We start from the raw sequence: 72,089 nt of genomic DNA on the forward strand, positions 1-72,089 counted from the left end.
TCTTGAGAGCCACCTGTTTTCTTTCTAGTTGAATTACTATGTTTAACTGAGGCGTTTGTTCATCTTTATATCTAGTGTTTCTATATAATTGACTAAAGTGAAGTTCCATGATTCTTGACTGCTTGTACTTGTGGTACTTCATTAAGCGTAAACTCACCCCTGTTACCTTTGTTTTCCTTACAGGGAACTATATTTTGGAACACTGATTTTTGGAGGAAAGAGTCGAGCTAATATAGCTATATGTTTTCTTTAAACTCCTCTGTAATAGAAACTCTAATTGTATTTTCATCAAGTATAACCTTTTGGCTTGTAAAGACTCCAATGTATATATTTATGGAAGCGTATGGTTATGTATATTAGTTAAGAATGCATGTTGCTGTGGATATGTGAACTTTTCTCGCATTTGTTGGAGACCGGGCGAGTGCGGAACTTGAACAAGTAAAGAAAAGAGATTTTGGCGGGAATCCACTGCAGGGAATCCGGCCGTATATCCAGCTAGATCTTGGTCGGATACATGGCCGGATTAGCAGGGGAAAAAAAATTGGATGTGCTCACTGCCTTGAATCCGGCCAGGAATCCGGCCAACTTTTGGCCGGATTCTGACGTGGCATTTGTTCTTTTTGTTCTTCGTTGGAGCGTTTAATCGAAGTTCTATTGCATTGTTTAGTTTAGCTAATTTAGTTTCCAGCAGTTCGTTTTCTCAAATTTCTTTTGCACGTTTTGTAGGGTTTACACGTGTTTCACCTTAGTAGTCCTGGCAAGAATTAGGCAGGCGGTCTGCCGAACCCTTTGGTTCGCTTTAGGGGAAGGTGGGGCTGTCACATTTTTTATTCATATCGTGGTAAGTAAATTTCAATTCCAAAAGAAAGTATCATATTTTCTTTCGGCACGAAAATCGAGAAAATTGTAGAAGGTTTTCATCTCTCAAAATTTCTAATCTCATGTCCAAACTTTAGAATATAAAAAACGTTCACATTTTCCAAACTAATGGAGTCAAAAATTCATCCAAAACTCCACTCATTTTCATAACAAATGTCAACGCTAAAGGTTCCAAGTTTCGAGTATAAAACTAGTGAAATTCTCTAAGAATTACTCTAATCAAAACGCTCCCTTTTTAAAAGTTCAAACTCATGGAAATCAAGGGCACAAGACTAGGGATTGAAGTCCATATCTCAAGTATGAAAAGATGTGTCATTAACCAAGAAAGTTAAACAACCAAAAAAACGCATCAAGAGAGATTTAATTTTTTGAAAACCAAGATTCAAAATGAAGATTTAAAATTCAAAGAGACCTTGTATCCAACCGTGAAATTAAATTTAAAATGGATTAACAATCTCAAAGGAAGGTTGAAAGTGTTTAAAAGAGTCCTTTGTTCGAAATCAGAAAATTTCTAGATTGGTGCGACACGACTTTGAAATATCATATCTTGAGTTCCATAAGTCCAAAAATTAGAAACTTTATACCGTTGGAAACTAGATTCAAAGTACTAAAATTTTCCAGAAGACGCTTTTCTCAAATTCCAATAAAAAATCATTCGAATCTTAGCTCAAACTTGCTGTTTTATTAAAACAGGGTAGAAACAGTATTGATTTTTAGTAAAGTTTGAAAATGTAGAAAATTTCACAGGAATTGAATTAGCCCCTGAAATTTATAAAACAGAAAGAAATTCAAGTCAAGTTTCAAACACAACAAGCATAAGTCAATTCGGATTTTCCAACACCAAAATACAACAGTTTTAAGAAAACTGGTTTTTTGGCAACCTGTTCCGCCGATTCTCAGGCATAATGCTTTGGCATAGTTTCGAAATCAGACTATAACTAACGCTACACAAGTCAAAATTGGAAATGGTTTATGGCATTGAAAACTAGATTCAAAATTTCATAAATCATCAAAAGAAATCGTGTTCAAACTCTTTTCACAAGAGGGACGAAATTGAGTCACAAAATGCAGCTATATAATTTTCTTGGGTAAACAGGTGAAGCAAATTAGTCCACTTTACCGGTTCGCTACAGCTCAATCAAAATGAATTAGTAGGGGAATTTTATACCATTGGAAAGCTCTTGGTGTCTAGTTTCAAATGCAGCAAACAGCACTTGATTTTGACTTTTGTACAAAGATTTATGAACAGTCAAAGAGCCCCTGGTCAGCTGGCCTGGGCAACTTTTCCAGTTTTCTTTCTTTTCTCAAAACTCAAGTTTTACCTAACCAATTGAAACAATTTTTGAGAGATAATTTTTATCCACACAATACAACATATAAAAAGTATTTTTGCAGCCATTTGAGCAACAAAATTCGAAATTAAAGCAAGGAGATAACTCAGCAAAATTTCGGCAGCACCCTTCCCCTTCATCTTCAAGTTCCTCTCACCTTTTGGTATTTTAATCACAACTGAAACTACACTTATCGGATTGAGATAAATCTTATGGCATTTCGAAGATAAGATATAGGCCTACATTTATTATGAAAACCTCCAAAGCCAAATCATGCATTTTCATGGTCAAAAATTAAAATCTCAGAGAAAACAGAAAGCTGTCGGTTAAACAAGGCATTTGGGCAGTTAGGGGTATTTTAGTTATTTCACAAGCTACAGTGCTCTGATTAAGTTGAAATTTTTTGGTTAGAAAGCTAAATCAAATCCCTACAACTTTCATGTTTTGAATAAGAACCGATTTGGCTTTTATCATGGACGAATATACAGTTTAAGTGGTGAGTGCAAATCTGGAATAAAGCTGGCAGTAAAGAAATAATTGGGAAACAAGAGATGTCTTCAACAAAACCTAACTTCCATGGCTCAAATCCAACTTTCATGGCTCAAATCCAACTTTCAAACCAACAACCAAGTTATAATCCACAAGAATACAATCAAACAAATAAGAATCCTCAAGTCCTCTACCTAAAAGTTCACCTCAAGGCCACTATCTAGAATGTAAAGCAAGAAACAAGGGTTTCCTCAAGTCCTCTAACTTAGGTTTTTGGTTAGGGTTTTCAAATCCATGCAACAACCACTAACCATTACTAATCTTTGAAAAATTAAAGATCAAAGGGAGTGAAATTGGTTACCTCTTCAAGGCTTCTTGAACCCTAGGTAGAGCCAAGGTTTTTCACCAACAATCCACCAAAACCCACCACAAGATAGCAACTTTCCTCTAGTTACAGCAATATCCAAAGGTCTTGAGGGTTGGGTGTGGATCTTTGAGCAAGATTAAGGCCAAAGGTTGAAGTTTTTCCTTCCTCCTTTTGAGCTCCCAATTTCGGCCAAGGTAGAGAGAGAGTGTGAGGGAGTTGAAGTTTTTGATTTGTAGTGAAAAGGTAAGAAGAAAGGTAGCTTTTTGTTAAGTGAGAAAGTCAACTTTGACTAGTGGAGTAATATTGTCATGCACTACCAATTTCCTTATTGTTTGCTACACCAAAATACTAATCCTCTAAGGTAGTTCCTCTAGCACTACAATTACTCATTTTTACTAGTCTAAAATTAATTCTCCAAATCTCCGATTAGTCGTGCTGGCGTGACTTTTGAAAAATTTTTGATGCGTAAACGATAAAAGTATAATTTAAGAAAAATTCATGCTCAAATAATAAAATAAAATAACACCAATGCAAATAATTTTAAAATAAGTAAAATTTAAAAATAAAAATACGAGTTCTCACACAAGGTACGAACATTAACTATTTTCTTAACCAAAAAATAACCCAAGGTATGACCATAGGATTTAATTTCTCGATTGCAATAAGAATTGGAAAAATCCAATCCTAACTAACAAACAGGCTACGAGAGTTCGTTTAAATTAGATTATTCGTTTCCCTAACATGAAACCAATCACGCTAGTCGCCACTGGTATTAATCAATTGAACAATTACGGATTCAATCAATTAATCTGGCAGTAGATTATTAGGTTAATTCAAATATCGGGCCCTTGACATTCAAATAATATAACAAGCATAAGAAATTAAATCAGAAAACGTATAAATACCAATGAATAAAAGAAATAAGTAAAATAATTCGATTTCACAAATGTTTGGAACCGAGTTCTCAAATTGACTTTCGACTAGAAAACGGAGATTTAGCTACACATCCTCAAGAGAAATCCATGAAATTCCCTTGAAGCCATTTGCACGAGTATTCCACCAAAAGAAAGAAAAAATGCAGAGATCAGCCAAGTGGCCGTCTCCTTTTTCTTGTTCCCTCCAAGGTAGTAATCACACGGGATTCCGGCATTTTCTTCCTCTTTGTTTCCTAATTGAAGTCTACTACTTCGGCCGTCCATTGGCCAACCAAAAATAGAATTCTAATTGCAAAAGGAAACTTCTCCAACTAATGCTAATTGTTCCCTAATAAGACATCTAATAAAAAGTGGTAGTTTCCTAATTTTCATCCAATACTCCATGTAGACTCCATCTTGAATTGGGAAACTCTTAAAAAATCATCTCTTTTATTATTTTTTTGCTCTACCTTCCTACAATTGACATAAAATACCAAATATAAGTAGAATCAATCAATTAATACAATATTTTATAATATAAACGAGGGAAACAATCATAAAATTAATGATAAAAATGTAACCTACCAGCAGTTTTTCTGCAGAAATTTCTTGGTGTTTCAAAAATTATGTTTTTACCTCAATTACTCAAAATGCATTCTAGATCATTCTTTTGTCAAAATATTCAATGTATGTACATGTAAAACGATCAAAACATGCATTTTAACCCTCTTTAACAAATTAAAAACAACTTTTACTCAAATCGAGAGGTGGAGTTTCTTGATCGAATTTTGTCTTTTTCACCTCATTTTGTCACCTTTGCTTCTATTTCCAATACCTACAAAAGAAAAACAACTAGATAATTCAAACACATAATTTAAACATAAAATCACATAAAAATTTGACAAAAATATTGGGTTGCCTCCCAACAAACGCTTTTGTTTATAGTCATTGGGTCGACTATTTTGCCTTATTTTTCAATGAGGATTTGTTAATGAATAATCCACCATTTTAGGTCGTGGTGGATCATTAAAAGGTGGCTTAATAGCAAAAACCACCTTGAATATGCACCACTTGAGAACTCACCAAAGGAGCGTCTGCATGGCTTTTTTGGGGAATAATACCTTTAAAACCTATATTCTCAATACAATACTCAAGAGTGATGAAAAATGAGTCGTTAAGGCTCACCTCATGAGATTCAAGGTTAGTTTCAAAGGTACTATCATGTGAAATGGATTCCTTTTCATTGAAACATACATTAAATGTATCATTTTCATCAAAATGCAATCCATTTTCACATATAACATTCCCATCATTCATGCTAGGGTCATTTTGCATATTATTAAAAAGAAATAATTTCACACAATGCATGCAATTGTTCTTATATTCTACCAAAGTGAGAAACTAATTCATCTACCATTTTTTCAACCCTATCAAAATGGTCGGAAGTCGCATTAGCTAGTCTTTCTATAGTTAAATCAAATTCATTAGAAGAATTTTCTATAGCTAGCTCCCAAGATGGTTTAGAATCATTAGCTAATAGTTCACTCTGTAATTCCAAAGGTAAAGATGCATTAGCTAATCTTTCTATTGCTAATTCCTAAGATAGTTTTGAATATTGGACACATTCGGGTTGGTAATCATAAAAACATGGAGAATCACTATTAGTACGTCAATTACCCCAACCATAAGCAGAAGAATTATTCCAATTAGCACCATAATGATCAAAACAATGATTGTAATGCCCTAATTCATCATAATAATTCACATTTTGTGCTTGCAAACATGTATTAGTAGTATGATAATTTCCAAACAAATCACAAATCACATGATAAGAAGTAATTAATATGTTTTTGCTATGTCTTAGCACCGATATTGATAAATTTTCCCCGGCAACGGCGCCAAAAACTTGACGAGCGCGGGGTATACATGTATCAATTAGTTCATCCACAATCAAGTTTTACATTTATAAAATCCTAAATACTCCACACGTGATTTTTTACAAGTATACAAGTCGTTTATTGAATATAAGAGTATTAGGTGTCGATCCCACAGAAGATTTTCAATTACAGGTTATTTTCAAATTTCTTTATTATTTAGACTATCACAAGTATAAGAATTAAATCTACACTATAAAAGTAACAAAAACTACAATAAAAAACTCCTAGAAATATGAAATTCCCTACTACTCTTGCAAATGAAGTTACCGGTTAAGTGAATACTATTATCTTGACTAGTTATAACGTAATTTCCTAATATATGTGAAACCTACTATAGTAATGAATCAATTATACTTGTAATTAAACCATACTTATTCTCGTGATTATGAAATTAACTATAAGGTCATTCCTTCTATGAAATTATATGAAACAAGTTACTAAAGCCACATAGGTGCACCTCTACTCTCGTGAGTATACTCCATAGGTTTATCACTTCCTTGAACTAGTGTTAAATCCCAATTCTCATTGCAAATTTAGTACCTTAAGATTATCACAACTAATGGCTGGTTAATCATGATTAGAAAAGCAAAAGTGATAAATAACTTACTCAAAATAAGATCATCAAATAACTAAGTAAACAACACTAACAAGATATAGAAAGTTCATCCATACTCTAGGCATAAACTTTAACTAAACATAAAGAACAAGTTCCAAACTTGTATTATAGTTAAACATGAAATTAACTACAAAAGAGAAAGTGATAGGAGAGAAGTCACCCTTATCACATGAGTTTCAACTCTCCATCTTTGCTCTTCAAATCTTCATCCAAATCTAACTACAAATATAAGAAGGAAAAACTACATTAACTACTCTATACTACCCTAATTAATGAACTAAAGAAATTCTAGTGAAGACTATATTTTTAGTGGAGTTTCTATAGCCTTCCAAAGTTTTGAAAATGGTTTTCAAAGGTTGCCATTTATAGAGAGATTCAAGTTCAAGGTGAGTTGTTTCTTGGTTGGCAAAGTTGGCTTTTGAACTCACCAAGAGTTGTTCTCCAAGTTTTCATACTCTTCTTGGTCAGATATAGCCGAAATTTTGAGTTGTAGATGGGCTGGAAAGGTTGTGTGAAAAACGAACAAGTTGTAAAGCAAGTTGCAGCTGAAAATAATGAATACGTGACTTGAAAACGCGACCTTAGATAGTGTATTGCAACCCACGTTTTCTCATTTGCAGGTTTGCAATTTCTAGGCAGAATTCATCCTTACTCTATTTTTGGTCCAATTTCAACTGATATTTTCTCGATGTTAGTGGCTGAACTAACTCTTGTACAAAACATAAACGTTGTAGCGCTTTGAGTTAGATTTCCAATACCTCAAGAATCATCCAATTTGGAGCTCTGTGGACTGATAAATGACCAACATACCCTCAACTGGTCAGAACTCTGTTTCAGCTTTTGACCATGAAATTGCATTTCTGTATTTCGAATTTTTGACTAGGAAAATGACTAAACTGGACTTTAATATCTTCATACTAAATGTAGATCTATCTCTTAGCTTTAAAATGGCTTAAGAATCATTTCAATCCAATGCTTGTAACTCAAGATATAGCCGAAATACTAAAAGATGTCGAAACTAGAAAACTTGTATTTCATCCTTTGAGTATTTTGCACTTTATGTCTTCTTTTTATCACTTCAAACCATCATCAATCATCCCATTATCTTCTCAATTCATGCCATTTGATGATTGAATCATTAAACCTACAAAACAATGAAGTTTTCACCATTAAAATCCATAGAAATGCAATTTTTATATTTTAAACCACAAAATGCATACTTTCACTAGAAATTTAGTTAATTAGCTATAAAAGTAAATAGAACACACCAAAACTAACCAATAAAACACACTTAAACACATAAAATACACACTTATCACAAGGTTCTAGCACCATGCCAAATGTTTCCAAAAAAGAAGAGCAAAGCAAATGAAGCATGTCCAAAAGTAAACCAACCCCTTGGACTGCAATGAAAAACACCATTGGATTTCAAAGTAGCACGATCTAATTCAAAAATTTCACCCAATTGAGAATGACTAGCATATTTTTTCATAGTAGCAAGATCGCTATAACTGACTCCATTGAGTTCGCCACCATAGAACTCAACAGTTACACCTATTTGTTCAACACTATACTTTGATTCTACCGCTCTAAAAGGAACATCCGCTCTAACAATTTCGTGGTTGTCTACCAAAACAACTGGAAATGTTTCAAAAAAAAATAGGCATACGATGTACAAAAAGTTCCTGCCCTTCTTTATCTCTAAAGATGGAGTGTCCTAACCATCCAATTGCTATTCCATCCCCGTTATCCATTGAACCTGGTTCTCCTACAAAAAAACCCCTTTACTTTCACTATTACTTAAACATGCTAGTTTCAAACAATGTTTTAGAAACAAATAAACAACTTTTTTCTGCTATAAAAACCTATTTTTTAAAACTTACTGTAAGGATCGAAGACAACCTAAGAGGGGGGGTGAATTAGGCTTTCAAAGAACTGCTAAGATATAGTCCACTTTTTTCAGTTATAATCTTTCTTTTCTCAAATACCTCCCAATGAACGAGATAGCACAAGAACACAGATATTCGTGAGATGAAGAGAAGAATAGTTTATGTAGAAAAGCAGTAAATGAAAGTAAAGAAACAAATCAGGCTTCAAACACAACTGAGGTTTGAACACCACCTTTATATACCAAGTTACTTCAAGTTGAACAAACTTGCAACCAATCTTTTGTGTACAAGGAAGGGATCACTTCCTTCTTGCCCCAAACCACACTTGGTCAAGCAAGGAAGTTTTACAAACACTCACAAACCCTCACTATGCTACACTATTGAAGAAGCTGTGTCACACTTGAAAAACTACACGAAGATTGCACAAACAAAGAGTACAAATGTTCCTTTTGAGTATTCTAGCACTTGAATCACTCACAATCTGATGTAGTCTTGTTGTACAAAGTTGTCTTGAAGTGGTTGACTTTGTTCTATTTATTAGAGACCAGAGAATTCTTCAATTAATGCTGTCAACGGGTAGAAGGCAACTGAAGAGTCAACTAGCCGTTGGTGCTGTCGGACGTCCGATACTTGGTATTTATGCGTCCGAGGGTAGGATGCATTCTTGGACTTTTCTTTTTCAATTCCTTCGGACGGCCGATGCATCCTGAGTGATTCGTCCGAAGAGCAGCAATACTTGTCGGACGTCCGATACACAGTTGTTGAGCGTCCGATCCTGATCAGTAAACAAGTAACTCCTGGCTTGTCTTCTTCGGACGTCCGAGTTTGAGTTCTTTATTCGTCCGAAGATACTCAAAGAATGTCGGACGTCCGATACTCTCCTTTTGTGCGTCTGACATCATCCTCAGCAGACTTCATTCTTTTTGATCTTCTTTTTCTAATTTAAATCCACAAACCTATTTGGTTCATTTCTGAAAAGGATCTCTACAAAAGGTATTAGAAACATCCAATTGTTTTGTAATCATCAAAAGATATGAGTTGAGATAAACAATCTCCCCCTTTTTGATGATGACAAAACAATTGGATAGAGCAAAATATAATAGCTCCCCCTAACGAAGTGCATGAGTAGTATACTGGAAAGAAACGCAATCCACATCATCAGTGCTGATCCAACTTAACTCCCCCTGAGACTGACTCCCCCTAACTAGTTACTCTATACCATCAGTGTTAAACCAAATCCAAATCCAATTCTCCCCCTTTTTGTCATCACAAGATTTCGAAGCAGTTTTGGTACCAGCAATGCATCTCATTAGAAACAATATCATTTACAATGTACATCACAGTTTGGAATCAATCATTGAGCAGATATCAATCAGAAACATTCATTCAACCAGCAGATTGCACAAACACATAACCAATTATATCACCCAAGAAAAACCATTCATAACAAAATACTTAGTTATAACATTCATAAGCAGTAAAGAAAATATCCAGTTGTACAGACCATGTGTCCAGCACTTAATACAAAAGTGCAATGCAAAAGATAAACTATAGTCCTAGATAAAGGTGCAATGACTTAGTAGTGCCTAGATGGTGATTTTAGATGATCCAGGCATTCTCCTTGCCAGACGATACTGTGCAGGATCCTCTTCTTCCTCAGTTTCTTCATCACCATCTTCATCTGATTCCTCAGTTGCTGGAGCCTTGCCTTTATCCTTGGGTTGAGAACTAGAAGCTCGTGTAGTCTCAGCACCAGTAGTTGGTCCTGTGGGCTCAGTTCTTGGCTCATTTACATTGCTCTCAGGTATTGGAGGGACAAGAAGGTTTCTTTTTTCAATGAAGGAGGATTTTTGGTCAGAGGTCATGGTCATCATGAGACCTTCTTCAACAAGCAAGACATGCTGCTTGAGGTCTTCAAGCAAGGAAATGACTTCAGAATTGGATGCAAAGGATCTACTAGCAAACTTCCTAGGATGAATGGTGAAAGGAGAGACAAGGTCTGACTGATCACGAGGAGTCCTAGGAGTGACAGGGGTTTCATGAAGATTCTTCCTTCTAGACTCAGCAACAGTTTCCTTATAGCACCAATGGCCTTCAAAAAATTTTAAGTTCTTTCGTTCAAAATAAGCTTTTGAGAAGACGGATGAAGCACTGTCTTTGGGAGATTTTCCAGAGAAAGGAATTTCAAAATGGGCAAAGATAGGGTTCAGAAATCTGCCATAAGAGAGCTTCCTACGGCTGTCAGTGCTAATTTTGAGCAAAAACTTGCACATTACAAATCCAAAGTCAATGCGATTTTTTCAACAAAGCAGTAGAACAGATAGAGTTCCATTTTGTTTGCATCTGTTCTGTGGCCATCAGTTGGCACTAACAGATTTGAAATGATGGTGAAGATGATCAAGTTCTGAGGACTAAGATCATCCAGTCTTGCCTCAGCAGGAGTATTGAATGTGGTTTAAAAATAGGTCATGAGTTTAGCATTGTAAAAATGATGATAGGCAGAAGGAAATTCCTCATACGAAAAGAAATTGGCAATTTTTCCTTTGAAACCAGTTTCAATACTAGTTTTCAGAATAGAATTCACAATGTCAGGAGTTAACATGATGTCTACAGAGTTGACCCTAGAGATGAGTTCAGTGTGTGATCTACCCTTTCTAAGATTAGCAAAGAATTGATAAAGCATGTCAGGATAAAAAACATTAGGAATGGTCAGAAGATGAGTCCATTTCTGGAATTCAAATAGTTTGATGACAGGTTCAAGATCAAGCTTACGAAATTCAAAGGGAATGATGAGCCTTTGGGTGATGAACCCTTTTTGAGAGACTAGCTCAAATCTATCTCTGGCTTCATCATCGATGAACTTTGGTAGAGGAACAGGTTCAGGTTCAGGCTGAGATACTGGATTCTTCCCAGAACGTGTCCTTTTTTAGGTTTGGGTGACAGATGCACCAACATTTTGAGTCTCAGTCCTTGTCCTTGGAGACTTCCTGATGGAGGGTTCAGGTGTTGGCTGACTCTCAGTAGTGTTTTCTTCATTCTGCTGATCAGCAGAGGGATCAGCAGATTGTTTTTCCTTGGATTGGGGAGTTCTCTTCCCCTTTGCAGTCCTTTTTCTTTTACTAGAAGACCTTATGACAGTTTCATCACCTTGGGTAGCCTGCTCTGGTTCCTCATTTCCACCAGCAATGTTCCCTTCAGAGATCTGCCCTTCCGTTTGTTCATCAGATGATTCAGCAGTTTGAGTAACCAATTTTCTTCGAGCAGTCTGCTTCACTTTGCCACCATGGGTCACTTTCTTCTTTTTAGGTGTCACAGGAGGTGGATCAACAATTTCAATGTCTTCATCCCTAAGCCTAAAAGACCGTCCGGCACTAGTAGATCCTCCCCTAATTCTAACCATGATGCAATGTGGATATGATTTTTGATACAGAACGTTGTGTATAGAAGAAAAAACAGTAAAAGCCAACAAGAGTGCACTAAAATGCCGCAAAGAGAAGGTTATATGAAGTTAGGGTTCCGTGAGTAAATTGGGAATTTTGGGGTAGTTGAGTGTTAGGAGTGCTTTTTATGAGTGGTTAATGAGCAGGAGGGGTGTAATAGAGTTGGTTGAGTCAATTTCTCGGAACTTGGTTTGAGGAGGGAGGAATTTGAATTTCAAATTTTAGAGAAACTGAAAGGTCGCGTCCGAGACTTATGGAGGAAAATGAATTGAGAAGAATGGGTAACTGCCTTATAGGACACATTTTTTGAGTGTCGGACGTCCGAACGAAGTGATGCGTCCGACACAACCGTCCGAACCAGGGTTTTTCTGGAACTTGGATGAAGAACACTGTCGGACGTCCGTTCCAATTTATCGGACGTCCGACTAGAAATAAGACTTAGAGCATTTTTTCTGAAACACCCAATTTTGTCCTCAAGGACACAAATTGATCTAACGGAAGAGCTTTTGTGAGGATATCAGCGATCTGTTCTTTAGAACAAACAAACTCAACACGGATTACCCCCTTTGAAACAAGATTGCGAATGAAATGATGCTTTATATCAATGTGCTTAGTCCTAGAGTGTTGAATGGGATTTTTTGTTAGATTGATTGCACTAGTGTTGTCACAGTACATGGGTACACATTCATATACTAAACCGAAATCATTCAATGTGTTTTTCATCCATAGCAATTGAGCACAGCAAGCACCAGCAGCAACATATTCAGCTTCAGTAGTGGACAGTGAGATAGCATTTTATTTTTTACTAAACCAAGAGACCAAGCAATTTCTAAGAAAGTTGCATATGCCAGTAGTACTTTTTCTATCTATTTTACAGCCACCAAAGTCAGCATCAGAGAACCCACACAAAGGAAGTTCATGACATTTTGGATACCACAAGCCATAATTTAAGGTTCCTTTAAGATATCTTAAGATTCTTTTTACCGCATTCAAGTGTGATTCCTTTGGACAGGATTGAAAACGAGCACATAAACACACAGCAAACATGATGTCAGGCCTACTAGCAGTTAAATAAAGTAAACTTCCAATCATACCTCTGTACTTCTTCTCCTCAACTTTTGTACCTTCTTCATCCTTGTCAAGTTTGGTAAATGTGCACATAGGTGTCCCAACAGGCTTTGAATCCTCCATTCCGAATCTTTTCAGCAACTCCTTGGTGTATTTTGTTTGATTTATAAATGTTCCATCTTGGGTTTGAATCACTTGGAGTCCAAGGAAGAAGTTCAGTTCTCCCATCATGCCCATTTCAAATTCTTTTTGCATGATGATGGAAAATTCCTTGCATAATTTTTCATTAGTAGCACCAAATATGATATCATCCACATAAATTTGCACAATCAAAAGATCTCGTGAGCTTTGTTTTGTAAAAAGTGTAGTGTCTACAATGCCTCTTTTAAAACCATTTTCAATCAAAAATCCACTCAGACGTTCATACCATGCTCTAGGAGCTTGCTTTAATCCATATAAAGCTTTTGATAGTTTAAACACGTGATCTGGATAAGATTCATTTTCAAAACCAGGAGGTTGATCAACATAGATTTCTTGATCTATAAATCCATTTAAGAAGGCACTCTTAACATCCATTTGAAATAATTTGAAATTCTTGAAACATGCAAATGCTAAAAACATTCTTATGGATTCCAGCCTGGCTACTCGTGCAAAAGACTCATCAAAGTCTATTCCCTCTTCTTGAGTGTATCCCTTAACCACTAGTCTAGCCTTATTTCTAACAATCTCCCCTTTATCATTCATTTTGTTTCTAAAAATCCATTTAGTGCCAATGATAGGATGGCCTTGTGGTCTGGCAACCAGGGTCCAAACTTTGTTTCTTTTAAATTGGATTAACTCTTCTTCCATAGCTAAAATCCAGTGCTCATCATTCAATGCATCAACAACATTTTTGGGTTCAATATGTGATACAAAAGCAAGATTGTCTACCAGGTGACTAGAGGAACGAGTCCTGACCTTTTCAGAAGGATCACCAATTATAAGTTCCCTGGGATGATTATGAGCAAATTTCCAGGCTCTTGGAAGATCATTAGTAGTAGTGGTATCTCTATTATTTACTTCTTCAGCTGGACTGACCTGAGCATCAGTATCCTTTGAGTCAGTTTCTGGTGAGGCAGAGTCATGATCATTGATTGCTAGCTTTTTCAGTTCTTCTTGAACACCTGTGTCATCATCTTCACCACAACTCATAGAGATGTCACCATTAGATTCATCAAAAGTAATGTGTATAGCCTCCTCTATAATCAGTGTTCTACGATTATAAACTCTGAAACCTCTTTTGTTTTCACAATATCCCAAGAAAATTCCCTCATCAGATTTCTTGTCAAACTTTCCAAGATGTTCCTTGATATTCAAAATGAAACATTTACAACCAAATACTTTGAAATAACCGACAACAGGCATTTTTGTCATTCATGAGCTCATAGGAAGTTTTGTTCAAAATTGGTCTTAGAAGAACTCTATTCATGGTATAACAGGCTGTGTTTATGGCTTCAGCCCAAAAATATTTTGGTAAATGGCATTCACTAAGCATGGTTCTAGCAGCCTCTTGGAGAGTTCTATTTTTTCTTTCTACAACTCCATTTTGTTGAGGGACTCTAGCAATAGAGAATTCATGAGTAATACCATTATGATCACAAAATTCTGGAAAACCACAGAACTTGAATTCTGTCCCATTATCACTTCTTATTCTGACAATTTTCAAGCCAAGCAGATTTTGTACTTTAGCAAATAATGAGGTAAAATTCTTAAAGGCATCATCTTTATGAGCAAGGAATATTACCCAAGTATATCTGGAATAGTCATCAACAATCACAAAACAGTATCTCTTACCACCAAGGCTTGCAGTCTGTGTAGGACCAAACAGATCAAGGTGCAGAAGTTCAAGTGGTTTTGAAGTAGAAACACATTTCTTAGGTTTAAAAGAAACCTTGACTTGTTTTCCAAATTGGCAAGCATCACAAATTCTGTCTTTTTCAAATCTAATTTTTGGAAGACCTCTAACAAGCTCCTTTTTAGAAATTTCTTTCAGCAAATCCATATTGAAGTGACACAACCTTCTATGCCACAACCATGGGTCCTCATTTGCTACTTTGAGACATTTGAGATATGAGGAATCAATTTTTTCAAGGAAAACTACATAGACATCATTAACTCTTTTTCCTTTGAAAACAATGTTGAACTTTGAGTCAAATATGAGACATTCAAACTTTTTGAACAATACAAACAGATTCCTGTCACACAATTGGCTAACACTTAACAGATTGTAGCTCAAATTGTCAACAAGAAGAACATTTTGGATAAAAGTTTGATCATTCTTACCAACATCGCCAATACCAACAGTCTTGGCTTTGTTATCATCTCCAAACGTTACCTTTCCACTTACTTTTTGCTTGAGTTTAATGAATTGTGATGCATCACCAGTCATATGTCTTGAGCATCCACTATCAATGAACCATTTTGATTTTTTAGCAGTGTTATCCTGGTTTACCTACACACAAACCCACAAGATAATACTTGGTACCCTTTATATATTGGGTCCTTGAGAGTTAGTCTTATGTTTAACTACCCACATGCATCTCATGCCATTCCTCATATTTTTCTTAACATGACAGTTGCTATTCATGTGACCAGATTGACAGCAAAAGTTGCATACTAACATTGGATTAATCAAATGAACAGGTTTAATGAATCTGACTTGCCTTCTTCTGTGGATAGCAAACTCATTTGTATTATGGTTCAGTCTTATTTGATGAGTATAAGGCACAGTGTTATTCTTTTGAAGATGGTTCTGTTTCAAATGATGTAACAATTGACATAAGTCATCAATCCTTTTTCTTAAGCTGCATTGCTCACTCCTGAGTATGTCACAGTAATTTTTCTTTTTGTAAAGTCCAGCAAGCACATCAGACTCAGTCCTTTTCAGGTTGTCATTTTCATACTTAAGACATTTGTTTTGTCAAAAAAGATTTGCATTGTCTTGTATTAGAAAGCTAATTTTCTGCTTCAGTTCCTTGTTTTTAACATAGGATTCTTTCAATCTGTTATGCATTTTTTCTAGAAAAGAATTAACATCATCATCAGATTCACTATCACTATCGGTTTGAGAGTTGCATTGTGTTACCTCTTCATCTCCAATAGCCATGAAAGCCACTTGAGCAGATTCCTCTTCTTCTTCAACTTCGCCTTCTGAGTTGCAATCATTCCAGGTAATTTGAAAATTGTTGAACTTTGGTTTTCGTTCAATCTTGTTTTCCTTCTTTTTCTTCATTGGACACTCATTTGCATAATGCCCAGATTGGCCACATTCAAAACATTTGTCGTTTTGCTTCTTGTTGAACTCTAGTTTCCCTCTATTTCTGAAGTCATTAGTCTGATTCTGGAAGGAATTGCTGGATCCGCCTTTCCTGAATCTTCTCTTATTGAGAAATTTTTTGAATCCTCTTGTGATGAGTGCAATATCACTGTCATCACCTTCCAAGTCATTTTCATCCAGTGAGGCTGTTTCATCTTCATCTTGTGAGGCTTTCAGAGCAATACTCTTCCTTCCTTTTGTATCTTCTTCTTCCTGCAACTTAGTTTTAAGTTTCAGTTCATAAGAGGTTAGAGAGTTAATCAGAGATTCAATGGATAAAGAATTTAGATCCTTGGCTTCCTCTATGGCAGTCACTTTGCTTTCCCAATCCTTTGATAGAGCATTCAGAATTTTTCTGTTCTTTTCACCTAGAGAGTACTCCTTCTCAAGTACCTCTAAATCCTTGATCAGATCATTAAATCTACAATACATTTTGTCGATGTTTTCATGAGGCTCCATCTTAAAAGATTCATACTTGGTGACCAGAATGGACTTTTTCTGTTCTCTTACATTGTCACTACCCTCATGAATTTCTCTTAGCTTATCCCATATTTCTTTGGTAGATTTGCACCCTTTTACTCTAATTGACTCATTTGAGTCTAAGGCACTATAAAGAACATTCATGGCTTTAGCATTCAATGTGAGATTGGTTCTATCTTGAGCATTCATCTCAGCTCTCGTTTTTGGCCGCAACAACCCTGTTTCTGCATCAAGAAAGTTAGCATCATGCGGTCCTTCATTCACAATAAACCATAGCTCAATATCAATGGATTGCAAGAAGATAATCATTCTTTCTTTCCAACTAACATAATTGGAACCAGTAAACATGGGAGGCCTAGTAACAGATTGCCCCTCAACAAACATAGCATGACTGGTTGTCATCTTTACTCCAAACCGCTTGAGCTTAATCTCTAGGAGACCAAGCTCTGATACCAATTGTAAGGATCGAAGACAACCTAAGAGGGGAGGGGTGAATTAGGCTTTCAAAGAACTGCTAAGATATAGTCCACTTTTTTCACAGATTACCTTTCTTTTCTCAAATACCTCCCAATGAACGAGATAGCACAAGAACACAGATATTCGTGAGATGAAGAGAAGAATAGTTTATGTAGAAAAGCAGTAAATGAAAGTAAAGAAACAAATCAGGCTTCAAACACAACTGAGGTTTGAACACCACCTTTATATACCAAGTTACTTCAAGTTGAACAAACTTGCAACCAATCTTTTGTGTACAAGGAAGGGATCACTTCCTTCTTGCCCCAAACCACACTTGGTCAAGCAAGGAAGTTTTACAAACACTCACAAACCCTCACTATGCTACACTATTGAAGAAGCTGTGTCACACTTGAAAAACTACACGAAGATTGCACAAACAAAGAGTACAAATGTTCCTTTTGAGTATTCTAGCACTTGAATCACTCACAATCTGATGTAGTCTTGTTGTACCAAGTTGTCTTGAAGTGGTTGACTTTGTTCTATTTATAAGAGACCAGAGAATTCTTCAATTAATGCTGTCAACGGATAGAAGGCAACTGAAGAGTCAACTAGCCGTTGGTGCTGTCGGACGTCCGATACTTGGTATTTATGCGTCCGAGGGTAGGATGCATTCTTGGACTTTTCTTTTTCAATTCCTTCGGACGGCCGATGCATCCTGAGTGATTCGTCCGAAGAGCAGCAATACTTGTCGGACGTCCGATACACAGTTGTTGAGCGTCCGATCCTGATCAGTAAACAAGTAACTCCTGGCTTGTCTTCTTCGGACGTCCGAGTCTGAGTTCTTTATTCGTCCGAAGATACTCAAAGAATGTCGGACGTCCGATACTCTCCTTTTGTGCGTCCGACATCATCCTCAGCAGACTTCATTCTTTTTGATCTTCTTTTTCTACTTTAAATCCACAGACCTGTTTGGTTCATTTCTGAAAAGGATCTCTACAAAAGGTATTAGAAACATCCAATTGTTTTGTAATCATCAAAAGATATGAGTTGAGATAAACACTTACTACCAGTTTTGGATAATTTATATTTATGTTTACTAAGCTCTCTCTCATGAATATACATTTTAAAAAAATTACTGATATTAAATGAATAATTCAAAACAAATTTATGAAATCATTCCCGTATTTAAAATAATGTTCTATTACATTTACCTAGAATACACCTTGTTTTTTGTGCAGTCAATGACTTATCCTAACCCATTCAATGTTTAGCTTTTTCACTAATCATTTATGTCTACTTTCTTTCGTTATTTTTTCACCTATTAAAGCAAAGTGAATTTACCTTTCTTCTTCCCATTGCTGTTCTCTACCTCTTTTTTGTACACCCTGGTGAGTTCTTTTCTCTTGATTTTGTCTCGTTCTATGTATTTAGCTAATCCTTTTTAGAACATCAGATTTTTCAGTTCTTATGGAAACCCTTCTTCTCATCTTCTTGGATATTTGTTTGCTTTTTTCCATTGTATACTACCAATTTTTTTCGCTTTACTTTCTTATCCACCATTTTATTGCTCACCACTTGTTTGATTTTTACCTCTGATACTTTCTTTTAATGATTTCTTCTGTAAGACTATAGGTTAGTTGCAAAAACACAATCATTTTCCTTCGACTTCCAGGTTAGATAAATTACCTTCATTCAGTTTACAGTTAATATATAAAGTTGACTAACTTAGTGGATGATTTTACTCCTATTTTTCCTTCCAAAAACTGGCATGTTTTACATACCATTCGATAGGAATACCCACACAAATAATAGATTGAACACATAAATAGACCATCACATATGAACAAGTTACTAATTTCTTCCTCAAAGAAATTAAGATCGTGGCATAGTTAACATCCCTTCATGCCATTCCTCAAACTTATAACTTATGATTTTAATGTTTCTCCATGTAATATAACTATTGTCTCTCATTAACTACTTTCTTTCGCTTTTACCATTTCTATGATAGACTATCTAATGATGGAAGATGCAGAGGTCCCCTTACCTGCTTTTCATCCATCTTTATCTAGCTGAAGCATTATTCTCCAAGTTATTGAAGCTACTTATATAAAAAACAATTCTCATTCTCAGCAATGATTTCGCACGTTTGTACTAGCTAATGAGTAGGTAATGTGTAATTATATATCTCATTCCACTTTTTTGTTTGTCGCTCTTACACTGACTCCTGATGCAACTTAATCATCCTTAATAATAGGGTGCTAAAGTTAATGTGCATGTTATTGGATACATGATTGAACACTTTGCTGGATTTTTTATTCCATTCACAATATATTATATCTCTAAAGCTGCTATTCATCGACCCCGCACACAGGCTACTGCTGACGAATATCCATACCACTGGATTATCACTAGAACTACTCAAGTTCAGGAAATATAGGAAGACACTGTCCCTTCTCTTCCTTTTTATTTTCAATTGAATCCGTTTACTATGTTGGATATGATGGTTGATACACACCATCTAATAAGTAAGCAATACTCATGCTATCAATATTTGTTTTCTAACAATCAATATAAACTTTTAAATCTTATTCTTTTCATTTACATGATTTGCCTTAGATGTCCTCGGAGTTGTGTTGCATATTATGCTTGCCAAAACCATCACTTATCAAGGAACCCCCTACATCTATCGAGTTTATGTGATTGTCAACCAAAGGTTCACCTTTCACAACTAAACTAATTCATTTTTTACAATTCACTATGAAGTTAAAGCAGCTGTTTCTCACCTAATCTTTATCTTCTTGTTTGCTTAGTAGCATGCAACCGATGATCCTAACTTTATGAAATGAATTTGAAAAAGTTGATGGTCCTATCATCAGATCTCCTGATTGCCATTTTCCAATCATTCTGGCAATAAGAATCAAAGTGATAACGCAAAATGTTACTGCACATTCTCTCATAGTTATTTAAAACACAATAGACACTTTAATCTCTTTTATAATTATTTTTTATTGGTTTAGATGACTTAAACATTCTTTTTTAATTAAATATTATATTTGAGTTTCTCAACTCATCATTCTTCGGTCATTTTAGTTGCTCCATTTGTCCAACAAGCAATAGATCTTGATGTCTGGTATGAACTTTTAACTTGCTTCTATATCATTGCTTTGTTTATGATGTAACATGCTGACCTTACTTTGTTAGTATTAGGTATCATGACCATGCACTTATACTAGACAATATGGTTAATCAACAAACTTACCGTGACTCACGAGCTCTACTTCCTCCTGTTGGTGATGATCAAATACTTCATATTGCTGTTGTGCCACAATAAGTAAACTTGTTAATGTTCTATATATTTTTGTCTTCACTTTTACTTTGTCCAATCCCCATTGTCTTTACTTAATAGAGAACAAACACTACATGGATTAGAGGTATGGTTGAACTTTCCTATAAACCTCAAAAGGTTGTCTATATGGCATGTCCCAACTGTGATTAACCAAACAATTTTATGAACATCTGGACGATTGAATGTGAGTGTTGTCAAGCTAACATTGAACTCTTGCCAAGGCATTTATAAGTCTCTTAACAACTTACTTACTCTACTCTTTGACTTTATTTGCTCCAAAGTTCCCAGCACAAATCTCTTTTCTTTGTTACTTTAGAGCTTCCATTACAATTTCAATAACTAATCCAACTGGATCCCTCTCTACCACTACTATGGGAGCTGAAGCTAAAAAATTGATAGAATATTCAACTATTGAGCTACACTATCTAGATGAACAGGTAATTCTTAGAGCTTTTTTTTCTAAAGACATATTTTTCCCTTTTCTTTGCTACTTAATGATATTTTCTTGTACTTTTTTCAAACAGATGATAGATTTAACTCCATATCTCGCACGCATTTTGCATGGAAAGATGTGATGTTCTACATTAAGCCTTCTTCTTCCCGATTTTTAGCCATTAGATGTAAAGCCTATGAAATAATAACTTCATACTTAATGGATGAAGCTCTGAACATTAATAATGTCAACTTCAACAATCTCAACATTCACAACTAAGTTTGTAGTTGTTTGGTTTGCTATTTTAAATGTTTGTAATTAGCCGGTCACTAGACACTCAACTTTTTTATGCTATTTGTATCGTAAAAAATTTGCTCTACCCTTTCACAATCAAACTTCTTATGTGGCCTATTGTAGCCTCCTTTCCATTTCATCTGTCACTTCTTGTGCTAATGCATGGATAAATCTGCCAAAAAATGAAATCAAATCCCTCAAACAAATAGTTATTTTCATGATGTAGTGAATTCTAATACATCAGAATCTGTCTTGTGAACATATGACAATTGCTTACTCAGCAATGTTTTGTTAGAAAATGTTTATTTATCGACTCTTTTATCCACATATAGGAAGAATATAGAGAAAAAATGGCATCACGATGTAGTTATTATAAAAACAAATTCGCAAAAAACGTCTTTTAAATGAAGCTAGCTATACTCATATATCATTCAATACGACACTAGCGTACTTGATATTCTTTTATTTATTAGTACTTAAATTATATGACAAATACATTCAATACACAATGATGAATAAGTACTTTCTCTCTATTCAAAGATGTACTTGAACACATAAAAGCTATAACCTCTATAGGCATGAAATATGTTACAGATAGTGCAAAAAATTTGGTTGTTCCTCTCATTAAATACGACTATATGTAACAATGTTCAAGGTTAAAGATTCACACTAATCCTACAACTTTGAGGGCACAGTTCTTGTTAAAAACCTATACTTAAGCTCCTAAATGCAAGATATGGGCTGCATATGGATTTTGCTTATGGGCCATGTTTTAAGCTTGAAGTAGTTTGAGTTTTTATTAGTAGTTTAGTAGTTTATTTTCAATATTTCTAATTAATTTGGTAGGAATAAATGCTGTCTAAGATCTCGTGTCGAGTTGGATTCGAATTGGCTGTCAAGTTCATTGGTTAATTAGGTCATTTTGTTAGTTATTTCTTTGTGTAATAATTGGCTAGCAATAAGCTTCTTAATTGGGTTGTGAGTTAGTTGGTTTTAGATTTTATGTCTTGTAAGGCTATAAATATACGACACAAACTGAATTAATAAATGTGAGTTTTTTCTTTTTTTGGGGTTTCTTGATGGAACGTGAGTTTCTTCTTAAACTGTATCAAGTAGTTAGTTTGGATAATTGCGGTGTTCAAGGCAAGATGATCACATCATCTTATTCTTTCAAGCCAATAACTAATCCATTAAGTTTCTAGAGACGAGTTCTCTTTAGATCTAACAAGGTAGTTATTGTTCTATAACCTAGTTAAGATAGATCCTTTCGTTGCCTGATCAACTTGCTACTTCAAGATAGGTTCTTGTTGGATCAAATTCGCATCACTAAACCTTCTATTTTGCGTCTTTCCCTTTATAATTACCTTCTGTGTTAAAAACCTATCTGATTGAAAGGAAGCAGAAAAGCTGCAACGACTTGCGTTAATTCTAATCCAATCTCAAATAACAAAAAAAAAAAACTTTCATGAATAAAAATCAATTGCTTAGAGCTAGTGTGCTCACATTGTTAAAAATTTTCTACAATTAGAAGCCTGCGACCTATTCAACGTACAATTTTAACTTACCATCCTAACATCTATATCTTTAAAACTTCTATAAGTTTTTCAAAAAAATTGATTCTTACAACATATTAGTTCGAACTCACACAATCTAATTATCAAACTTGCACAACAATTCAACAGTAACTGACTACTTGACTAGAGAGCTTTTTACATATTTTCTTCATAATTTATCTAAATGAGATCACTAAGCATAAAATTACACATTAGAATACACTTGATATTTACAGTACTAGCGAAACAGTTTTTCAACACCATCTTCCTTGTACATCTGCACTGTAAAAGTGCAAATTGATTCCGGGATGAAGACCAATATTTCATTCACTTGAACCTTATGCTTTTTCACAAATTAATTCCAATTGTCAGTGAATTGTCTGCCAACCATTCCTACTTCATAAGCTTTCTTTCCTGCTTTCAAGGTAATAGTTGGAGTCTTGTCATCATTCAAAAATATTTTGATACATTTGAAATTTTCTACATAAGAAGAACATATATTTAGACTACATAAATTAAAATAAAAACAAATCACAATATTAAAATACAGTTTAATCATACTTACAAACTTTTTCTTATAGGTATATACTTGATAGAAGGTAGTTGAGTCAAGAAGATTATGCTGTATGTTTGGCATTATCGAGGAATAAATAGCTTGACATGAAACTTTTCCTTTTCCACAGGTTTGAGTTTCAGAACCTGATGCAAAATTCATGATACATATAAGTTGGAAATAACAAAAAAAAAAAAACTATAAACAAGATGAATACTCCTCCATACTTGAGTTGTTTGCCAAAGCTTGACAGTTTAAGACATTCAATAGAGGCATCATCTAGTGCGAACGAGACTGCATTTTAAACTCTGTAAAATGTATTACATCAAAAGACAAATTTCCATTGTATTTAAAAAGTGCTCTTTCCAATGGATGAACCAGATTCTCCGTGACAAATTCATGCCAACCCTCTCCAAATTTTTGATCTTGAATTTTCACTATTCAATGGTCATTTCCCTGTAAAATATTTATCATCTGCTTCTCATAATTAATGAGCAAACAAAGGAATTCCTTCTGCAATTCCAGTGCCAAAAACCACTTATCTAAATAAAAAACAAACATGTGAAAACTAAATAGCAATTAAAGTGTTGATGTAAACGTTGAGAAGTACAAACCTGCTGCTCCTTTGTACATTTCAAGAGAAAACAACATTCCTGAGTATATTGGTCTGCTTCAGGATTAGCTGATGAACCAACATTTTCTGATTCAAATTCCATGAAGTATACAGGAACCATCAAAGGAGGCAAAGCAAGAAAAGAGTTTCTTCTATCAGCTCTTGATGTTTTGCTCATAGTTTACACAACTTTATATATCAAAAAGGTCCACACATTTAACTGATTAATCAATGCTCTGGCATACATATTGACGATAGTTAGGTTAAGAATCAATAGGTACCAAAAATGTTTCATATCTTCTCATAAAAAATATACTTCTTTATTTCTTCCAAACTTTATACTGCAATTTCAATAAGTAATTCGAGTAGTTCCTTATCCGCTACTCTATGCTAAATGAAACTCAAAAAACTGATAACTTTTTCACCTGCTCAATTCCATTTTTTATATCAAGGCGTAATTATTGATGAATTTTTCAAGAACAAATGTTTCCTTTCACCCCTTTTTTTTGTATTTTCATATTTCTCTTTTTTTCCTCTCTCTTTTTTTTTTTTTTTTTTTCCAAACAGAAAATTTATCTACTGGGCAAAGCTCCATATATACGTTTTGCAAATTCACACCATGCGATCACCTCCTAGTTAGGTAAAAAAATAGCAGTGAAAGGGCATTTTCAACTGGTTCTTTTTTTTTTTTTTTGGTGGAATCCGTCCGGTTCTTTCAATCATTGGACTTGAGGGGATTTGACTATCAATTATTTATTTTAACATTTAACCACTCTAAGTCGCTTGACAAGGAGTTAAAAGTACACAAAAATTAACATTTGCGGGGTAATATGCAAATACAGGCAACACTAAGGAGTTTGCCTTCGACACTATTTCTCAAACCTTGAAAATTTAATTCGATTTGACTCCTGCCCTTGCAAATAAATTTTTTACCCTGAAATAATACCCTCACATTCGAGTAACTAAAAAATGTTACCCCTATTTTTGGTCATTCAATAATCAGTAATTTTCCGTCTAACATCCTTACCCTATAATTAAACAAACAATTCCCCCAAAATCCCAAAATTCAATCCCCCGCGCAGCGCCGGCCTCTCCTTCTCTGCCTACTGTAATACTCTGTACTATTGCTTTTTCGAGCATTTCCGTCTTCGAACAATAAATCGGTAAGTTTGTCTCTTAGGTTTTCCGTAACAAATTTCTACGGTCACTTAGGGTTTCTTCACCAACTTCAAATGCATTCTTATGATTTCATTTTCTAATTTTCCCAATTTAGCCTGTAGTTTTTTTTGTTGCGATTTTTGTTCGTTGCCTGCTCAATGAAACAGTTCAGCCGGCAGGAAATTATTTGGTTTTTTCTTTTCTATCTTTTTTATAATAGGTCTAACTTTTTTTGTTATTTTTTTTTTACAATTATTCGTATGTGAGAATTAGTTAAAAGGCAGTGGTCCGTTGCCTAATCAGTAAAGATGGCTTAATTTTGAGCTTTTGAAAATTTCTACGATTTTTTTTATTTGTTTTGTGTATAAAATGAATTGCTCAATGTACATTTCGGGCAGAAATCAGCAGAAATGAAATTTACTGTAAATAACTTAAGCACCGTTTGTTAATTTGGCAACAGAAATGTACAATTTATTTATTTATTTATTTTTGTGCTGTTCACCTTTCTGACATTTGTTCAGTTTTTTCTTTTGGGTAGTGTATCAGTAGTATGTCCCAGAATCCGAGTACATGTGTACCGGGAGTAGGGGTGCCTTCGATGATGGCAGGTGCAGCGCCTCCAACTGCTGGTGGCCCTCAACAAGGAGCCCCAATGAATGCTTCAAACTTCACTTTTAATGGGAATGCACAGCTGGGGCAGATTAATCAGTCAGTGAAACCTGTACGTACGTACCTTTGTTAGGAGTTCATTTTGCTCATTGCTTAATAAGTATTTGTAACTTCAAATTTAACATAATTTGCATACAACATGCATAGCATAGTTTATTTAAGTTAAAATTTATCTTCTTGTTCAGTGAGTATTTATCGTCATAGTTGGATAGGGTCTAGTTGCGTTGTCCACTTGCATCTCCTATGCACTTGATTGATAGTACATGTTGGAGGTTTGTTGGGTTCGGAAACTTAGGAGAAATTTGTGCAGGATTGAAAGGGAAGTTTTTGGAACTTAAGAACCAAATCTGATTTAATTGATTCAGCTAATAGCTTGGTTTCAGCATTTTGCAGCAGTGGTTTAGGTTCAAAAGTTAATAGGGTCAGCCCTCTGCTTGCAGCAGTGGTTTAGGTTCAAAAGTTACTAAGGTCAGCCCTTTGCTTGCAGCAGTGGTTTAGGTTCGAAAGTTACTAGGGTCACTCTGCTCTGTATATTATAGCTGGTATTAGATTGAAACTGTGTATTTGGATGAGGGGCCAATGGTGTTGGACCGTGATTACTTGAGGGTTGCAGGAACTAAGTGTTGTGCATGGCTAAGTGCTATGCTGAAGTAATGGTGGGACCAGTTCTATAGCCTGTTTGAACTCTCTGGAATCTTTCACCCCAAAATAGCCTGAACTTTGGATTGGACTTTGCAAACAAGGAAGGACCTTAAGGTGGAGACGTAACAGACTGCATCCCTGCATTGGATAGACGTGATTTGGGCGATTAACACAAGAAGTTGGTGGACTGCTAACAGCTCTAAAGCATTTTGGGTTATTGATGTGGGTTGACAATTATTTGGTCAGACCTCTGTCCTGGACATTTCATGGGCTGTGGTAAAAACTAGAAAGAAATGATGTATGGCCAGAATGCATCAAACAAATCTGAAGTTTGACGGCAGTCACTCAATTTTTCCATGCATATTGAGCTCACTTCTAAGATTTCTATGTTTTAAGAAGGTAAATTGTGGTTAAAGGTCTGATATGAGGAAGGTAGTCATACATTTTTTCGGCTGCATGGTAGTTGATTTTAGCTTATTGCAGAACTTCGATGAGTTAGCATTATGCAGATGTTTTATTTAATTTTCTACAAATGGAAGATAGTGTTTGATGATCTGGGGTTAATATGTTGCACTAAACTTTTTTTTTGGGGGGTGGGGGGCCGCTAGCCGGAAGTTCAAATTCCTGCAATCTTGATGAGGAGAATAAGAGATTAAGTAAGGCCTCAAATATCAATTTTGGTGCTACAGGCTTCATTCCTGGAGCTTTGTGCTATCCAAAAAGATGCAAAAATTTCTGAAATATCTTGTGGAAATGGAAACTATCTTTGTTTATGTGGTTATTGAGTAGTGGAGTCTTATTTAGCAAATAGAGAAATTGTGCTTCCATATGTATTGTAGGACGACCTTCATTAATCAAAATGTTAGCCTTCACCCGAATATCTTTTTAGTTAATAACAATGGACTTGAAGGTTTGCAATGCAAAGGTGGGTTTGCAATGCAAAGGTGGGTTTGCAATGCTGACTTGTTCTTCCTTTGATGACTTTTTCTTGAAGTTTTTATGGGTCCACATTTTCAGTGGGAATCTAAACTTTTCCCTACTTTCTATTGGTTTGGTTACTTTGCTTGTATGTGGTTTGATGACCTTTTTTTGAAGTTAAATATTAGTTTCTAAATGTAAGAGTTGGTGGGGGAAGGTGTTGACATGTTTGTGAGGCTACGTATATGTTTATTGGGGTTAGCTGAAACCTGACTGGTCTGCTAAGGTGACTTATGGTTTCTTGGAGACTTCTTCTTTTAGAATGGTTCTTTTGAATTATCTAATAGAGGTTATGCTGTAGAGGTGCATTGCTTTAGATGCCATAAACAAGAGAGAGAGCAAAGCCGAAGTGAGTTTAGGAGTCATCATTTAATTATTCTTTTAGCTAAAGATGCATTTATTTATTGTATGCATATATACGCAGTATGATTAGGTGCAGGAATTTGATGTTTTGGTGGCCAAGATTTCTTTAGCATAATATGAAAGAGCACCCAGCTTCTGAGCTTGCAAGTAGATATTACTGATGAAATATGTAAATATTTCTGATAATAATAATGTTGCAAAAGAAATACAACTTTTCTTATGTATAGTTTCTTTGGCTTGTTCCAATACTGGAGCTTTTGAGGCTATTGCCTTGACTTTTGAAGTAGAAGTATACCAGCAGTTTTCTTGCAGGTCTCTTTGCTTGTCAGGCCAAATGTATTCATGGTAACTTTTGTAATTCCATACTGGGGAAAGAATAATGAATTGGTTTTTTGTTTCTTTGTTTGTTGGAAATAGGTATATATTGCAAATGGTTTGCCAGAAGAGTGTGCTTTTGAACATTTGAGTGTTAACTCTGGATTTTGGTTCTGCATTGTTTTAATTATAAGGATGGCCTAATGCAGTATTTGTGATTGTGCATTGCAACTGAAGTATGTGAACTTTGGGATTTGTTTTGGCTATGCTGTTCTAAGTATTGCTTCAACTTATTTTAGACTTGTGCAGTTTTGAACTTGTTTCATCGCATTAAAGTTACTTATTGGCTATATTGAGTTTTTCTGCCTTCGTTTCCAACTACAGAATAACAAGGCTGAGGTTGTACAAGAACTGGAAGGTGTATCTACTGCACAGCCCACTCCAACAAGTAATTTGTCAAGTTCCTTTTCGGGTGTGCCTCCTGCACCATCATATCAGGTTCTTCCGGGATTTGCTAATAGTCCTGCAACACCTCCCCCAGGAATTTCCCCTTCAATACCTTTACCCGCCAATGTGGCTGTCGCTCCATCTAGTGATCTTTTTACTGCATTTCTGAGACCGAACAATCAAAGTATACCTGTGCTTTCAAATCCTCCTGTTCAGCATCAGGGATATGCCCCATATCCTTCTGTGTCTCCTGCAGCTGCTGCATTACAGGGACCATGGTTGCAGCCCCCACAGGTTAGTGGCCTGATAAGACCACCATTTTCAGCATATCCTGTAGCTATTACGGGTCCCTTTCCTTTGCCAGCTCGAAATACACCTATCCCATCTGTTCTATTGCTCGACACACAACCCCCTGGTGTAACCAATGCAGAAGCACCTTCTGCAACCCCCATTCATACTGTAGCTTCTGTTAGCCAGTCAACAACTGGTGTCTTGCAAGCAGAGATTCCTCCTGGGATTGGTATGCTCAAAATTGATGAAATTAACAGCATACGATTTGTTTTTCCTGTTCATATTTCTGATTTTGTTATTTACTTCTGCAGATAATGCTAAAAGTGCAAATGCAGTTGACATCAAAGATGGATCTCCAGCCAATGAACATCTGGAAGCCTGGACAGCACATAGGACAGAAACTGGAGCTCTGTACTACTATAATGCTGTGACGGGAGAATCTACTTATGAAAAGCCTTCAGGCTTTGTGGGGGAGGTACTTGCAGCTATCTTATTCGCTGCCATGCGCTATGTGAACTTCAATAGACTGTTATGGACCTTGAGGGTCTACCTATATAAGGACAATGAATTTTTATTGTGGAATGATATTTATGTTCACAGAGCTATATGCCACAAATTTGGCTATGCTTGTTTATTTTTACATCCTGATAAGACATAAGACCCTGTGTTGGTGCTATCCCCATGCATTTTCAACTTTCTCTGCAGTCACTTTTCAATTGGGAGCATTTTATAGGGATTTCTTAGGTGAATGTGAGCATTTATGACATTTTTGAGTTGCATACATAGTTTTGTTTTTCTCATGAAAGCAAGCAAGTTTTGGTGGCTCCATGATGTGGTAATGGTTCTTTGCCTGATCATCTTGCTTTTTGATTCCAGTAGACATGATTGTTTCAAGCTTTAATTAGGTTTTCTAGTGCAACATTTTAAACATTTCATGGCAGTGCTACTTAATGTATAGGTCAACATGCCAGGTCAAAACTTAATTGTTCATCTATGTGAGTTTAGCTTGAAATCAGTTGCATACAAGAAAAGAACTGATTCAAATGTTTAATCAAGTTAATTTTTCTTCACTATTTGTTTTGAGGAAGTAGGAGAAAAGGAAGGAAAGGCAAGGAAAGGAAATGGAGTAAAAAGGTTTTTAATATTTGAATTGATTTTTGAGGAGGGAAAGGAACGGATAGGGAGGGAAAGCGAGGGATTAGGTCTATACTTTCCATCCAAAAGTGGGCGGAAATGGAGGGAAAGGAAACCAAGGTTAATGAAAATTTAAAAATTTCCAAAATATCGTTATGTTTTTCTGTGTTTATCATTAATATTATCCATCTTTGATAAAATCTCCAGACCACCCAATCACCTAAGCCCTACATTTTTAAGTAATGTCTGAAACTTAAAAATATTTACTTATCTTGTTAATATTTGCTATTATTTTAAAATTTGTCCTTTTATATTTTGGGGTTGTAATTTCTTCCCCTTAAAAAGTGCAATAATAACAATTTGATTCATTTTTAAATAATATTATCTTGTAGATTTTATGAGAATAAATGGATGAATATTGAAAATAAAAACTAAAACGAGGTAAGGCGCTAAAATAAGTTTAGAAATTAAACTTTGTTAAATTATGGGCAAAACACGTGATATTTTCCTTTCATTTATTTTCATTCCCCAATCCAAACAATATCTTCAGTGTTTACTCTCTTTTCCTTCAGTATTTAATCCAGGAAAAATCGATGGAATCTGCTTTCCTCTACTTTCTTTTCCTTTCTTTTCCACTAGAGTCTTTTCCTTCCCTTCCCTTCCCTTCAATCCAAACGGTGACTAAAGATCAAGAATATCTGAAGAAGCGCCTGTTTTGGTTATTTCTTGTATGCTCTCTCGTTTAAGGTTCTTAGCTTCTATTTGGCTTATAAATATCTTGAGTATAATTGTTGTTCCTTGTAAACTGCAGCCCGAGAAAGTAACTGCCCAGCCAACTCCAGTTACTTGGTAAGTTCTTTTCTACCTAATTAGGAAAATATCCTGCAAAATAGCTTTCTTGAAGAAGGATTATTATTTTATGTGATGGACTTTTCTACTTGTGGTTTTGTTATGTTAACTTAATGTACTACTTTGAAACTGTTATGCTTTTTTGGTGTCATATATCATGGTAAAGTAGACATTGAAGATGATAAAATAGTTCTTTTTTCCCCTGTTAATAATTTTGGTTGATGCTTGGTAAATTTATGTTAATCAATGCTTCTCATGAACTGTGTATTTTTAGTCCTTCTGGGCATATACAAACTAAATGGCTGAAGAAATTGTTTTTATCTATATCTGTCTGTCAAAGGGACGGTAGGGATTGGGATCATTTCTACACGGGACAATATAGAAAAGTCTGGGTAAATTATGCTGATCTTCCTAAGTTTTGTCATAATCAGACGGACCGCTCCTTTAGTTATAAAATTGCATTAGCATCCCCTATTAAATTGTTCTAGATAAGATGAAGATGTTCTTTAGAATTTTGGTTCTGTACTTTGCTGAGCTGTCCTCCTTCTATGGCATTTATATTTGTGATTTTCCAATTACAGTTATAATTCTGTCTGCACTAGCACTTAGGTGGGCTTATGTGGCATGATATAGAAACCTGAGGGATGACATCTGCAATTGTTAGTAACAGGGGTGGTTTCTGTAATTATGAGGAAACACAGAGGAGGTGAGTTTAATTTGCCCAACAAAGTTACTTCATGACAGCAAAGAAAAAGGTACCCAAGGGTCAGATCATGTGGAAAATCCTTGAACATTCTGGAGTTGGACCTGTAAACAAAATATGAATAAAAGATATTGTAGGCATACAGATGTCCACTATGCTTTCATGAAACTGAGTGCTGGTTCATAGTAGGTCTGTCTTAGTTGCTTACAACTAAGTAATCTTTCTCTTTTTCTTTTTTAAGTTAAAACTCGTTTCTGTATACTGTTCTTTTACCTTGTTTAAAGTTGGAATACATTGATTATCAAAAGCAACCTGTCTTGGTTGTATATTATTAAGCTACTGAGCTATCTTTTGAGGTGAAGACTTGTACTCTGAGCCTTTTGATGTCAAAATCATATTATTTCTGGGACTCTGTTCCCTAGCCAAATTCAGAGACAAACTCTAGCTTGTTTCAAACCCCTATCATACATTAAAATGTTAATGGATTTGAGGATTATGTTCCAAAACAGCATTAAGCTTGTTGTTTGTCATAGCAATTGGATCTTGGAGATTTTGCAAATGAAAGCTTTTGTTGAGAAAGTTTCAGGGCATCTTGCATAAAGGAAAGGGATAGGGGAGTTGTTTCATCTACTTCGGGTTTCAAAAGTACAAAGGCTGGCCATGCCAATTATCAGATTGTTTTCTAAATTAGCTCTGTTATTTCTTTTGGATACATTAGAAATTAGCTCTATGATTCCCTTCATTTATTTAGATTCTAAAAGGACGCAGAATTACTATTGAGCAGATCAGAATGACCTAAAGGACTTAGAAACTGCTTATGTTTAGAGCCTAGGTCTGATTTTCTTGAGTAAGGGAAGTATGTGTCAGAGTTGCTGCTGACTTTCTCACTAATGATATGTAATAAGCATAGTTATCGAGCTTGTAATATTTTACTTCAACTTGGTACTTATATCTGGAGTAGGTAATTGGCTCACAAAAAAGCTGAATTAGGGCTATCACCTGAGGAGCTTAAGAAGTGCATGCTACTTGTCAGACTGAATTAGGCAATCTTGATGGAGAAAAAAGGTTGCATCACAAGTTCCAGGCAGCAAGCCTACGTAAATGAAAATTAGTTTTTCTTTCTGTTAGGATTCATTTACTTCAAGCTTTCCTTTGATGTCCCATAGTCTAATAGGAAAACAGAAATCATAGATTCGAAACCTCTGGTAAAATGCCTGCACGTAACGTAACCCAGCAGATAAAGTACATTACATGGTCCAGGGATTGACGACTCACCCATTCAGTGAATTTGGCACTGGACATTCCCAAAATGGGTACTAATTCTAGTCGTTGAACAGCTGAAACTTTGAAGAATAACTAATTGATTTCTTTTCTTTCAGTTATTCTTTTGCCCTTTCCTAATCTATTAATAACAAAATGAATTTTTCCAATGTATAAAATAAAAATTCCAATGGCTTTGGCTGCTATAACCTTCCCAACCACGATATTTTCTTTTTTTGTTTTGATAAAACCCGGTGGACGAATTTTCCATCTCCAAGTAAAAACACTTCGGAACAGCTATGAATAGATTAAAAAGTGATAGAAAGTTGTCTTTAGAAAGTCTCTGAATCTTGGTGGTGATCATAACGATTTTGAAGTCAGTAATTGGTGCTGATTGTTGCATGTTCAAGAATTACAATCCTGCAACTGGTGAGTCAGCTGTTAGCACTTTCACTTGTAGCATAATCATTTCTTTGATTTTTTTGGCAAGTTATTTAAAGTAGAGAAGTCATGATTAATGGTGTAATTTACCCAACAGTTATCATGCTTGAGTAGTAAGATGTCTATATTTACAACAGATTTGTATATGAAAAGATGGAGGCTAAGAATTTTGTGGAACTAAAGCTTATATAACCTAAATAATTTAGATACTTTGTTGCAAGAGGCAACATACGACTTGCGCAACTGAAATTGACTGTATAGCTACAGTTATAGTGTACAAGGAAAAAAGAAGTCAATTTGGAATTAAATACTTAAACTTGGATCTAATGTTCCTACTGCTATGACCTTTTCCTGCATTTGCTGAAGTACAATATCGAGCTTATTTAGATTCTGATAGGACATTACTAATAACAGATTTAAATTTCCTAAAGTAAATCAGACCTCTTAATGCTGGAGACCAGGTCTAATATTCTGAAGTTGGGCGACATATACTTAAGTCTTGCCTTGCACTTTTGCATTCAAGACTCGTGTCACCCAAAATTGGTACTTATACCTGGAGAAGGATTAGCTTGTGAAGATAGACTGCAAGTTTGAAGCAATTATTTAGGTTTGCCACATGAAGAGCTTAAGTTTCAAGCATTTAATCTGGAAAACATGCTATTTGTCAAACAGAATAAGGCAATCATGACTGAGAAAAAGAAGTTGCATCACAAGTTCCAGATGGCCAACTTTGCAAATGGAAAATTAGAGTTAACTTGTTTGAGTTTCCTTCAATGTCTCTTTAGTGTAGTCTAAAGAAGGAAAAATGAAAAATAGTTTAAGAAGTACAAAGTTGTCTTTTTCTTAATTTTGGTGGTCATGATGTCATTTTGAAGCTAATAATTGCAACTGATCTTGCCTTTACAATAGTAACAAGCCTGCAAGTGGTGAGTCACTGATACTTCTTATATGAGTATCATTATCATTTGTTTGATGTCTAGGGCAAGTTATTTATATGTTGTTATTGATCAGGCATCATAATTAAGAGTGTAAAATAATTCTCATGCTTTAGTAAGATTTGGATATTTAGTCACTTGTTAATTGGTTGGACAACTGGTTGCAGTCTTATGGCTTTATTGAACAGTATGTTTATTTCAGAACTTGACTTTACCTAAGGGTCTGGTGCAAGTGATTATACATGGCTACTGTGTGGCTGTCTTCTATTTGTGGGCATATTCTCTTCTCGTGAACTAATTATTGTCTCCTTCCACTCAAGATTTCATTCTTGCAGTTGATTCTGCCTTTTGATATACCTAGTAGAGCATGATAGTATTTATGATGGAGCTAATTAGCATTATTTTGTTGTGAATGTTCAGGGAGAAATTGGCTGGTACAGATTGGACCTTGGTGACCACTAATGATTGGAAAAAATATTATTACAACACAAAAACTAAGGTATTGTTTTGTCAACAAATGGTTCATTTTTTTCTCTTGCGATAAGAATGCATATGTAGATGTACATTTGTCACAGGTTTCTTTATGGACACTTGAAAGGCTGTCTGTTGCTTCAATTTTTTTAAATCAGTTTCTTGCTCCCTGTGTTGCATGAGTTAAGATGATGGATAAATCATGGTAGTCACCTGAAGGTTGGAATTCTTTTGCTTGGACCAAAAAAGTTCATGGTTAATCATTCAAGTCTTATTGTTTGTGCATGCTACTTGGTATTCAAGGTTAGTTATATTAGTTGAACGTCTACTAATAGTCTACTTTTATGGTTTTATTCTCTGAGTCTGAATTCTCTCTCTCTCTCTCTCTCTCCAAATGCTTTATTTGTAAAACCTATATTGCCTTAGCATGCGCCCGCAAGGGGGAAAAACGAAGAATTTTTCCCATGATTTTTTTATTAATTTTGCCCCTATTTTAAGTGTACTGCAAACGTGCTAGGTTGGTGTTGTGTATCAGTAAAGCGTTCTACTGTAGATTCATAGCTTGTATATCCATCTTCAAATATGTACTTTTAAATGTCAGATTAGTTTCACTATCTAGTTATCAATTCCCAACGCTGCTGGCAATCAATGAGTGACTACAATTTGATAAATTTATTGAGCTCTTACAATTGTAGATATTTTTCTTTGTAACTTAATCACCAAGTAAAGTAAGTTCCAGATAAACTTGTCATCTTGTTATGTGAACTGGTTTTCCTGTTCTCTCTTTCGAGTAATTCTCCCAAGTTTCCTTTCACTCGTCACCAGTGAAAATAGAAGGGTGAAGTAGAAACCCAGAAATGCCAACAGTGAGAAGGAATTCATATAGGAAGTTGATAATAGTATTAAATATGAAGAAGAATTTGAATTTCAATTGAAAATATTGGCGGTTTAATAGCAAAACTGAACCACCACCGGTACATCATATTCTTAAAAGTTAAGCTGTATTTTCTGTCAGACTTGTTTATAAATTGTTTTGAAATGGCAAGATGCAGGTAGGACTTTGTCTAGTAACCAGAGGTTAAGGAAACATCCCCAAGTCTAGGTATTATGGCGTATATGAGATCTTTTTGGCCACCCCATGCTTCCATCCCTCTTACAGCTATGACAATACATTTTTCATATGGCTGGATTTGTTGAAGATTTTGATGGCTTATATGTATGGCATATCACAAACCTTACAGCTATTTATTTGTCCGGCTCATCTAAAGGCTAGGATGTGGTAGGACTTCTCCAAGTAACCGGAGGATAAGGAACTGGACTGAAGTCCTGGTATTGTGGCCTATATGAGAACTTGCTTGCCACCCCAAGCTTTCATTCCTTTCGCAGCTAACTCATTACATTTTACTATTTGCTGGGTTTGTTAAAGATCTCCTAGGGTGATAAGAACATTTGGAAATTCCTCTTGCTGATGACAGATTTATTTTTTTGTTTCTTTTTTTGTCGACAGCCTTTTCCTTTATTTTCTCTTCAACAGACAAGTCGTATACAAGTAGAAGTTTTCCATAATGTCGATGGCAATATACACCTAGACATCGTTCTTTGCTGCTTCTGTGAATGGTTGATTGTCATATCTTCAGAAGTGCCATGTTGTGATTGTACATTTTTTGGTGAAACTCCTATGCTGCTAGGAAAAGTTAAGTGTGGTTGAGCATTTCATTTTGTTGAAAAGTTGATCCATGTTCAGTTTTTTAAGAATTGTTTGGCTAATTTTAGCTAATTTTATAATTAGAAAAAAAAATTTATGCTTTTAATGATTGCTTGGATTGTCTCTGTCGACACAAACTTTCCTTTATTTCAGCTATTAAATTATTGAATCATTCTAGATGAATGTTTCTTTTGTTTGGGAATTGATATTTGAGGTGGTGATCAGCTTTATTTGTTCTTTTGACTTGGTTTTGGTTTGACATGTTTGCCTGGTTCATGTAAAGTGTTAGGACTGTCAACTGTCACTAAGTTTGTTATTCATTATTGTGAATATTAGTTTGACATTTTTTTAATAGTTCCTTTATAGATCATAGATCTGAAGTTCTATCTGATGTTTCCTATTACTAGTATCTAATGAAGCAGTAATTAGCCTGAAAGTCCGTTTGTAACATACACATACTTTTGGTTTTGAATCAAGACTTGAATTCATTCTAGTTTGCATGCATCTTTGTTATTATTTCTGGTCCTTTATACGACTATGGGAGCGTATGCTAGCTATTCATCCCAGTTGTTACGCTATTGTAAATTTCATGACTTTCTGTATTATTTTCTTAAACAGTTGAGTAGCTGGCAAATTCCCAGTGAACTGACTGAGTTAAAAAAGAAGCAGGATGCTGATGCCTCAAGGACATCCATGGCAGTGTCTAGTTCTAATGTGTTATCTGAAAAAGGATCAACTCCTATTGCTTTGAGTGCCCCTGCTATTACCACAGGCGGTCGTGATGCCACAGTTCTAAGGTCATCAACTGTGGTAGGACACTCTTCGGCATTGGATCTTATAAAAAAGAAGTTGCAGGATTCTGGTGTCCCTCCTGCAACTTCACCTGGTGCAGGTTTGCCTGGAGCAGTTTCATCAGATCCAAACGGTTCAAAATCAGTCGAGGCTAGGGATTCTCGAAGCGATAATAGCAAAGAAAATGTAAAAGAAACTAATGGAGAAAGTAATCTGTCTGATACCTCATCAGATTCTGAGGATGATGATAATGGACCAAGAAAGGAGGAGTGTATCATCCAATTTAAGGTATCATTGCCAATTTTCCGGCTTCCCCTTTCTGCCTTTACTGTTGAAAAATGTTAATTGTTTTTGTCCAAGTTCCAAATTTGAAGCGTCATTATATATGTGTGGCTTGAGTTTGTATGGTCATGTTTGTCTTTGTACAATAAATATCTGATAAGACTGAAATCCTTGCTCTCAAATTTGTTTTTGTTTGTTCTAATCCCTGTATTTGTTTATATAGCCTTTCAGATGATTTTATGCTGAAATTCATTCTTTTCGGTAAACTCTTTACGCACTTTGTGTTTGCACGTGTCTGTTGAATTGCTAGGAAATGCTCAAGGAACGTGGTGTAGCACCATTTTCAAAATGGGAAAAGGAACTTCCAAAGATATTTTATGACCCACGGTTTAAGGTTTGTCTAGACTCCTCTTACGTTGAAAAATAGCACTTTGGTCTCTCTCTCTCTCTCACACATGGATTTGGTCTGCATTGTATGCTTAAATTAGTGATCATCATCTTAGTACTTGTTTGCTCATGATTTTGCACATCCAGCTAGTCCAAAAATTTATGTGAAATATGAATTATTCTTGGAGTGCTGCTGTGGCTCCTTTTTTGTGTTTTGTTCGGGTTTGGGGGGGGGGGGAGGGAGTCTGAGGGGGTTTTTGTCAGATCAGGGCATAATCTGGAACAGAAATTTCTTTTTGACTGGTGGTGTAGAAATGTGTATGCTATGTTGGAATGACAAAGTTGACTAGAATGGCAAACCTCCCTGCTGATGGACTAGGTTAGTTGATAAACCAAATCAGACAGAACCTGTTATTGTGGAAATTGGGAAAAAAAAGACGTGTATCCATCTTCCCAAGAAAGCTTGCAACATACTCGTAAAAGATGCAAAAGTATTTGCCTTACTGTAAAGGGCCAGACTGTGCTGCTTGAACTCAATAGCTATTGGTACTTTGAGTTTCAAGGTACTCCCTTTGACCTGATCATTTCATGGAAGACATGTTTAGGATTGCATTCGTGGGTGGATTTTCTTCTGTTATCCTTTACACTTGCTTGGCGAGACGAAATTTTCAAACACTCATTTGACTACTGAGGTAGACGTGGGGAGGCTTCCTCTTGCTAGCTACTTTGACCCTTCTGTTTCTGGTGAGAATCTAATCTGTTTCTCGAGTTGTCTTTTTTCTTTAGAACCAATTCTTTGTTATTGTATGGTAAGTGCCTATCATGAACTGTTTCTGCTTATTTGCATACACTGTCATTTAACAGTTTCCTTTCCCGATTTTTAGAACTCTACATAATGAGTGTTATTTTTTCTGGTCTTGTTGACATGGTAGAATCGTTGGGCTATGATTTTGCCCTTGCTTTTTGCCATACACAAAAACCCAGTCCGAGTTTTTGGCCAATTATGTTTAACTGAACCTTTGAATATACTTGCCTCACTATGCACTATCCTAATGGACTTGATGTTCATTTTAACTGGCTTTATTGTGTCTTATATGCATGTTGACAAGTACTTTGTTACACAGTCTCGGCATTTGTACCATGGAGTACCAGCACCACAAGATGTTGGTGCATGTGCTGACTGTGTATCGGACTGGCTGAAACTTGGATGGGAGTCTGGGGCTGCTTGGAACTTGATGAACTTTGAAGGGTTGCCAATCTTTGGTGAAGAATTTGTTGCATTGGGCCCCCAGTCTGCATTAATGGTGGTTCTGATGGAATTATAACTATAATAAGAGGTGAAATTTCCTGTGGTGTGGTGACGAGCATAGTGAAATTTGCACAATTTTAGGATAGAAAGTGATGGAGTATAAGCACCTGATAGATGAAAATAGATATGGTGTCAAACCGTACTCAGATAAGGTGTTGGTGTCAGGTCAAACCATCAGAAGTGATAGTAGCTGTATCAAACATCGGCACACGCTGTTGATTTATAGTTATTTGAAAAGCCTGATGCTCTTCGTGAACTTATGCTTCTAATACCTTAAGATATAAAATTCTTTTTTAAATTAGTTTTTCACTATCAACTCACTTGATCCCAATTTTCCTCAATAAACCAATGTCCCTGGTCTTTGTTTTCCCGCCTTGTTTCCATCATTGTGAAAGTTGGTGGCTTCTCCTCTTAAAACTCATCGATGTTTTCGCAAATTTAAGCCAGGGCACTGCTTCAACTGCACCATCGCCGAAAGCCCTTTGCAAGTCAACCATCATCTACTGATTGGCAATACATCAATCTTTGAAATCCTTTAGCTCGCAAGAATTGAGAATACAAATAGGACAGTCTAATACCTCCAGTGTCATAGCATAAAATAACTCAATTTACTCAGGTAGTTCCTAATGCAATCATCCATATCCATCCAATTTCCTGCAGAACCTCGTGACTAAATAGAGGGAAGAAACTTCCCTTCGACAAATTCCGTCCCTTAAAGTCTGTGGGGGTTTAGTCAAAGGAAATTGGCTGTTGCTGTGGATTGCGGATTACCATAAGAAATTATTGGAGATTGCGGGTTACAAATATGATTGCTCTTGGGCGTGGGGTACTGAGGAGGTAGTGTTACAATTTCAGAAGGGGTTGGAGCGCGAGACAGGATGAGTATTATTCAGGGATATTATTGTCTGTTCAGGAAATAAGAGAGATGGGGTACCAATATCTATTTTTGGAGCACCCGCATTACTTCCCTTTAAAATGCTATACATTAAATACTTACTCTAATTAATTGGTCAATAATATATCATTAGACATGTAACATCGTATATGTAAATATTAATTGGAAGAAATAGTACAGAATACATGTATGCGTATATTGGCTTTAGAAAAAGAAATTTATAGACTAGCATATCACAAACCTGTTTCTGAGTCTCTAGTCATGTCAAAGTATCCTTAATTTTGGAGATGAGGAACCCAACTCCAATACACACAGAGGACATATGTAAGTTCCTTTCCTCTAGTAAAAGGAAGAACTCCTTTTTTTTTTTTCTGGGTTCAAAGATTCCATCTTCATAATTCTTTGAGATGTCTGGAGTTTAAATTTTCAACTTTTCTGTTCTCTGGATGTAAGCTGAGTGCATATTCTTCTTTTACACAAGTCCTGTTAATGCTAAATATCTACAAGCATATTGTCGCTGTGCGGAGGCTATTTACAATTATTCTGGAGTTCAATCCGATTATATGTGATGGGGCTCATATACGGAGATTTTTTTCTGCCACTTAGGGTAGGTTGCCTTGTACTTTATGAAATTTAAATGACATTGTAGTTTTGTCTGTGTGCACTTTTCTCTTTTCTTTTTTCCCTGTAAGTAGTGTAGTTTTATGGTTGCTCCATTCAAACATTTGATATGCTATTTTTGCATTGATAAGTTCACTTTTTTAAAATTCTGTACATCTTAAGAGCCAAAAGAGTGTTATTTGTTGTATAATCTTTGTCAGATATTCTTCATGAAAGCACAAAATTCAGTTTCTTATCTTTTTGAGAAGCTTAAAAGATCTGGTAATGGAAGTTTTATTTATTTATTCATTTTTTTTTGGTTTTCCCTAGCTTTAGCTGATGAAGTTCTTTAATGAGTTAAGTTTTTCATTGAATTCATAATTTGGTTGAAACTCAGAGTGAGATATCAATTTTTCTTCTTCTTAAGGATTCTTTGATGATACTTGCCTGAAATAGACATTTCAGCTTTGGTTAGGGAGAATATATTGGCTGTTAACATCAGTCTTGGTTCCTTAAAAGTTCCTTGCATCCAAGTCATCTGCTGTCAGTGCTATAGAATTTTTTGACTTAGTTGTCAAGACATCTTCAGAATTGATGCGGGTGATCATTTAAGCAGAGAAATGATATAGTGCTTCTTGGTATGCTGGTTTTGCAGAAGATTGTTTCAGGTGTATATGGTACTCAAGTGGTCATCTAAAGGTGCAATAGTAGATCCAAGGTTTTGCATACCATGTCAGGATTAGTTTTAACTTGCAGACAACAGTCAGAGTTTGGTGTCACTTAGAAGATCCTAGGAGGAGGTAAACTAACAATGACATTTATTACCTTATCCTATAGGTTTTGACAAGGCGAATAGGTCAGGAGAGATGTAGTGGATTTCTCTTTAGATGCTAAACTTTCTTAACCTGAAAAGTAATTCTGAATAAGTAGGTAGACATTAAAAGATGGATTTGTCTCTTTTTTCCTGCAAATCCCTTCTTGTCAGCGAAGCAAGCATAAGGTTTCAAAATACAGCAACCAAAATTCATTGTAGCAAATGTTCATGCTGCATAACCTTGATATCGGCTTGGATTTTGGATGCAACTTAGATCCTATAAATATGAGGTTCACATATCCATGTGCTCATGGAAAAGAGTCAGTAAAAGCTGCTATAGGCTTGACACAAAAAACAATAATGGAGTAATGATATTAAAGATTTGTGTAAAATATTGCTTGCTCCGGTTTGCCTTTATTATTTGCTGTGGGTACACTTGGTTCAGTGTTTCTTTCCCCTTTCTCTTCCCCTCCCCACCTGCATTTTTTTTTTGGGGATTCTTTGTTGTTTATATACTCTCTCGCTCTGTCTATTGCTGATTCTTTTATGTGCTATACTACTGCCAGGGTTAGGGATAGGATGTTTGGCTGGATGGGTGCTGTGTCTTTCTCATGCATATCTTTGCGTACTTGTAGACAGTCTTTTTGTTGCTCATATCTGCATTATTGTTTGTTGTAGGCAATTCCAAGTCATAGTGCTCGAAGAGCCTTGTTTGAGCACTATGTCAGAACTCGCGCTGAAGAACAGCGAAAGGAGAGAAGGGCCGCTCAAAAAGCTGCAGTTGAGGGGTTCAAGAAATTATTAGAAGAAGCGAAGGAGGTGTGTGTGGTTATCTCTTTAGTTTGTCCAGATATAAATTCCAATGGATATTTGAGAATTTCTTTCTAAACATGCCCTACATTCAGGATATTGATGATCAGACTGATTATCAAACATTCAAGAAGAAGTGGGGACATGATCCGCGCTTTGAGGCCCTGGAGCGAAAAGAAAGAGAGGCTCTGTTGAATGAAAGGTATGATCTTGGGAAAGTGTTCAATACGTGCTTGGGATTCCAGTTGTTTAGTGGCAATTGTCGTTTAATTATATTTAGCTAGTTCCTAGTTGCTGCTGAGAAACAGCTGGAATCTGTTCTTCTTGAATCCTTTGGCCAGAACTGTTAAATTAGTAACACAATAGGCTGATAATACTGATGATACCCACAAGCATAAGGGTGTCTAATTACCATCAGCTAGTCCGAGAGAGCCCTGTACCTTTTTTGATGGATACATTAAGTGTATTGGTGTACTGAGTCCATGACTTTTATGTTAATGGTTTCTAGATAAATAGCATGGATTTCAAATTTCAGCTACAGATGGAGGGAGGGAGGGACAGGGGGTGCCCCGGGGGGGGGGAGTTGAAATTGCCTAATGATGTTCTATTAGCTTGTAAGTGTGATTGATATGAGCACTGCTGTCAACATCATTTGTCCCAGTTAGTAACAGATAGAAGGGGACTGAAAATTTCCCTGATACAAATTATTCTAATGCAGTGTACTACGGTTGAATGTTACTTTTACGGAGTTAAGAGTTCACTGGTTACTCTAGCAGTACAGTGGTTATTTATTTTAGGACAATACTTGTATTTCCTTGTGTGTGATAGGGCTTCTTTGATCATCTACATTATCTAGGTTATTTGGATCTTGGGTTTTTCTTGTGTACTGATTTCTTGGCAAGGATTTGAAATTAGTCTAGATTTATGTAGACTAATACTGTGATCATTGTGTTTTTGATGTCGAAGGAGATTACCTCTTCTTTACGTTCATGTTATACAACTCTGTTGCTGTTAAGTTAGCCTCCGGTCATGGTTTTCTCTTTGTTTTCCTAGAAACTTAGACTTTGATCACGAATCAAGGTAGTTTACCTTTTCCTCGCACTACAACCTGCATCAGATGTAGTTTTGTCTCTCTGGTATTTGTGCTCAACCTTTTCCATAACATGAATTATTGCGTATCTTAAGATTGTTGATAATGATATCCTGGCTTTTAATTAGAATGGTAAGTGTACATTTAGTATACTGTTGAAAAAAGCTCCTTTTTTTTTTTGCTCTTTTTCATTTTGTCATTCTGGCTGCATCATGACTGTTCTCTGACCTTATGTTATTGGTTTTTTTCCATCATCTCTGTGAATCCATGATATACATTAACTACTATAAGAGAAGATCTCAACTTTTTTGCAGGAGATGTAAATGAACTTGATCTAACATTTGAACTTGATCTGAAGATTGTCTTTAGGAGAATAATTTACTAGCATTTTTGGAAATGGGATTTAGCATGTCCTTCATATCTTGTCTTCCTTTTTCCATGAGCTTCATAATTGCTGGAAATGTCATCGATGTGGTGCATATAGTAAAGTTTTGTTGATACACAGTTTATTCTACTTGCAGGATCCTTCCTCTGAAGAGAGCTGCTGAAGAGAAGGCTCAAGCTATACGTGCAGCAGCTATTTCTAGTTTCAAATCAATGCTCAAGGAAGGAGATATTACTTCAAATTCTCGCTGGTCAAAGGTTTTATAACAGTTTTTACATAATTTACTTGTTTTTCTTAACCTTGTTTCTGCTTTTGTCTCTTGGGATGTTGTTTGAAAAACTTGAAATCTAGTTTCCTCTGTGTTGTCAGTTTTCCTGTGGTTTTCTTGTATGTGCTATGACTAATTCATAACATATTGTGGCTGAAAATGCTTGGCCATTGTTAAGTGTTCTCTTAGATGATTTGTATTTTTCTTTTCAACCTCGCATCCAACTCTCTCTAAGATAATCATTATATATGACTGGTGGGCGAATGGATATTAAAGAGTATTTTGAATTTGTTACACATTGAATTTCACTTGTCATTGTTAATGTTCAAATCAATTACTACATACTGGTTAGTAGCTTGTATCTACCAGCTTATTCTTTTGATATTCTAAATGTGTATGTCTCATCTCACTCACCAAGCTTTAGTTGGGTGTCTTTTTGCACATGTAGCATTGGTGGTTTCTGCCAAATTGCGCTTCTTTGAGCACATCGAATTATTTTCTTCTGGCAGGTTAAAGATAGTCTGAGGAATGATCCTAGGTACAAGTCTGTTAAGCATGAGGATAGGGAGGCTTTGTTTAATGAATATATCGCTGAATTGAAGGCTGCTGAAGAGGAGACGGAGCGCATAGCAAAAGACAAACATAGTGAGGAGGTAAGAAACTGGTTTTCACTCACCCTCAGGTGCTTGATTCACTTTCTTCTTCTCAGATGTATGACACTGTTAGTTATGCTAATGCTTTATTTAGCCTTTTTGCGTAATGTAAACATCAAATCTCAAACAATGGTCAGTTTCACTGTCTTCTTTCCTCAGTCCTTGTGTTTGTATGGATATATTTTTTTAGTTTTTCAGGAGCTTCTTAGTTAGGTTCATTTTTTTGGAATCATGATGCATATTTTACTGAAAACATTGAATGTTTTAACCATTTCAGTGAGCTTTAGCCATTTAGCATTCTGCTAATTGCAACTCCTGGTCCCTTCTTTTACAATTTGTAGTGGAAACTTTGAAACACTTGTGAAAGCAGCTACTCTAGAACTAATAATGATGGGGTAGAGACCCGCTTAGCGAGCATTGAAATGTGGAAGCTACTTGATGCTCCATATAAGACTTGCATAGAGGTTGTTTAAATGTATTAGCAAAAGAATGAGCTTAGAGGACATTCCATCTAAATGAGTTCCACTGAAATTAGATGTTAAGAATGACATTAGGCTACATTTTGGTCAATCAAATTGGATTGGATAATTCAATTCTGGCCTTTATTATTTTTATTTTTGTTTTGAATATTTTTTTAGCAAAGAAGTAGCACGGAAAATGGGCAAAAATTACAAGATTTATTGGTGCTGCTCCACTTGGATTAACTGCTTTTGGGTTGTTTTTGAAATATTTTAGTGTAGCAATGTATGTGAAATATTTTTACTGTAGATGTTTTTAATGGTGTTTTTGAAAATATATTTTGGGGCATTTTTAAGATTTAAAATTTTAATGGGGTATTTTTAAAATTTTATAAAACCTTACAACCAACCACCACCCCTTCTGCCCTCTCTCCTCCCCCCTCCTCTCTCTTCCCCTCCCCTCCCCCCTGCCGACCAGAGAGGGGGGAGGGGAGAGGGGTGGGGAGGAGCGAGGAGGGGAGGAAGAGGGAGGAGGAAGGAGGAGGGGGAGGAGGGAGGAGAGAAATGGCGACCAGAAGGTAGGGGGGGAGGGGGTGGGGAAGGGAAGAGGAAGAAGTGGGAGGAAGAAAGAGAGGAGAAAGGGGAGGGGAAGAGGGAGGAGGAAGGAGGGAGGAGAGAAGACGGGGAGGTGGCGGCGGGTGTTGGTGTGTGATGGTGGTTGGTGGTGGTGGTGGTAGGTGATGGGTGAAGAAGAAAGAGGGTTTTTTCTTGTGTATTTAAGATGTGTTGTGTTTTTGAGTTGTTTTTAGAGTTTATTACTGTAGACTTGAAAGACAAAAACTGTTTTTCAAAAAACTCTTCAATCCAAATGGATCGGGTCCAGGTAGTAATCATTGTTCCATGTGGGGCCTGAATGGACTTGTTCCATGTACTGTGGTGATGATTCTTGTAACTTTGCAGGTATTCTAAGAAGGTGCCTGAAAAAGATGGTCTCTTTAGTTGTTGATGTTGTATATTCCTAACCACTGATTTCGCTTTGATGAATTAGTAGTTATCTATTTACCTTGACAATATTTTGGAATTGTAATAATATTGAGTTAAATGCTTATATGGTGTATTTTCATTGCTTGTTTTGTTTATTGTCAATTCGACTTTATCAAAAAAGAATTCCCATCCACTTGTAATTTTAAGTATTCAATGTTTAAAACTCGTGAAAGAGCCAGAGTTGGTTGAGTAAGATTGAGTTTATTGTCTTTATTTTTCTCCTACTTAGATGGATGTTCTTTCATCCAATGTTTCCTAGGATAAACTAAAAGAAAGAGAACGAGCACTGCGCAAACGGAAAGAAAGAGAAGAACAAGAAGTGGAGAGAGTGCGATTGAAAGCACGTAGAAAGGAAGCAGTTGAATCTTATCAAGCTCTTTTGGTTGAGAGCATTAAAGATCCTCAGGTTTCACTTTATGTTTTGTTTCAGAGTGATTTTGCCTTTTGATTTCTGACATCTATTGGAATATTGTATTTCCTGGGAATCAAGAGTAGTTAGAAATTAGCGAACCCGCATGTTTGAATATTATCCTGCCTCATTTATTTTCAATTCACATGAAATAAGGAGATGCTTGCTAACTGGGTTGTTTGTAATTTTCCTGTAATTTGTTTGTAGAAGTTTGCTAACTAATAAAGAGTCTTGCTTCATTGCTATTTATTTATCTATTTATGATGAAAATCATTTCACAATATTAAGGTGAATCGATATTTGTGCTTGTTAACAAAACTTGCCGGTGACCAGTGCTTCATCTCAATCTTTCGGGCTTTCCCCTTTCCCTCTCCCTTTTTCTACATGGTTAATGTTGCATCTATATTTCTGTTATGCTGTTTAGGTACGCCTGAAATATTTTTGCTGTTGATGAATGGCAAAAGGTTGTATCCCTCTCCCTTCTGCTTTTCAGAACCAATATTGCATAATGTTCCAGACATTGTGTGAGGTTGCCTCTGTAATATTTCTGCTTTTGCTAAAGTGGGATTGTATTCTAATTGTGCGGTTTTAGTAAAGTACAAGATGGGGCTTGGAATACCATCTTGGTACTGATTGTAGTTGTAACCTTCACTAGGATGGAAGTAAAATAGTGGTGAATTCTGCGTGCTGGTGAGGATACTGTTATTGAATGCGAGAGGTGCAAGGCAAGTCCCGGGTAGAAAAAGTTTGTTAGGTTTATCCTTTTCAATAGACTAACCACCCATTCGGTATGGTGAAATTACTACTATATAATGGGTCTGAACATCTCAAAACTCTTACATGATGTTTAGTTGGTAACTGTCAGTATGAATCAGTCACTATGAAAGACCAAAAAGTGGCCAATAGCCAATCCGGACCAAATTGGAAACTTTCTCATCCATTCTAAAATTTTATGGCAGGAAACTTGAAGCATGAAAAAACAGATAAGGAGAAAAGCTGTAGCCAACAGAACATGAGAACATCGCTGTTCCCTCTTATCTTACTTCCTCCCAACCTCTCTTCTGTCTACTTCTTCATCATTATATCCCCTCTCATATCTCTTGTTCTTCCCCCACTCCATAGGCTGCTTTTTCTTCCCTGATTAGAACGTCTGACTGGAGAAATTGGAGCTGCTGGTATGTTGGTTTTTCTTTTTCTTGTAATTGGCACTCAAAATTTTCCCAGATTCAAAACAATTGTCATTGAACTAGTTTTGCTATGTAAAAATCTTGTCCATATAATCTTACGCTGACTGGTCTTGGTTATATTTCTAATTTCTAAGCTTAATGCAGCCATAGAACTTTCTATGTTGATTGACTGTGGGCTTTCATCATAATAGCAAGATTATTTTGGATCTTGGTCTTGATTTGCATGGAAGAATTGTGGTTATGCCTTGGTGTTGGTTTTGGTTTTGGGTTTTTGTTGATTTTGTTGAGGTACAGAAATAGAGCTTTCTTGAGATTACTCGCCGTAGGTGGCGAAGGCTGACAATGGTAAGAAATTAAAGGTTTTGGTTGACAGTTATAGCATGAAGACGTTGAAAGAAATAAGAAAAGAAAATAGAAGTTGATTCCTATACAAATACAAACACTGCCAAACATTTTTAAAGGGAATCCCTGGTAAACTGATTGTCATTGAAGGTCATAGTCATTGCCATTGCTGATTTGAACCAAACGGGTGGTAAAATGGTTCTTTTTGCTAATTTTTTCTAGCTGTAGGTCAACATTTCCTTGTTTTGGTATCTGACTTGAAGGTTGTTAAGTGGCATCTTGGAGAAAGATTAAGATAAGAAAGATAAAAGGACGAAAGGCTTTGTATTGTCAAAGAGAAATCGAACTGATGTATTCAAGGAGTTACATTTTCCCTGCTTGGTGCTTTGGAAGCAAAAACTGCCTGAGGAGTAGCCTTTTGTTATTAATGTTGTTTTATTGGCTGTGGTAAAAGTTGCGTGGAGACTACAGGTGAACAATTTGAGCTGTTTTCCTGGTTTGGTGTTCTGAGGTTTACCTATTCATGTGAAATGGATAAACTAGAATCAAGATTTTAGGGGATTAATTTTTAGTGTAATCATAGGGTCTAAACTTATTATTGTAGATGAGTGACTAAGAAAAGATTAGAACAGAAAACAGTTTATAATTTGTCTTAACCAATAAACTCAATGCCAGGATAATCTTTAGAGGGTCTCACTTTTTTTGATATATTTTCTGGTTCTGATAGGAACCTTGGAAAAGTTGCATAGACCTGTAGCAATCTTGTACTTTATGGGAGAACTCATGTCTACCACAAACTCAGAGGATATGTAGTGTAGAGACTCGAAATATAACCCAGTAGAAAGGTCAAAGATCAAATGACCAGATATAGAATGTGTAGGTGGTACTGGTAAAACCTATTTGGGAACTGAAGAAAATAGTTCAAAATGGAGGCTGTTGTAATGAAAGTAGTAGCGCTTTGTGCCTTCTCGTGATGACTTAAAGTGTCTCTACTAACCTAGAGAGTACCCAATCGGGTGATTAAACAGAAAAGTAAATTGTTGCGCGCTTGGAAATGTCTGTAATTTTTTATTCTTAAGTACCTTGTACAAATTACATTCTCTTGGAGTTTGCATCGTATACTATGAGATGGTTAGCAGGAAGCAGTAGAATATACAAGGTTATCATGACATTAAAATTCCTTCATATATAAGCATATAAAAGTTTGACATTTTCATTCCTTTTGTGAATCTAGGCAAGTTGGACAGATTCAAAGTCTAAATTGGACAAGGATCCCCAAGGACGTGCAGCCAATCCTAATCTAGATCAATCTGACTTGGAAAAGCTTTTCCGTGAGCATGTGAAGATTTTACATGAGGTAAGCTGTGTTCTCTCTTAGGTCCTGAAGTAGAATGGATCTCTTACTCTTATTCAGGATGCTTATCTTAAAAAGTGCAAGTGAACCGGAGTCTGGGAAATCAACTATTTACTTTTATTTCTTTTTAGGAGAATGCTGTTTCAAGCTGTGCCTGCATGTGTTGTTGACTTTGTTACCTGAACTTAATCCATTCCAAGAAGCCTTAATTAAGAATTGAGCATTCATGCATTGCCAGATATTTGTATTGAATGTGATCAAAAATTTGTTCTGTCTTTTACCTTAGTGAAAAAGGGTGCATGGTGTTTTTTCTGTGTTATGCATGGTGGAGTTGGTGATTGGGTATGTATAGGTTGTCCTAACTTGTATGAAATGTGATCAAATTTTGGTTATATCTCCTTGACTTTTGCGTGGAAAAAAAAAAGTGTTTCCATCTGTGTTGTTTGTGGGGCATGATAGGTGAATAGGCATGTAAGTTATCATTTATACAATATTTTAAAGTGAGCTATGTTTTGGGGTCGGAATGCATCTAGGCTAAGCACTTGATCTCACATTTCTTTTGCAGTTTATGTCAATGAATTGTTTGCGGTGACAGTAAAACAGTAACTTTTTCTGTTTAAACCACATGTTTTTCCTTTACCTGTTCAGATATGCTGTTTCTTTGCTTCTTCTCTGTGCTTTCGATGTGGAAATGCTAGTGAAGTTAATGTTATATTAGTATTGAACTGCAAACAGAGATCTTTACATTATCTTTGAAGACTCTAGCTCAGCATTCGACAAAGAATTGTATATCAGTCATGGATCTCATATGGTTAGTTTAGCACTGGATTGTTTAGGTCAAATTCCAGGTGGTGGCACCACTATTTTTATCCAAGTATTTGGTCTACATGATTGAAAATTTCTAATCAAAATATTTTGCAGCTAGTTCCTCAAATAGCAATTTTTTTCTGTTCAGATCAAATCTCTATAGCTGTTCAGGTGTCACTTTCTGTTTGTGCTTCATAGAAATTGCATTTTTTTTGGGTATCAGCTTTGAGCTGCGAACAGAGATCCTTCTATTGTCTTCAAAGGCTATCTCGGCATTTAATGAAGTTTTGGTTATCGGTTATTGGACCATATGTTTAGTTTAAATGTTGATTTTCTTGTTCAATTTTCAGTTGGTGGCACCATATTTCTTGTCTAAACATGGGATTAGTATATTAAAATTTGTTTAGATATTCAGAAATTTAATGTTGATTCTAATACAAATAGAATGCCTTTACGACCATTAGGACAAGCAATTTTAGAGTACTATCAAGTCAATTAGAACTGCGCCAATTGTGAAACTTTTGCACCATTATAGATGTGAGTTGCATCGTTCTGAATATTACATACGGTTATGACCATCTTGATGTGACTTGTTCACCTTCTATTCAACATAATGATCTAGAACACATTGAATCAACAGCTTTCAGTACCAAGCTGGAATACCATTTCTTGGAAATCTGTGTGCTGCAGGAGAGTTATTGAATGCAGTACATTTGCATGGTAATATCATAATTTGAAGTCAAGTTGTATGGTGAACTATAGGATAATGTTCCCACAAGAGTGTTGTCAGAACTATATCCCCTGGTATCTTCCTTGTTGTCAACTTTTCCATTTGAGTATCAAATATACCATGGAGGGGTCTTTTATGGCATTGTTTATCCTCAGTCTATATGCCCTAAACACTTTTTTCTAATGCTATTTGCTTGTGAGTCATGGATAATAATTATTCATAACCTTACCCTCAGCCCTTGAACACTTTAGGAACTGCAAACAAAATTCCCAAAGTTGGATTTGTATATATGGTGTTATTATTGCCATCTAAAAGTTAAAAGCAATTTAAATATCTTCCATTACTGCAGATATACAGGGTTTCAACTCTTCCATAGCTATGTTTCTTTTCGGTATTTTATCATGAGGGAACTGATTTTTATTATCCCAAAGAACCCAGAGGTTTGAACAATATTTCAAGTTGTCAAGATATATGTATCACGTACTAGACGAGATTGGTTGCTTCTTTGGGATTGGGTGAATGTGATAACGGATTTGCTGGTCTTTGTGAGGTATCAATCTTTTCTAAATGCTTTTTGACATAGAGGGACAAGAAGACTAATAGTTTACTCAATTTTCTTTTCTTGATGGATGTAGGTAACTTTCTGATTGTTGTCTAGCAAACATCATTTTGAGCTTCGTTCTGCTCTGAAGCTGGTCTGTGTGTCATGTTGAATTTACACTATGAACAAGAATATTAATGATGTCTCAGAGGAGCAAGCTGTGATTTTTTATGGTTCTTTTATCTTTTTCCTACTAAGTTCTCTATGATGTGGAAATCCTTCTTGTAGATCTGGAAATCTTCTTTCCCTTTAATTTATATAATAGGCAATTATTCTAGATATGGGTTTGGTGGGTATATGTTTCGTCAGAAATTTTTCTCAGTTTATGGCCTCCTGGAATAAACAAATTTGTGTTATATTAATGTATGCTAGATTCTGTTGTTGATAAAGCAAGAACCATTGAATTGTGTCAAAGAGGTTCCGTGATTGTCCCTTTGTGGTTGATGTATTCCGTCGATAATTTTGACGAGGAATGCATTTCCTACAGTTTCTGTAGATAATTTGTGGTTGCCATTGAGACATGGAAGAAATTGATGATTAGTCTTTACATGTTCGATTTTTTCATGCTCCTTATGGTGTTTGATGTGGTAAGCAAAAATCCCTGTCAAGTTTCTTCTCAATTCCTTAGATTGAGATGAAACTATTTGAAAAGTAAATTGCAATTATGCTGACAATTAATGACTTTGGAGGCGTGTTATTTTTATTTTTTTTGGGTACTGATGTTACGAGAGAGTTGAAATCTGATTAAGTTGTAACTAATGCCTGGTGAATAAATTGTCTTGCTCTTGCTAATCCCTTTTCATTGTTTACAGAGGCGTGTTTCTGAGTTCAGAGCTCTATTAGCCGAGGTTGTAACTTTAGAAGCTGCAGCTCGAGAAAAAGATGGCAAAACAGTTCTTACGTCGTGGTCAACTGCTAAACATCTTTTAAAAGCTGATGCTCGGTATACAAAGATGCCAAGGAAAGACAGGGAGTCCTTGTGGAAGCGACATGTAGAGGATATTCAGCGCAGACAAAAGTCAGCACCTGATAGAGAAACGGAGAAGCACAAGGATGCGAGAAATAAAAGCTCTGTTGACTCTGGTAAAAATGTAATGGGATCAAGAACTCATGATAAGAGGTAGTCATTTTTGTGTCACTGTTTACCCGATAAACAGAATCGGACTTCTGATCGGCAGTCAGTGTCTGGTGGACCAACAAAAGCTATGTAAAATAGTGGTTTTAACTCTGGTATCTGAGATTATATTACTTCGGAGTATCATTTAATGGAAATGATTTTTGTTATTCTTTGAAGGGAAATAAGATTTTTTTTTTTGGGTTAATTTTTTAGGCCGGAAATGAGTGTTTGAAGCCCTACTCTATGGTGAAGAACCCAGTATCGACTTTATGACATTTAGTTTGGGAGAGAAGCGTGGATGGAAAAATGAAACTTGTTTTGCTGTGGTTCTATCGTCAAATCGTTGTACTTCACTGGCTTGGTACAACTAGTACTAGAAATTCGAGTTTTAACATATAGTAAAGATGAGGCCAAAGGCTTAATACGACATTCTTGTTCATTTGTGAAAATGTATCTTTGCGAAAATTTGGAAAATGGGAATAAGAAGATTTAAAATTCATAAGTAGGTATGAAACCTAGGAATTTTACGAAACTTGAAAGTGGTTTGTTGGTAACTGTTCATGATTTATAAACAAATTAATGTTGAAAGTAATATCATGAAATTACTCTTATGTGCACATAGTGGCGCACTTGCATATTTGAGTATACGTGTGTACACTTACGTTGATTTAGATGTGCACATTTGGATATATATATTACACACACACACACAAAAAGAAAGAGCACAAGTGTTGCACGTGTATATTATGGAGTAATGCTCTTCATTGTTAAAATTTGTTTGACACAATCAGCAGTTAAGAAAACTCAAAACTCGGACTTTTTTAAATTTCTTTTCCAATTAGGCAAATCACTTGATGGTTGATTAAATTTGTTTTTTCTTTCCTTTCATTATTCCCTATCTTAATTGCATTTGGATTTGTTCATATCATTTTATAATATTTATCTTTTGGTTATAGTATAGTTTATTTGTAGATAACAAGAGTTATTTTAAAAGCAATAGAAATTTTTTGCCATTAATGAGAATATAGTATGATGATAACCTAATAAATGATTCGCTATACATATGATAAAAAAAACAATAAAATTGGTTTTTTTTTTATAATATGATTTGAACTATATATATATATGTATATGCAGATGTAGACCTGTTTTCACCTTATTTGTTTCAACCTTTTTTTTCCTTCTTCCTTTTAGTTAATATTGACAATTACTTGATAATGCACCTTCAAATATATAAACCTGATAAAGAGGATGTGAACATGCATATTATGGGTTTGTTTGGATATGTAATTATTCCAAAATAAAATTATAATTGCATCATAAACTCATTTTCTGATCATATTTTATTTTTTACACCACCTTTTTATCTCACCATATATTGCATGACAAAAAGTGCAACAATAATAAAAAATGTGACAATGCATAGAATAGAGATTTCTAATTATTAAAAATGTTATTTGGATTCATAAATATTTTACTTTGACTATTTATAAGTATATTTCCCTTCTACTTTTAGAATATATGCATTTTGAGATTTGCTTCAAGCGTTATTTCGTATTGACAAGAGAAGCTCAAATTCTTTGTTTTTTTTTTATTTCTCATTCCTATGATATGCAGACAGCAGTATGAAGAATGCCTCATCAAAAAATATTTTGTTTCTTTCTACTTGTATGTTTAAATTACCTTGACAAAGTTGTTTTATTTATTCATCTAGCTTTATTCTTGAATGAGTACAGAATGAGTACTGTGTAGTCTTGAGGCAGAAGGTGAATCAGCAAAAGAGCTGCCTTTTGGTCCATTCCAACTTATCATCTCAACATAAGGTTGTGATAGGACAAATAACCGGTTTTCAGAGAAAGACATTCCCAATCAGGTATCTTGGGTGTCCTTTGTATATAGGTAGAAGAAAGAAGGTGTATTTTGCAGATATATAATTCCATGGCTAGTAGAGTGCTATCTTGGAAGCATCGGGTATTATCCGCCGGAGGTAGACTAGTTCTAATGAAAAGTGTTTTAGCTTCAATGCCACTACATGTGTTGGCTGTGGCTTCGCCTCCACAAGGGGTCCTTAGGGACTTGGAGAAAATCTTTTCACATTTCTTATGGGGGTCGTCAGAGTTCGGATCTAGATTTCATTGGATCAAGTGGGAAAAGCTATGTCAACCTTATACTGAAGGGGGAGTAGGCCTTCGCAATATGAAAGATATCGTTGGTGCTTTCTCTATCAAGCTCTAGTGGAACTTCAGGCAGAAAAGATCTCTTTGGGCAGAGTTTATGTCTGCAAAATATTGTGGGGGTTTGAATCTGTGTTTGGCGGATGAAAGTTGTGTCCGATCTTTTACGTGGCGCAGGTTACAACTTACAATCAGTGCAGAGTGTAGCAGAGGAGTATATAAGCTAGATTGTCCGCCAAGGTTCGATGGATTTTTGACATGAAAATGTGTTGGACAATGGTGCTTTATGTCGTAAGATCGAGGTCTTCCATGAACATCAGGTGGTGGACTTCATTTTGGATGGGGGCTGGAATGTTCGGGAGCTTCAGCAACTTTTGGAGGCGGTGGTGGTTCAACAGATTGTAAAAGTGGTGCCCCCGTCCTTGCAAGGTCAAGATAAGATGGTGTGGATGCTTACTAGCTCTGGTGAGTTTTCGATTGCGTCGGCCTACGAGCTAGTGAGGAGGGTGTCTAGTTCCTCTCTGCTCTTCTCATGTATCTGGCATAAGAGCATTCCCGTCAAAATTTCTTTCTTTATGCTAAGGTTGTTGTGTTTTAAGCTCTCTTTCATGCAGCAATTGAGAAGGTTCGGGACACATGGTCCTTCCTGGTGTTTTTGTTGTCAAGATGCCCTGCAAGAGGAGGATGTTGATCATGTATTTTGCACCAGTGAGCTTGCGAGGCAGGTTGGAGATATTTTGCAGTCCAAGTGGGTGAATTCTCCTCAGTGGGTACTATTCGGCACCTGGTAATGATGTGGTGGTTGCGCCCATCAAAAAATGTATAGTTGACATTTGTTTATCACATCCTCCCTTCATTACTTTGCTGGGAGCTGTGGAAGGCAAGAAACTCCATGGTTTTTGATGGAAAGAAAGTGGTTCATGGGGAGACTATGAGTCAGGTTTTCCAGCAGCTGTGTGAGCTCTTTCATGCGCAATACCCAGAAATGAAATATTCTTTCTTTTCTTGGACGGAGTTCCATTCTTTCTTGATTGGTCGGTCACGGAGAATTTAGGTATTTCCAGTTAAATGGTTGGCTCCTGTGGTGGGTTATAAATTAAATACTGATGGGTATTCTACAGGTAATCCAGGGCTAAGTGGTGGAGGCGGCTTCGTACGGGATGGACATGGTCGATTCATCTTCGGGTACTCATGCTTCTTTGGCAATTTGACAAGCTTACATGCGGAGCTTAAGGCGATGCTCTTTGGAGTCCGGCAATGTTTATCGCGTGGTTATGATGCTTTGCATGTTGAAACTAACTCACTTGTTTTAGCTAACATGATTTAGGGAACTTCTGCATGTCCGTGGGAGTTGCAAGGGGAGTTGGAGGAGTTGTTGAGGTACAAGCATTATTTCGAGCTATCTCGCATTGCTATAGAGAGGCAAACAAGCTAGCTGATAGACTTGCTAACTCAGGGGTTGAATTACAAAAGACTTATGATACTTTTGCGACACTCCCTGGCATGGTTCATGGTGATGTCAGACTTGATAGATTAGGTTACCCTAACTTTTGTACAAGAATTTGTTAAGCTTAGCTTGTGTAAGGACTCGTTTGTAATGTTACGAGTTAGAAATAAATCGGGGTTGGCATCCCCCTCGTGTATGAGGTTTGCCACAAAAAAAAAAAAGCTTTATTCTTTGTTATGAATAGTTTCTCACCAATACTTGTGGTTTCACTGGTCTATTTGTTAGATTTTTGTCAACCATTTGATTAGTGCATACTTTATGAAAATTCTTTAGAGTAATTAGTTATTTACTATTGCAACTAATCATCCATTGTCTTATTACCTCTCTGTTTTTTTTTGTACAAATCCCATACACAAGGGAAGGATGTCAGTCCTTAAATTTATTAAAATATCAAATTAAAGTGAAAGGAGGTGATCCAACCTGATCTCCAAATTACAAAGCGAAAAGCGATAAAAAATGAGTACATCAAACGAACTAAACATAAACTAAGAACGCAACCAATAATATTAGTACATTGTACAATTCAATTTGAAGAAATAAAGCACCATTGTTATTGCTCCTACCAAGCATGGTAAGTTATTTTTTTTGGTCGTTCTTTTTCACGTGACTTTCTTAGGGTTAGAAATTTGTGCTTTCTATTTTTAATGTATTTTTAACATTTTCTTTTCAATTTTTTAGATGAAAAGTTGATATAAAATTGAAAAGATACTGCATCAACCAAAAAGCCTAACTAAATGAACTACAAAATTGTAGATTATAATGATTGACAACCCAAAAGATTGATGAACAAAATTAAAAAAAGGACTGTTGTGTTTGAATATTAGTAGAAAAGAGAGAGGCCAAATTGCTAGTTATCTTCATTTTTTCACCATTTCAATTAAGAATGTCATTTCCGACTCTCAAAAAGTAGAGGTTTACTTAGTTTGACTAAAATGGGAAAAAAAATCTTGGTCATTGATTCTCATTTTTTGCTATTCTGCTCAAGCTTTGATAAGTAAAATTTGACAAGCCTGACCAAAATTATAAATACCAGTTCTATATAAATCTCCACAATTGTTTCCATATATAGAAATAGTGTGGGATAGACTCATACCCTCACTTGTAACTACCTTTATGGAGTTTGACATATGTTTGACATATTGCCGATAGGCAATATATTGAAACCTAAAATGTATTATTACAAATTTAAATCTCTAAACCAACTAATTGCGATTTTTGGGCCTGTGTTATTTAATCTTGGGAACCTGCAAATCAAGTAACGTTTCTAACTTTCACTAACTTGCACCAATAGTCTTCAGGATTGCTTGTATGTTTTTTTTTTGGGTCAATTATAAGAAGAATAAGCATTTGCTCTACATGTAATGCAGAATTTTCATTGACACTATTTTGAGCATTTTTCTTCCTTCTTTACCTAAAACACTTAAAAGGGGTTAAAAAAAAGAACCTAAAAGTTACCCAGCACAAAAGATAACTTGGAAACATTAGATGCTCAAAAAAAGAAAAAGCTTTCTTTGAAATCTAAAAAGCTTGTAACCTAATATTAAGTGTACAAATTCAAAATCTCTTAAAACCAGCAAAAGGTTTGGAAAGTAAAACAAGAGGAAAAGATAGGTGTTATTCTCACTTTTGCACAGCTGGAGATTCTTAATCATAAAATTAGCCCTACATATGCAACACAATTAAAATTTCACACACTTTACCAATGCTTAGATAGGACTATTCACTAGTACAGAATGTTTTCCTTTTTAAATTTTTAGTATTTAGAATAAGCAATTAGAATAGTAAACTTTTCAATTTCAGTCACGTTAAGATAGATGAATGTTCTGTTATCTTTCATCTTGATTATTCCTTTTTTTTCTTGCTTCGTTTGTTCACATATTTAAATTGGATGATATCACATGCATTGATGTCCATTGCTAAAACTTCGATTCTATACTCTTGGAATAAGTCACAATTAAGTCCTTATTTTTAGTAGTAATACTCTTTGAGACAATAATATTGTATAAAGTTTCTCATTCTCATGTTCTTTGGTTCCTCTAGTAAAAAGTCATACAACTTGTTTATGTAATAATAATGATTTTCGTCATACTAAAATTTAATACATATGCTACTTAAAAAAATAAATTAAGAATGATCTGTATCGTATGTTAACTAAATGATAGAGGTTTCAATTTTCATATATGCATCTTGTTTTATCAGTTAATAAACTTGGTAGATATGTTTGTGTTAATAGATATATGAAGTGGTTTCTTTTTCTTCTTTTACATGGAGTTCCAACATTGCGTCTGGATTATTATGTTTTAAATCATTATCACATACGTGTTTAATGCGTTTTACAACTTATTTACAGCCTTTGACAATTTGAAACTTCTACTATAAATTCATTCATGTATGACACAGTGATTGTTAGCCTCTTTGTCGTTTTCAGTGTCATATATTGTTCGGGAGGCCAACTCTTCATCTGATAGGCTGGCAAATTTGCGATTGGCGTCTAACTTGTTCTGCACGTCTCCTCAGCAACTTCTTGGTATTGTAAGGGCATCTGTGCTATTTGACTCTAGGGGGCTTTCATCGGTGTGCCAGCAGTATGTTATAGATTAGCCTTTTAGTTAATGCTCTAGATAGCTGTGAGCTAATATTACACTCAGTGTAATCTTTACCTTCTGGTTTTGACTAAAAGGAAAAATTTTGGAAAAAAAAAGCATGACACAATGATAGCTTTAAAGGTATAAACTTTCATAGGTATTAATTATACTCTCTAATGAAATTTTATCGTGATCCATTTTTTGTATTCTACGGGCAAACACTTAAACTAAGAAAAGGAAAAAATTGAGTCTTGGAATGGGACAAATTGTCTACTAAAAGGTGCATTATTTGAGATAAGATATAATCTCTAAAAAAAAACTCTAACCAAATGGCATCTCAATTAGCATGCCAAAGTGAAGATTTGCTATGGTCATTTAAAAACAATCTATAATAAAATAGTCTCATGTCACATGAGAGTTTCTTTTAGTATGCCATAATGGAAAAAGTAACATAAATAGCTATTATGTTGAGTTACATTTCTTAGTTGTGTTGCTAATTGAGATATGAGATAAACTTTAGTCCAAAACAGACACTCGCAACTTATATGCTTTAATTTTCATTTCGATCATTAATTCTAGTTTAAAACAATAGATGGGCACAATTTTATGGAATCGTCTAACCTAGATTGTGAATTAATCTTTGGTGAATGACTTTTTTTTTTTTTTTTTAAATAAGACGTCTTATTAGATAAGGGAAAAAGGTTACAAGAGCTATAGACCAGGAGTACAACTCCCTCACAACGTGCTTCTCATCTGGCGGATATGTGCAATAAACCGCCTTTCTAGGCTATCCTGCTCTCCTCCTCCTAACCGAAGGTAATCTAGATCTATCTAAACGAATTTCCCCGCACGCTAGTTGTGGAATTGCATTGAACTAATCATAGATGCAGATATTCTGGTCACGGGCCGAAGCGCCGACATTTGCCAGACTGTCTGCCACCCTGTTTGCTTCTCTGTAGCATTGAGTAAACCGCGTCGCGTCTGTAACCATGCCCCAGATCTGTTCGACCTCCCTGCGTACGACCCACGGGCACTGTAGCCGTCGTTGAAGAATCCCAACCAGGACTAATGAATCGACTTGTATGCTGATATTGGTAAATCCCTTTTGAATGCACAAACGGAGCCCCGTTGCCAGGGCCAAAACCTTTGCGCACAAACTCGAAGTTCCCCAAAGTAAGCCAAAAAAGAAAAAAAGTGGAAACCCTGATGAATCACGAAGTATTCCCCCACCACCACTCACTCCAGGATTACCCTTGGAGCACCCATCCGTATTCAACGTTAGCATTCCAGCCTCCTTCGCCTTCCACCCCACCAGCTGAAAACTATAGCGAAATGGCAGGTGAGTAGTCCACTCATATAGCTGAAGAAATGATTGCACCCCCAGCCTCTGGTGAAACTGAACCTCAAACACCCCTTTCACGTCCAACATGATGTCATGACAAACCCTCGCCACTCGCATCTGAATCCCATCATAGTATGCTTTATTCTGAGCCTTCCAGATGTGCCAGCAAATAAAACTGGGAAGGACCGAGAAAAGGACCCGTCTTTTCTCCGACCTAGGGGACGACATCCACCAAGCCATTAGCCAGGCCCGTAGTGATGAACCTCGGCGTGCAACCCCACATATGCTACCAAAATAATTCCAGACTCCATTCGTAACCTGTCCCTCCGATAAAACATGCTCTAACAACTCATTCGCTCCCTCTTGGCAATACAAACACTTGGAGGCCAATTGGACTCCCACCCTTAAAGGCAGTTTCCCCAATAGCAAACGCATCATGAAGAAAGAAATTTTCAACTGAATTCGAGGATGCCATACCTGAGAGTGGATCACAGAGAAATTTTGAGCCTGACGGACCTCCTGAAAGGCCGATGCCAGAGTGAATTTCCGCAAAGCCGTCTGTCTCTATATCAACTCATCGCGGCAATCTCCCTTCGGGACCGGGTGTTGTAGTATTGGATGGAGGAGCTCCTGCGGTATATATTGACCCAGCAACCTAACATCCCATTCCCCATTTGTAATGAAATCCTCAAAGGTGAGAGTCGGATACACCGTAGCTTTCAGGCATAGAGCTCTACTACCCAACCAGTTGTCATACCATAAAATTGCAGGACCCCGCATTCACCAACCATACCATGGCTAATTCCACTCGGTGACTTATGTTCAACATTCTCTCCATGTGATCGAGTCAAACCGTCTCGATTCCACCTGACAAGGATGAAGACCCCTGCAGTACTTTGCATGCATAAATTCTGCCCAAAGCGACGTGCCAGTCCGAAAATTCCACCACAATTTACAAGAAAAGGCCGAATATACCTCCCGAAGCTTCTTGAAACCCACCCCCCCTCCTCAACCGGAAGGCACAACTGAGACCATCTAATCCAGTGAAATTTTGGCCCTTCCCTTGATGATCCCCATAAAAAATTCGCACAAGTCTGCTCTATTCTCTTGAAGACCGAGACGGGACATACCGCAGCAGATAGTAAACGGACCGGGATGGAAGAAAGCACATGATTTATCAAGACTAGTTTCCCTCCCTGAGATGTCATGTGAAGCCCCAAAAGAAAAAGAAAAGAATTTCTGGTGAACAGTGGGAATCCGGCAGGAAATCCGGCCAGTTCTTGGCCGGATTCTCAGCCGGATAGGAAGGGGTTTTGGAAAAAAATTGGATTTCGCCACTGCCTTGAATCCGGACAGAAATTCGGCTAGCAATCCGGCCAGATTCCGGCCGAATTATGACGTGGCACTTTGTCAGCCAGTTTTGACTGGCTGATTTTTCTTCATTCTTGTTTTGTTTCTTGGCTGAAATATCTTCATATCTCTCCTTGCTTGGCCGGCTGTATTGAGAGAGAAAACAAGAGAGAAAGTTCTTCATTTTCTAGCTTCAATCTTTGCTCAAATCTTGAGTTTTAACCGGTGAAATCATAAACTACTCCGTACAAGTGTACACTAAGGAGGAATAAAGGCTGTGGTGGAGTGATTTTTGGAGAAGAAGCTCTAAACTATTATCTTTCTTGAGTTTATAAGGTACTTTACTTGGAAAAATTCCCTTTTTGTTCTAATAATGGTCAATTAGTGACTTATAGTAGCTAAATATGTGGTTTTGTGGAAGATTTCATGATTTAAAGTAGAGTTTGATAAATTTCTGATTTATTAGTGAATTTTCTGATTTTATATGATAATGGTTGGTTAGCCATAGCATGATAGCTTGATATGGTGTCAAATGGAGCCTTTGTGTGTTAATTGTGGTTGTTTGCGGAAAATTTCAGATTTGTGTGGAAAATTTCAGTTTTAGGGTTTCAAATTTGGGGCTTTCTTATGGTTGGTTATTGAGCTCTTAATTGGTTAAGATTTAATGGTGTTGTGGCCCTAATTAGGTGTGTTTTATAACTTATGATTTGTATGTGAATATGTGGTTGAATTGAGATGGTATTGGTGTAGTTTATAGGTTGGAAAATAAGGAAATTAAGGGGAAATGCTGTCCAATCTTTGAGAACATTTGATAGTTTTGTTATGTGAAATATTGAGGTTATATGTGCTAGTTTCACTTGCCTACGGAAATTCCAGCTTGTGTAGGTCAATATCAATGTTAGGGTTTCGAATTGGGGCTTAATTATGATTGGTTTTGGAGCTATCAATTGGCTCATATTGAAGGGGCATTGTGACCTAATTAGATATGTGGTATATCTTATGATTCGTATGTGTACTTATGGTTATATACAAAGGTTAGTTTAGAAGTGTAATCTCTGTTTACCATGTTTTTGGACTTAACTTGGACTGCACATTTCTCCATGTTTTAGAGCTAACCAGCTTTTGGACAAAACATGAAAGTTGTAGATATATGAGTTAGCTATCTACCTACAAAATTTCAGATCGATTAGAGTTCTGTAGCTTGTGAAATGACCGAAATACCCTTGACTGCCCTTAAGCCCTGTTTCACGGACAGTTTCCATTTTTCTCTAAGATTTCGATTTTTGACCATGAAAATGTATGATTTAGCTTTGGTGGTCTTCATAAGAAATGTTGGTATATGTCTTAGCTTAGTAATGCCATAAGATTTATTTCAATCGGATAAGTGTAGCTTCAATTGTGATTAAAATGCCAAAAGGTGATAGGAATTTGATGCTTTTAGAATTCCTTTTGTTTGACATGATATTTGTGATCTAGGGTTTGGACTTGAGCAAGGCAATGATATATGATGGATGAGGTTCATGAGCTGTGGTTGGTGAGTGATCCCCGAACTATTTTCAAAGTTACTTATGAACTATTTCTTGCACTGTTTACTCGCTTACATATCATGAGTGCTTGCATGTGGACCATGACATATTTTGGCTCAAATGAGTACTTGGAATTCGTGTGCTTAGAACCAACGTCTCCACCCCTGATTATTTGGAGCAAATGGTTCCCTTGTACTGTTTGACTGACTGGATCCGTTTGAGCATTGGAGTTCTAAGTACGATGATTTCACTGGCTCACAAGAGCAATAAACGTACATTTGATCATTGATTCATAATCTCATTTAAATGCACTATTGTGAAGCTTATTTGATTACTGATTTTATTAGACACTCGCTGAGCTTTTAACTCACCCCAAAAATATATTTTCTCCCCACAGGGCTCGAGGCAAGGGAAGCGCTTGTATTAAGTTCTTCGTGTGACTGGATGATTTATCTCTTGTATAGTTTGAATTTGGAATTCATCTTGTGTAATAGTTGGGATTGTATGAACGTTTGGAATCGATCGGATGTATGTGTACGTTCCACGTTTGGGAACTAGTTTCCGCTTCGCTTATGATATGTAATTAATGGATAATGTGATGTAATATTTGAGATGTGCTTTGTAATTTATTTGAGGACTTGTAGTGAGTGAGTGAGTCCTGGTGTGAGTTGGACAGGCGGTCCGTCGAACCCTTTGGTTCGCCTTATGGGGAGGTGGGGCTGTCACAGTTGGTATCAGAGCTTAGGTTTCAGATCTCTGTAGTGTATTCTAGGCTAACGTTTAGGATGCCAGACTGTGAGACTGGTTTGAAAGTGGTAAGCGTAAGATATGACTTGGTTGCTTTCAAGCGTAAGTCAACCGATTCTGGTACTAGCATACGGCCTGAGTCGTAAAGTTTCTTAGTTTTGGATTCTTGTACTTGAGCACTCGATACTCTTCCTGGGGAAATGCTTGTGAATTTGGAAGGAAAATGGTCTAGTATATAATGATGTGAAAAGGAATCATAAGTGAATTTGAGATAAGTTGTAATGGCACAGGTTGGAGCACAGAGGATTTCGTCTTGTACTCAAGACTTAACTGAACGAATGAGGAGATTGAAATGATGAATGTTATCTTGAACTTGTCCAATAAAATTGTGGCTAGGGTTTTGATAGATTATGGTGGTGTCCGGATTTGTTGAGAAAACTTGTGGTTTTGCATCCTTCTTCTAGTTTTCTTGTCTGATTAAGGGTTGCACCACCCGATTTGTAAGTGTTGCGATTTGAAATACTTGAACTGCCTGAGACCGACTAGGCTGAGCTCATTTGAGACTTGAACTTGTTTAGGCGAGTGTGCTCTTACGTACACTTAATAGACCTGACCTGATTTGACTGAATATATGGTCTCTCATTTACGCATGAGCAAGTAGTTTGATTCGTATATGACCTGTATCTGGACTTGAATTCTATGACTACTTGAGAATGTGAGTTGCTGGGCATAAGCTAGGAGAGTAAGTTTTTATTCGTACCTGTGCTCTATGAACTTGAAGTAATTGACCCTGCTTTTGAACTTGTATGCTTTTATGTGTGGTTGTAGACCGGCTACTACTCTTCTGTAGCAGTTGAACTGAACCTCTCTGGCGGGGCATTGTCTGTTGTGTTATCAAGCACCGTCATTCTTTTGGCGAGACATGCCTGTTGTGTTACCAAGCACTACCAGGGATGAAATTCTTGAACTGAACCTCTCTGGTGGGGTATTGCCTGATGTGTTATCAAGCACCGCCATTCTTCTGGCGAGGCATGCCTGTTGTGTTATCAAGAACCACCAGGGATGAAATTCTTGAACTAAGACTCTCTGGTGAAATATAGCCGTTGTGCTAGCTTGTTGTGTTGTCCAGCACCACCGGGGACAAATTCCTGAGACTTTTTGGTGAAGTATAGCCGTGTGCTAGCTTGTTGTGTTGTCCAGCACCACTAGGGGTAAATTTCCGATCGGAGGCTTCGCTATGTCCTAAATTTCTTCCAAATATCTGGGACTTTGAGTCCAACTCAGGGCTAGTTGGTTGAACCAAGCCCTTTTGCATGTTCTCTTTGGTTACTTGTTTAGCTATCTGTTGGCCGTTACAAAGTGATAAGTGAGATTAGAGTGATTCTTAGTATTTGACTGACTTTCGAGGACTATTTTGATTTGATTAGTACAAGTTGGAATGTCGAGGACGGCATTCTTTTAAGGGGGGGAGTTTGTGAAGCCCCGAAAGAAAAAGAAAAGAATTTCTGGTGAACAGTGGGAATCCGGCAGGAAATCCGGCCAGTTCTTGGCCGGATTCTCAGCCGGATAGGAAGGGGTTTTGGAAAAAAATTGGATTTCGCCACTGCCTTGAATCCGGACAGAAATTCGGCTAGCAATCCGGCCAGATTCCGGCCGAATTATGACGTGGCACTTTGTCAGCCAGTTTTGACTGGCTGATTTTTCTTCATTCTTGTTTTGTTTCTTGGCTGAAATATCTTCATATCTCTCCTTGCTTGGCCGGCTGTATTGAGAGAGAAAACAAGAGAGAAAGTTCTTCATTTTCTAGCTTCAATCTTTGCTCAAATCTTGAGTTTTAACCGGTGAAATCATAAACTACTCCGTACAAGTGTACACTAAGGAGGAATAAAGGCTGTGGTGGAGTGATTTTTGGAGAAGAAGCTCTAAACTATTATCTTTCTTGAGTTTATAAGGTACTTTACTTGGAAAAATTCCCTTTTTGTTCTAATAATGGTCAATTAGTGACTTATAGTAGCTAAATATGTGGTTTTGTGGAAGATTTCATGATTTAAAGTAGAGTTTGATAAATTTCTGATTTATTAGTGAATTTTCTGATTTTATATGATAATGGTTGGTTAGCCATAGCATGATAGCTTGATATGGTGTCAAATGGAGCCTTTGTGTGTTAATTGTGGTTGTTTGCGGAAAATTTCAGATTTGTGTGGAAAATTTCAGTTTTAGGGTTTCAAATTTGGGGCTTTCTTATGGTTGGTTATTGAGCTCTTAATTGGTTAAGATTTAATGGTGTTGTGGCCCTAATTAGGTGTGTTTTATAACTTATGATTTGTATGTGAATATGTGGTTGAATTGAGATGGTATTGGTGTAGTTTATAGGTTGGAAAATAAGGAAATTAAGGGGAAATGCTGTCCAATCTTTGAGAACATTTGATAGTTTTGTTATGTGAAATATTGAGGTTATATGTGCTAGTTTCACTTGCCTACGGAAATTCCAGCTTGTGTAGGTCAATATCAATGTTAGGGTTTCGAATTGGGGCTTAATTATGATTGGTTTTGGAGCTATCAATTGGCTCATATTGAAGGGGCATTGTGACCTAATTAGATATGTGGTATATCTTATGATTCGTATGTGTACTTATGGTTATATACAAAGGTTAGTTTAGAAGTGTAATCTCTGTTTACCATGTTTTTGGACTTAACTTGGACTGCACATTTCTCCATGTTTTAGAGCTAACCAGCTTTTGGACAAAACATGAAAGTTGTAGATATATGAGTTAGCTATCTACCTACAAAATTTCAGATCGATTAGAGTTCTGTAGCTTGTGAAATGACCGAAATACCCTTGACTGCCCTTAAGCCCTGTTTCACGGACAGTTTCCATTTTTCTCTAAGATTTCGATTTTTGACCATGAAAATGTATGATTTAGCTTTGGTGGTCTTCATAAGAAATGTTGGTATATGTCTTAGCTTAGTAATGCCATAAGATTTATTTCAATCGGATAAGTGTAGCTTCAATTGTGATTAAAATGCCAAAAGGTGATAGGAATTTGATGCTTTTAGAATTCCTTTTGTTTGACATGATATTTGTGATCTAGGGTTTGGACTTGAGCAAGGCAATGATATATGATGGATGAGGTTCATGAGCTGTGGTTGGTGAGTGATCCCCGAACTATTTTCAAAGTTACTTATGAACTATTTCTTGCACTGTTTACTCGCTTACATATCATGAGTGCTTGCATGTGGACCATGACATATTTTGGCTCAAATGAGTACTTGGAATTCGTGTGCTTAGAACCAACGTCTCCACCCCTGATTATTTGGAGCAAATGGTTCCCTTGTACTGTTTGACTGACTGGATCCGTTTGAGCATTGGAGTTCTAAGTACGATGATTTCACTGGCTCACAAGAGCAATAAACGTACATTTGATCATTGATTCATAATCTCATTTAAATGCACTATTGTGAAGCTTATTTGATTACTGATTTTATTAGACACTCGCTGAGTTTTTAGCTCACCCCAAAAATATATTTTCTCCCCACAGGGCTCGAGGCAAGGGAAGCGCTTGTATTAAGTTCTTCGTGTGACTGGATGATTTATCTCTTGTATAGTTTGAATTTGGAATTCATCTTGTGTGATAGTTGGGATTGTATGAACGTTTGGAATCGATCGGATGTATGTGTACGTTCCACGTTTGGGAACTAGTTTCCGCTTCGCTTATGATATGTAATTAGTGGAGAATGTGATGTAATATTTGAGATGTGCTTTGTAATTTATTTGAGGACTGTAGTGAGTGAGTGAGTCCTGGCGATAGTTGGGTAGGCGGTCCGCCGAACCCTTTGGTTCGCCCTGGGGGAGGTGGGGCTGTCACATATCAACCTTGACTCCCATGACATGACTTGAGCTAGCACCGCCTAGCACACCTCTCCAAAGTACATTGCTTTGCTTCTGTCCATATGCAAAGGAAAGCCAAGATAGCGAATTGGAAACTCCTGTCTAGCTAATTGCGTAATCCGCTCGATCACCCTTCTCCGAGCTGGTGGGAGTGCCTTATGGACCAAGTAGCCACTCTTTTGTGCATTGACCAGTTGACCTGAGGATTGCTGGTACGTATCGAGCACCTGCATAATTCGCTTCAAAGAAGCAGCATATCAGCACGTCGTCAGTAAAAGTTAGGTTCGTGACGACAGGGCAGCCTGTTGGGACTCTATACCTTGCAAAACTCTGCTGCCTTGCTAGATCATTTAACCCGCATGAAAGCATCTCCGAACCAATAATAAAAAGCACTGGAGATAATGTATCCCCCTGACGTAAGCCCCTGTTCAATTTGAAGTAACCGTGTGATTTACCATTAATGACAACTGAAAACCAAACGTTAGAAATAAACCTCCAAACCAAGTCAATAAACCGCTCTCCAAAGCCAAATGCGCGCAACACGGTAATAAATGCCTCCAGGACATCCGATCATATGCCTTAGTCATATCCAGTTTTGAGGTTACATTCTCCCCTCTTGCCTTCTTGCCTATGTCTGAGATCAATTCCTGAGCCAACAAATAGTTGTCCGTTATATTTCGTCCTTTGACAAACCCCGTCTGCTGGGGAGAGATAAGTCTCGGTACCACTGCGGCCAGACGACCCATCAAAATTTTGGATAATGGTTTATTGAAGAAATTGCAAAGGCTAATCGGTTTGAATTTTAGGAAGTCCTGGGGATTCGAAACTTTAGGAAGCAACACAATCGAAGTGGAAGTAATGAACCGCGGCAACTCACTCCCAAAAAAAACTCGCCACCGCTCTGTGCATGTCCGGAGCAACGATATCCCATGCAAAGGTGAAGAACTTACCTGTAAAACCGTCCGGCCCTGCAGCGCTCTCTCCGTCCATGGTGAACACCAGACATCGAACTTTCTTCATGTAAGGCACCTCCGCCAATAGTGTATTTTCCTCTCCTGTGACCATTAGCGGGATTAAATGTTCAAACTCCTCCCGGCTGGACTCTATCGACCTCGAAAACAAGTCAGAGAAATATTCAACAGCCTCCTTTGCTATGTCGTCATCCGAGTCCACCCACGTCCCATATGAAGTTTTCACCCTATGTTTCGCTCCTTGAATTCTTCTTTGCTTGACCACTGCATGAAAATACCTTGTATTTCAATCTCCACTACTGAGCCATTTGACCCGAGCCTTTTGCCTCCAGAATTTTTCTTCGATTGCCAAAGCCCTATTAAGCTCTGCTTGTTCCCTGTGAAGCTCTTCGGGATCCTCCTCGGAAGCACCAGTCGCCACAGCCCCCTACGCCCTTTCAAGCCCAGCCTCAGCCTCCCTAACAGCAGTACAAATATTGCCAAAGTGCTGCTTGTTCCATCGCTGAATCGCCCTCCGGGTAGCTAACAACTTGGAGCACAAAACTCGAAGCGGCGATCCTTGTATTTCTGTGCCCCATGTAGACCTGATGACCTCTAGTAAATCCGGCCTGGACGTCCACACATTCAAGAATCTAAAAGGTCGCGGCCCATTGTCCAGCCTTGAAGCAAAAGAAATTTTCATCGGGGCATGATCCGACGGGTGTCTCGTTAGATGAACTACTGAAATCGCCGAAGCCAAATCTGAACACTCTCCGTTAATGAGAAACCTATCTAATCTCTTCCAAATTCTAGCCCACCCCCTCCAATTATTGTACCATGTAAAGCTCGACCCAGAGAAACCCGCATTGAATACCTCGGCCTTTTCCATAAAGGTCAAAAACTCTATCCCTTCCGATACAGAGAATGGTCTCCCTCCTCGTTTTTCATGGACATGGACAATAAAATTAAAATCTCTCCCAATACACCAAGGTAGGGAATGAGGTTTATCAGATAAAAGCTTGTCCCATAAATCCCGACGTCCTACCACCGAACACATAGCATGCACAAATGAGAAAATCATGGGCCCCGGTAGCCACGGGTGATGAATAGACAGAGAGATATGCTGGTTGGAATTACCAACCACCGAGCAAGCAAAAGGGCTACTATAAAATATCCATAAATGCTCCGAAACATTAACAACTGCATAGTCAAAAGATAGCCTCATGCGAATATACTCGACTCTAGATACATCTAATTTTGGCTCAGAAATTGCAACAAACTGAACACCATGCAAGCGAATAATGTTTTTCAACCTTCTCAAGTTGGGCGCTTTAGACACCCCTCTAATATTCCATAACAGCGTATTAATCATCGCGCAATACCTGGAATGAGTTATTGGTGGAAGTTGAGGAACGAAACTGCCTGTCTGATTGAAACTGAGCACACAATCCTTTTCCTTTTGCCTTCCTAGCACTCCTTTCTTTCCCCTCCAGTGGATCAATGTTTAACTCCATGAGTGTATTAGACAGATTCTGCTCACGCAAGACCACCAGTCGTGGCGACAAATTTCCTGCCACTAGCGGCAGCGCAACCTCTCTCCCTTCGTCACTCACATCGCTATCCTCCATGTGCGATATTGCTGCCCCCCCACCCAGCAAATCAGTATCAGATCATCTCCAATCATCCCCATGCGCAGAGTGCTATTGGCGGGTTGTTGCAGGACGTCTACCCCTGGTAAAGTAATCCCACGCAGCAGCCCCTCCACTGGTTGTGGAATTGGAACTTGGAGCTCCTGTACTTGCGCAACAGCTTCAGGCACACCATCGGGTTCCCCTTCACACACCAGCTTAGCCACACCCACTGGTTTCTCCCCTTCTAAACTCGCACTCTCGCTCAAGCAAGCTGACCTGCCCTCCAGTTGGTTTCCTTCCCCAGGCGGCAGCTCCCAGCCCCCATCAGGCTTCGAAACCTGCTTCCAAGGAGCAGGTGCCGCCGCCACTGACGGCGTCAACACCCTCTCCGTCTCCCTCTGCACACCAGGCTCAATCTGGTTGTCCTCCGCAACACCTGTTAACTCTTCCGCTGGAGTTGAGGTCACGGGTATAGGTGTAACCTGTGCCAAGTCAAGCTTCCCACCCACCGCAGACGGCCTAGGCTGGCCGACCCCCTTCCCTTGTTGCACCTCTTCTGTTGGCCTCCCTGACTTTGCACCCTCAGCTTTGGATGCTCGGAGGTCTGGCCGAAGGACATGACACATCTCCACCCCATGCCCCTGCCGAAAACAATGCGAGCAATAGGGAGGCAGATTTCTAGGTACGAAGCTCTGCCAAAACCCATCATGGTCGCCGTTGCCAATCCGAATTCTTGAGGGCAGAGGCTTGAGCAAATCAACCTCTACACAAACTCGCGCACAACTTGGACGTGTCGTCTCCGACGTTGCCGCATCCACAGACAGTGGAGTACCCAGCGTTGACACAATCTGAAACAACACCTCCTTGTTGAAGTAGTGAACCGGCAGTTTTGGGAGCTGAAACCAAACTGGGGCGACCGACGGCTCCTTATCAACATGGAATGTCGTCGACCACTTGAAGACCCTCATTGAAAAACCTTGGACATACCAGATGCTTCTGGACCAAAGTCTATGAAAATCAACTTCATTGGACAAGTTGATGAACACATGCCGCGAGTCAAGTAAACCCACAGAAGCTACCTCTCTTAAATCTAAGGATAGAAAGAACTTGCACACTTCCTCCATTTTTGGCCTGCCCCTGGAGAATTTTCCCACCAGGGTGTACTTGTATGGATTCGAAAGACTATCAAGAGTTTCTTGTGAAAACAGGAGAGCCGACTCCCCCTTATGGGTCGCGGACGATGTTGTGACAGAGAAAGCCGGCTGTGCGGATTCGGCTGAGAACAGGGTAGCGAAAGTGTGAGGACCCTGATTTTTATTTTCTTACTTTTGTATTATTTTAATGGCTCTATTAAATATTTATTCACTCATTTTCTCCGAATAATTTATTTTAACTACTTTAAATGGAATAATGTCTCAATTATACTTTTAACATGCCTCGTTAGTAAAATTAATTTTTCTAGATCTCGTTTAGCGAGAAATAAGGAGAACACATTTTTCGAGACTATGTTTGATCCGAGAGTTCATTAATCTTGAAATATGTATTTTTATGTTTAAGTGTTCAATTATTAGTTAGTGATATAATCGTTATAAGAATTTCTTGGAGATTTTGCTTTATCGCGCAAAAATCGGAAGTACGCGTTTTTACGCGCGTGATAAAATTGAGGGATTTAAAACCATT

General features: G+C 36.8%; 1 protein-coding gene across 2 annotated transcripts; it reads left to right on the forward strand.

The window, feature by feature from the left end:
- The first annotated feature begins 25,039 nt into the window (after positions 1-25,039).
- On the forward strand, positions 25,040-52,884 carry LOC113754046 (pre-mRNA-processing protein 40C). Of its 2 annotated transcripts, none has more exons than XM_027298362.1 (15): positions 25,040-25,176; positions 25,693-25,892; positions 28,523-29,105; positions 29,188-29,351; positions 30,822-30,859; positions 34,619-34,697; positions 36,993-37,454; positions 37,759-37,842; positions 42,132-42,272; positions 42,359-42,465; positions 43,875-43,995; positions 44,516-44,659; positions 46,421-46,567; positions 49,334-49,456; positions 52,404-52,884. In XM_027298362.1, exons 2-15 carry the CDS (start codon positions 25,722-25,724, stop codon positions 52,713-52,715), a joined length of 2,676 nt encoding a protein of 891 aa, XP_027154163.1. In that variant the 5' UTR covers positions 25,040-25,176; positions 25,693-25,721; the 3' UTR covers positions 52,716-52,884. The 2 variants fall into 2 exon arrangements, with proteins under 2 accessions (XP_027154163.1, XP_027154162.1); XM_027298361.1 differs by having other exon boundaries at positions 25,710-25,892.
- Positions 52,885-72,089: the final 19,205 nt, after the last annotated feature.

Source organism: Coffea eugenioides, chromosome 11 (genome assembly GCF_003713205.1).
Source record: "Coffea eugenioides isolate CCC68of chromosome 11, Ceug_1.0, whole genome shotgun sequence".
Lineage (NCBI taxonomy): Eukaryota > Viridiplantae > Streptophyta > Magnoliopsida > Gentianales > Rubiaceae > Coffea > Coffea eugenioides.

Excerpts from the sequence above, each read along its gene's own strand:
- LOC113754046 (XM_027298362.1), top strand. The coding sequence starts at position 25,722 with ATGTCCCAGAATCCGAGTACATGTGTACCGGGAGTAGGGGTGCCTTCG. Across the intron at positions 34,698-36,992 it reads ATTACAACACAAAAACTAAG|TTGAGTAGCTGGCAAATTCC; the intron begins GTATTGTTTTGT and ends TTTCTTAAACAG. Across the intron at positions 42,273-42,358 it reads TATTAGAAGAAGCGAAGGAG|GATATTGATGATCAGACTGA; the intron begins GTGTGTGTGGTT and ends CCCTACATTCAG.